This window comes from Metopolophium dirhodum, chromosome 7, assembly GCF_019925205.1.
Source record: "Metopolophium dirhodum isolate CAU chromosome 7, ASM1992520v1, whole genome shotgun sequence".
In the NCBI taxonomy this organism is placed as follows: Eukaryota; Metazoa; Arthropoda; class Insecta; order Hemiptera; family Aphididae; genus Metopolophium; species Metopolophium dirhodum.
The window spans coordinates 20,943,407-21,014,707 of record NC_083566.1 but is presented as its reverse complement, the minus strand read 5'-3'; the positions used below and the strand labels follow the sequence as shown (position 1 = coordinate 21,014,707).

Here is a 71,301-nt window from a genome sequence, read left to right as displayed (position 1 = left end):
CATTTTGTCAACATTTGTACTTTAAGTGCTTATAAAAAATTGTGTCCATGTATTTTTAATATTTTTCAACTGCTATTGTAACAATATATCAGAATAAGAAACTAAAGAAATTGAAAACTGAAAATGTCCATAAACAGCTAAAAATAAGTCAAAATATTTTTAAAATATTATGGTGTATAGAAAATGCTAAAATAAACATTCAGTCAAAATTGCATGTATCAACGGTCATTTGTTTAAGAGTTACACCAACAACCAAAATCAATTTTGTCAAAAACCAAACCTGTTTTTCCTTTGAATATTTTATAAATTTTTAACTTCAAAATAATTATTAAATTATAAATTTGATACATTTTGTCAACATTTGAACTTTAAATGCTTATAAAAAAAAATTGTGCCTATGTATTTTTAATATTTTTCGACTGCTATTAGAACAATATATCAGGAGCCTTATATTAAATTTTTACGCTTTTTTTACCCAACAAATAAAATTTTATTGATATTTATAGAAAAAAAAACTAAAAAAATTGAAAACTGTCAATGTCCGTAAACAGCTCAAAAAGAGTCAAATTATTTTCAACATTTTATCGTGTATAAAAAATGCTAATACAAACACAATATAATACAGTGAAATTTCCAAGTATCTACCGTCATACGTTTTTTAATTACAACAAAATAAGAAAATCGTTACACGAGAAATCGAGTGAATATCAAATGTAGTAAAAATATGAATTTCCAACGCTCATAAAAATTTAATTTGACTTTCTTGTAGATATTTTTTTTTTCTTGATAAAGGTAGACAAACTTATGGACAATCTTGTATTACATTATCAAATCTTAGATTTAAAAAGAAAATAATTTGCTAATTTTCGTAATTTTTCCGTATTTTGTCAAGATTTGAACTTTAAATGCTTATAAATAAAAACTGTGACCAAGGATTTTTAATTTTTTTCATCTGCCTTTGAAGCAATCACCTAGGAGCCTTCTATTAAATTTTCAAGCTTTTTCACCCAACAGATAAAATTTTATTGATATTTATAGAAAAAAAATGGAAACTGAAAATGTCCGTTGACAGCTCAAAATAAATAAATAAATATTTGGAAAATGTTATGGTGTATAGAAAATGCTAATATAAACATTCAGTCAAAATTTCATGTCTACGGTCATTTGTTTTAGAGTTGCTCCAAAAACCAAATTTTCAAACAGATTTAGCGTAAAAATTCCCGTTTTTCTTTAATTTTTCTTTTGTTTTTCACGTCGCTTTTGAAAACTACTGGGAAATGTTTACTTTTGACCCCCCAAAGTACCAACTAGATTAACTTTCCTATCAGAAAAGTTACTGTTGAAGAAAATCCAAGCACTTTTATTGTCCTAAAAGATGATGACCGACACAAAAAAAAATTTTAAAAAAAACACATCATTGTAAAATCAATAGATACATTCATCGCTTCGCTCAGAATCCAAAAAATGTCTACAAGAAAGTCAAATGTATACGCGTGACGTCGCATAGTGATTATTTACTATTGTTGGTTGCTTATATAAATTATACATTGCCCCTTAAAAAAATATGTGCAGTCTTATGATAAGACTCTTATCATTGATGCATTGAGCATACTTCTTATCACGGACTAAGATATCTTATATAATATAGTTCTTATTCCTTTTCCTTATACCATGCTCACAATTAATTATTAAACAGCAATTATATTCCAGCATTTCTATTTCCAATTCCACGCCTGGCTATTAGGGTATGAAATATTATTGTATGATTTATATTTTATAGTTTATATCCTAAAGGCACCTGGAAGTGTTGAAACAGGCCACAGACAACTAGACAAGTAGACAACAGCCTCACTTGACACTCTACACATTAGGTATTTTCTGTGCCTCACGTGACACTTCTTCACTCCCCAAGCTCAGTGTCAAGACTCGAAAATCCTGTGGTTTGATCTGAATACCTGGTGAATATTGAATAAGTCCTTGAGTAGTAATCACATCCTTTAACAGGTCTTGTTTTGATCCTCAAATGTTTGTGGGTTTATTCGGTGTTTTTTCAATGACAACCTAACAGCATTGAAAATAACAACAAGATCACCAAGATATCATGATGTTTTCGAGTAAAATACGTTTTTTTAAAATCGCCATCCAGCCGTCATTTGTGTTCAGAACGTACAAAAATGTGAAGGCAAAACCTAACAGACAGTTGCAGAACAACAATGTCAAAGGCAACCCTGGGGGCAATCGTATGTTGGCCATGGTCCTGGATGGAGAATCTCCAGACGCATCTGACGTGACATTTGAAGATCTCGAAGACGGCGATAATGATATGCTGGATTCGCATTTGTTATATGATCAGCATATGAAGTAAATTATATTTAGTTTGGTAATTTATGTCCTGGTCAATTAAAAATTCATACTTTTTTAGAATGATTTTTCATATTTCTTTGCTTGTAAGATCAAATTGAAACGAAAAACTCGCTATTGAGTAATGCGTTAGTCAACAAGCTACATTTTTTAAATCCCTTATGGTTTAATTAATTGTAAATAAAACTTAAGTCTATAAATATTGTAAATATAATTTATGTCTTATTTATAAACTGAATAATATCTTGTAACTTCAAACTTTATTAAATAATAAGTTACTTAACTCAGTTTATAAATTACTGTTGTGAAATAAATATAATTTTGTGGATAAGTAGAAAAAGATATATTTTTTAATGATTTTTTTTTAATTTTAGAGAAATTAAAAAACAAGAACAACTTAAATCATTTCAGAACATTAAACGAAAGTATTTCAAAAGTAATATTGTACAGCCTAATTTTTTAACATACTTTGAAAAACAACAAATTAAAAGTTTACATGATAAATCGCCTAAAGAATGGACTCCTCAAACATTATCAACATGCTTCCCAGCATCACCAGAAGTTATTGTTGTAAGTAATTTATAATATAATTTTTTTAAATATATTTTTATTAATGATTAGACAAACTGTATTTTAATTTTTAGAAAATATTGAAATCTAAATGGATATCGGATGAAGGTCAAAAAATATTAAGGCATGATAAATTGGTGCAGCAAAATTGGGAACGTTTTCGTAATGGACAGTTTAAAGATATTTTATCTGATGAACTAAAAAATCATTTAGGAAAATTTTCAGAACGACGACCTACGTTAATTACACCAAAGCGTAAGTAATTAAGTAAACAAAAAATCTTCACTACACCCCCATACACACATATTAATTTATATTTCGGTTTCAAATCTTATAAATTTTATTGAAAATGATTTATGACTAATGTTCCATATTAATAGCATTACCCTGAAACAATGCATTCTTGTTTCTATAGGAATTGTATTATTCAAAATGGCAAATATATTGGCTTAAAATAATAATTTTAGTTCATAATAAATAATAAATTATTGTTATTGTCTATTACGAGGCATAGAAGTGTAGTAGACTAATATGTCCTTTGACCACCTCCCAATAAAAGTATTATTAAAAATTTGCTATGTCGTACGTTTGTAAAACAAAGACAACAAATGCATGAGTAGCGTCCTCTTAAGGATAATATAGGCAATCAAACATCTTGCTATGGTCAACTTAATGAATTGGTGTAAGGCAATTTCATAAAGAATGATGTTTCCTATATTTTACTAAGACGTCAGTTTTTCAAATTGTATATACTCACAAAAAATATATTACCTAAATAAAATATTTGGTCAAAAGAGCTTATAGACATTAGTCAAAAATGTTAGTTACAGCTTACAGTTTTTGCCAAGAAAATAAATAGATATTTTTATCTACTTTCAGAAGATTAAATTTAGCTATATTTTACAATAGTGCATAAACTTATTTTACAGAAGCCGAAGCTCATATTCCTAAACTAGCTGCAGATTATTTAAAGCCCCAGGAATTTGGACAAATTATAACTAGTTACCTTGGTGAACTCACCAATCCAATTGATGAACCAATTCAAATCGAAACTAAAGATAAACCAAACATCGAGTTGATTTATGAAAATGACACAACAACTAAAAGCAGTAAGAGACATTTTACATTAGACGAATTCAAAAGTGATTCTCAAAAAGAATCTTTTTCATTGTATACTACACCACGGACTTTGCCAACCAATGATAAAAGTGTTGACGTAGAAAAAGTTACAGCTAGTTTACAAGAGAATACAAGCGTAATTTCACGCAAAGAAGTTTCTGCATTTATTGATACGATAAACGATTATCCACTTGCTATTCGAATACCTAAAAAAGTTTGGAAAGAAGGATATATGTATAGAGTCAATGATTGTTTTTATGATGATAATGGAGACTTTTTGTATAGAGTTCCAGGTTTAATTAATGATGAAAATAGACAACAAAAGCAATAATAATATTCAATTGATTTGATTTATTAATGTTATTAATATTGATATAAATATATATTTTATGCTACCTATTTGTGTATAATAAAAATATTGTTAATGTAATCTTACAAAATAAATACTATTATATTAATACCTTTTTTTTTTGTAGAACACCCTTAGTTTACTAAGATCCTTAAACAAATTTTATAAACTAAAAATAAAATTTATTAATTTATTAACACGTTAAGTCTCATTGTATAAGCTCTGCTCTACGCTAAAAAACCACTGAACAATGATGTATTATATGGAAATATTCAGAGTGAACTATACATCTGTGAACCCTATGACATGTTCATATAGTCCGCGGACTATGTCACAGTTAACAACTGAGATAGTCAATGTGATAATAATATTATAATAGTATATGTTAAATAAACGTAATAGTTTTACAGAATTGTAGATAAATGTGGTTGGTTATTTTAAAAGTACAATTAGTTTAATTATAATTAATAAAGTCAAATGAAACAGTATGGAAAAGGAAAAATGTAAAAGAAATTAAATAATAAATCAATGTTTTATATTTAAAAAGAAATAAATACAACACTGGGTATTTTTTATCTAATTAAATATAATTTCAATGTAAATTTGTCAAATATTTAAAATCAGATGAGATGCTTTTAAAAGTAGGCCCACAAATAATAAGTATTACAGATTTTAGGTAGTTTTGTACTACTACAAGTAAATAAGTAATTAAGTAATTAAGTAAAATAGTATATTTGGGTTTGAAATGATGGAGATGTTGATAAAACTTTCTATATAAGTAAATTAAAACAAATTATTTATTGTTATTAGATACATTTTTTTAAAAATAAATCACTATCAGTTTATCAAAACAACAATAGTATAATACATTTTACAATTATACTTTTTGTTAAAATACAGCTAATAATAAATAATGTTAATTTTACATGATTGATCCTTTATACCTTTACATAAAATAAATATCAAAATTAAAATACAAATTATTCAATAGCTATAATATTATAAACAACAATTTTTATTGATACTTTGTTATTTCACTAGTTAATGGTTATTAATGTTCTATCAACCAACAAATATATTTATATCACATTAATTAAATCTATATTAGTATTCTTATTATGGTGTATCGTAAAAATCAAAAATAATTTTACTGATTGTGATATGACAAAACTAAAATATTTCCTTATTTCACACATAATTATGTATTGAAAACTTAAAACGTATAATTTTTTATTTAATGATGTAAATATATAAGTATTTTTGTACAGAAATGTAATTTGATTACTCAAATAGCTAGACCAAAAACTGATACAATAACATACATAGTTTTGTTTTCCCATCTAACAGTACAACTACCATCTGTCAAGTTATCCCAATAACACGAACTTGCTGCATGAAAACCAGCACCGTTTTTTTGCATGATAGCACATGTAACTGCAAAAAAAAGAATGCATAATTAAATTTAATAATTATATTACAAACGTTATAAGTCAAATCAGGGCCAGCTTTAAGCACATGCAAGTGGGACGTACAGCAATTTTAAGTGAATAATTAGGAGTGTCATTTTGACCACAGATAAAGACATATTGTAATATTGTACCTGGTGGTGAAAAACCTTAAGCCGACTCTGAATCAAATAATTTAAAACAAACAATTACAATAGTTCTTCTTACCTATATATTTAAAAGGTTTTGCCAGCTTACAAAGTCTTGTTAGGCAGTTTTCAACTACAGAATCCGTCCATTTATTTACCATATTTTGTTGGTATAATTGACTGCCAATTGAATGTTCAATTGAGTCCTTCATAATATCACTCACTTCATCCACCACAAAAAGGGTCTAAAATAAAAATATTTATGAATACCTATACTACATTTGATTACTATAATACTATCATAGGCAGAATTTAGGAGTTACAATCATTTTAACAAACCATTTTTTTTTTTTACTATGTCTAATAAATTATTATCGATCATTTTAATTTAATTTCAGTAAAACATATTTTGTTACATTATGATTGATAATTATGTGCAACGCATTAATATATATTTATCATAAATTCGTTAATATATAAAACAATAATAATAATAATAATAATATAATACATGAACTTTTACCCCTTCGTTAACTTCAACCATCGTTTTGGATTTTATTTGAAATAAATTAATGTTTTTGTATGATATAATATAGGTAAATAGAAAAAATTAGATTTTGAACTTCTACTAGTAAAGTTGTCACGGCAACAATTATTTAGTAATATGTCGATAAAGTAAACTAATATTATAAATTATCACCACGGACCACGAATTAAGATATACAAATTACAGAATAGTCTTATCAATGTTTTTCTAAGTCCGCCCGTTTCTCGCCGATTAAAGATAATAGTTATACCAACATCTGGTTAGTGGTTACCACGGACTAAGCTGATATACGTAAAGGGATGGGGACAGTTGGGCCCCGTGATAAGAAATTATAATTTCTAAAATTATAATTAAAAGGTACCTAATATATATTATATATATAGCTATGCAACTTGTGTATAATATATATATAATATATATATTATAATACAATAAATAATACGAGGCGTAGATAAAGTTTAATATTTAGTGTGTAAAAAATCTTAAATTGATAAGCAACTATAAATATTTATTGATAGAGGCTTAATAAACGTTTTTATAAGACCCTATTTAAATCTTTGTCATTATAAGCGTATGTAGCATTTAATAAAAATTAAGTTTTCAATACCTACTTCTAATTTAAACTAAATTAAATGTTTATTCAACATCGAAAATTTTTCTAACTTTATGTTTAAACATAAACACTTTATCTAATTATATTAAATCTATTTTTTCGAACCTTTTAAATTCAACTCAATCTCAACATTTAAACAAGTTTTAACATTGAGAAATTAAGTGTTTAAGATGTTAGATTTCGGTACGGCTGTTTGTCCACCCACCTCACTCTTCAGCATCAATGTATCAGAAATTATTATTTATAATTAGGCCACGGATTTAAATATAAACTACATTTTCTGAATTTTCTATGACATTGCTTTCCAAGCAAAAAATTCGTTTCATATATTATCAACGAATTGAAAAATTAAATTAGAACATTTATATGGGTTGAAGTCAATTTTATAAAAACTTATTTAAAAAAAATTAAATACAATTAAATAAAGGTAATTTGTTTTACTTATATTTCTATTTTTTACGTACCCATTATGTTCGATACTATAACTATTCAGTTTTCAGCTATAGAAAACAACACTTAAAATATTAAATAGCATATGATTGACTGATTATGTGCTATAATGAAACTCAAAATATAACGAATACACTACCTATACACCTATCTAAATTCTATTTTATATTCGTTTAAATAGGACTTTTAATTTTTCTGGACATTTTATTAAGCTTTGTAATATAAGTGTTTTAAATCGTATTTTTCTTGTTTTTAATGCATTTAAATCCACGTCCTATTTATAACTTAACGTTAAATTGTATTTACAAATCGATTAGTGTACACAATAAAATGAATGATAATTATTCATATCAAATAATCCTAACAATTTAATGCAAGGATTCTCATAAATTGATCTTACAGCAGCCTTAAAACACCAAAAATACATTTACACAGACCACAAGAAAAAATAATTAAAAATATTACAAAAATAAAGATAGAAAATTAATACAGTCATCGATCCGCTCAGAATCTAAAATTATATACTTAGAGTTTTAGAAATCTAGTTGGTATTATGGTATTTGGCTTTATATGTTAACTCTAAAATCCAGTCATCACATTTTTATTTAATAATTCATAAAATACAATATACTCTTATAAAAAAATTCTTGTGCTTCTGATATCTATTCACCACCTTAATCAATAATTAAATTGATAAACTAAAATAATAATTTAAATAATACCTATATATATCATATTATTATAATTCAAATTCAAAATTATAAACTATTTTGGTTTTATTGTCATATCAAATTTCAATAAACAAATAAATTGTTCCTTAACACGGAACTCTTTGATATAAAAAGTTGCATTATATTATATCCGTGGATTCATCATATTGACGTACCTAGTATAATATCGATATCATTTATTTATTTATCTATGGCAAATCTCGAAGTCGTTGCAGAAGACACAGTCGATTAAAAATTCTAAAATTTCAATAAGCAAAGAAAATATGAGCAAAAAACTTACTGCGTTTCGTACAATTTTATTTTTCATAAATTACAATATTCTAAGTTCTGTAATCTGGAGCGTTTCTTCATGGGCGTCGCAGTTCACACACGTCACGGATTCCGCCGAAAGAGTCGATAATTAAAGTAAGTTTGTTTTTATATTCTTTTGGGGCTTAAATTTACTTTTAAGACTTAAAATAAATATTTAATGTCACGAAAAATGTGCTATCCAAGTGTTGTATGCGCATATTTTAGTTCCGAACCAGAAATGTATAAAATACGCGAGATATAAACGTCGTCGTCGTTTTTCCAGTCCCTGTTCGTAGAATAATTAAAATTAATAGGAGCTTACCTATATAAGGTACTTAATATAAATATGTTTTACTTTAATTTATAGAAATATATGTTATAGCTTATAACTGATAATAGTCATAAGATACAATTTTAATTAATAACTGGTAATTTTTTTTCCAAATACAACGTTATTATAAGTTATAGGTAACTATTAATTTAGTGTCACATACTTAACTTCTATTGTTCACCTAATATCTATATTCTATAATTCTATATCATAGGGATTAGGGACGTATAACCATTCTACACATAAAAGTAATATTCACGGAATGGTCAACTGCAGCCTATCCTGACCTATACTTATATAAATAGTGTAATACTACATACACGAATGTGTTACCTTTTATGTTCCTAAAAGTTCAACAGTTATGATTAAATTTATTTATTTTTTACATATAGGTAGGTTACATTACAAGACTCTAATTAAAATCACATTTATTTTTATTTTTTCGAACACAATGTTTCAAAAATTATTAATTAATATATAATTTATTGGTATAGTATTAAATAAATTAATGAAATAGAACAAACACACCTACTATAATTATTAGTAATAATAATATATCCATGGATAAATTATTAAAATACAAAACGAACAAACGAAAAACGATTCTGAGCAAAGACATCGTTAACTAATAAATAATATTGAGATTAAAGTAATTTATTTTACTATTAGGCATTAGTACCTACAATATAGTAGGTTAAAGTCATTGTTGCCCAAAAAATTACATTTGAAAGTGTCATCGTGTATATAAATTATAATAATATACTCTAAACGTTTCATAAATCCGCGAATACCTACTATTTTTAAATTACAACAAAATAACTAAAATCGTTATTCTTGGTTTTAATATGTAATTTCGTCCAAATTTTAACTTATAATATCTGTAAAAAGTAACTGTGTTTATAATAGATTCTTTGGTTACAATATGAACCAGGGGCGGACTGAGCCGGCGGGATACTGGGAACTTTCCCGGTGGGCCGCTACTCAAAAATGATTTGTTATTGCTATATATTTATAATTATTATTAATATAGAAGACCGGCATAAATCGGTAGAAAATCGGTATAAATATGAATTATAAATATTTTTTATTTTCATTCCATGACGCGTGTGTGAAAAATTGTTTATATTAAGTGTTTAAGATGTTAGATTTCGGTACGGCTGATTGTTCACCCCCCTCACTCTTCAGCATCAATGCATCAGAAATTATTATTTATAATTAGGCCGCGGATTTAAATATAAACTGCATTTTCTGAATTATCTATGACATTGCTTTCCAAGCAAAGAATTCGTTTCATATATTATCAACGAATTGAAAAATTAAATTAGAACATTTATATGGGTTGAAGTCAATTTTATAAAAACTTATTAAAAAAAAAATTGAATACAATTAAATAAAGGTAATTTTTTTTACTTATATTTCTATTTTTTACGTACCCATTATGTTCGATACTATAACTATTCAGTTTTCAGCTATAGAAAACAACACTTGCCAATATGGAATTACTGTCGAAGTTTTTTATTTTAAAATATTAAATAGCATCTGATTGACTGATGTGCTATAATGAAACTCTAAATATAACGAATACACTACCTATACACCTATCTAAATTCTATTTTATATTCGTTTAAATAGGACTTTTAATTTTTCTGGACATTTTATTAAGCTTTGTAATAGGTTGACAGCTATTATGTAGGTAGGTACAGTTTTGTATGTTAAATGTAACGTTCTTAATTCAAAAAGTAGCTAAATGAGTCAAATGACTTTGTCAAGGGGGTGGGGAGGAGGATATGGCTGATTTTTTAACATGCACCATTTCAAGTGTTCATAACCTCCTATGCTACTCTAAGGAAATATGATACAATTTTGTAAGAGAGGGGGCGAGGGGAGGGGGCGTTAAAATGTTTAAAAAAAACACGAATTTATTTAGTTATTTTGTTATTGAGGTAATACATATTAATTAATAGATATTTCTTAATTTTTTTTTTATTATTTTATTTGAAACATTATTTTTAAGTTTTGGGATCAATAAAACTATTTTTATTTAATTACTATTTTATATCAATTAGAATTTGTTAATAAACCAAGTAATAAATAAATGGTTACCAAGTAAAAAAACCGTTATCTATATAATTGTAAATTTGAATTCAATTTACCGCATAGAAACAAATAAATGGTTTTTTGAAGATAATGTAAAAATATCCATCATCCATCGGTTAGGACCATATATATATTATATTCTATGATTAGGACGGTTAGGTTATAATTATAAATAATCTATGGCAAATGACAATCGTCTGAGACGAACAGCAATTCCAATACGTACTCACATATTTCGTTCCATTCTGGTTATTAAGCTAGGTGCCTATTTTTATAAATGTCATTAATCTCAATACTTCCAGACTGAACTTTTGGAGATACACAGCGGAGATACACAGCTCTGACACTAGACAATATTATACACTCGAAGGGAACGCGTTTCGCCGGAAGAATAAATAATTACGTAAGTTTTGTCCTTCTACTCTGTTGACTTAATGTAAATATATATTGTCAGACAAACTTATATACTCGCTAGGAGCAGAGTAGTTTTTAAAATCCAGTTGTTATAGGTGTACAAAAATTAAGATATTATGAAAAATACCTTAAATTATAATACTTTGCCTACAACTGTTAATTTATTGTTATAGTAGAATAATTTTTAAAATTTGAAATCAATGATTAGGCAATGCTTTTATAAGTAGGAAGGTAGGTTTTTATACCTACCTAATAAAATAAGAAAATACATAATGATTAATGTTATTTAATATGATTTGTAAGTACATAGCAGATTATACCTACCACTTATGGTGACGATTATTTTTGTCTTATACTCCTTCGTAATTCCGTTCCGTCACGATAGTTTTAGTTTTCGTTAAATGTGAAACATGCATTTTCTACGCATACGGGATACGGGTACCATTAGGGTTTTAAGAGAACACCTCAAACGTATTTGATATTATGATATTATTTGTACCTAGGTTACGTTTCTGTTTTAGAATCGATCGATAGGGGTTACCTAGGTATATCACATTCTTGATTCTTTAATTTAAATTCTGGTAGTCGAGTATTGGACAAGTACCTACGTAACTTATAATTCGTATCGTAATTTAATTACTAAAGAAATATAATTAAATTTTTTTGGCATGCGACCAACAACTGGGGGCTTAAGTTTATTTTCATATTATTTTGGTGCTTACATTTACTTACTTTTTAGACTTGAATTAAATTTTTATTGTCACGGAAAATCTGTTAACTCAGTAACGTAGAAGCATATACGTTTACTACTACCTACCAAAGGCGCAATGTATAATAATAATAATAAATTATACGCCAGTCCGAACAATCCAAACGCTGTCTTACTCGTAGTCGAGTTCTAGTTGATAACTGACTTGTGAATAAATGTAATTTTGTTAGGTATAAAAATAAAACTAATAAATCCTTGAATACAACATTTAAAAATACAAACTGTGTAATAAAAATTAATATTAGGTATTTATTGGTAGGTTTATATATAATATCTGTAGACTGTAACGAATAGGTCATTAGAATATTGTTGAACATTTTAGTGCATAAGATGCGTGTTATTTCAGAAATGGTATTCGTCAGTGAAAATTTTCAAACTGGGAATAATATTATATCATAAGCAGATTGAAATGTGTGAACGTTTTAGTGCTTCGAAGACTAAGTTTCGTAGCAGATTTTGATTCCGTCACGGGGTATGTATTTTCTTATTTCTCAGTAAGTTTTTTTTTATTATTGTTAATTGATCAAAGGATGTATTGTCCGAAATTTTTCAATATTTGTATTGTAATTATACTGGTATAACACTATTCCGGCTATCAATAGAGTCGTGTTAAAAATTAGAAAATTGGCGAGGTATGTTATTTTTTTAAGTAATTCTTTCGAGTAGGGAATTCGCTCAATGATATTTAAATATTTTCACCGAGAATCAAGTACGATGACTTGTAGGTAACTAGAGACTGAGTGAATAGGAATTAGGAAGTGTGTGATATGGCGAAGATAAGGAAATGGGTCAACAGGATTTCAGAATGTTTGGTGTATGAAAGGGAAAGATGAAAAAGAAATGTAAGGTTAGGGTAGGTAAGTGGAGTGAGGGTAGCAGATATGAGAATAATAAGTTAGGTGTTAAGGTACAAAAGAGGATAGAATAAGAAATTAATTAATTAAGGGTGGTGTACATATTGTAGTGAAAACAAGAGAGAATAGGTTTAGGTGGTTCGGTCACTGTATGATAAGAGATAGTGAGAGTGGCTATAGAAGTTAATTTAGGGGGGAAATGAGGGGCGAGAAGACTGAAGAAGAGATGGATAGACAGAATACCGATCATATGGAGGAGTGGAATGAGAGTGGCTGAACCTGTATATAGCTGTGAGAGACGGGGGAAGAAAAAGTGTTAAGGTAGAATAGTTATGTTAACAATGCCGAATACGTAGGTAATACGTAACGTAATCAGTTGATAAATATTTTCTTTCATTGTTATGTTTACAATATCGAATACCTTGATGGTTAGTAGGAAAAGATCATCGCAAAGCTCACGACCAGTGATGGTAGTCGTCTATCATCACCATAGCTTCAACTAACCATAGGTTTATTTAACTAACCTTCTTATGACTCATTAGGACACTTTGAATAAAAAGATCCTGAGTTGCAGGTTGCCGAACTTAAGTGTTTGATTATCAAGTTGATCCTTTGATTGTTGACACCATGGATAGTCCACGCCTATGTTAAATACATTTCAGGCCGCGTTCCCGGAGGGGAAGGCAATTGAGGCTCCTTTATATTGATAGTCGATACTCGATATAGGTATACTTTATTTGGCCTCAATTGTTCCCCCCGAAGACCGCTGATAAGACCATTATGTCCTATCTATATCTTTATTATCTATGATGGAGCCATACCCAGCTCACTCGTGTAAACTTGTTGCTGGTTGGGATGTCAGCGCACTATTTGTTTTCCATCTTTGACCCACACGTAGCATACCAAATGTACGATTAAGAAAACACTAAAATGATTGTGCGTGGGTCAGAGAGAGAAATAAATGGTGCGCTAAAAATCTGACATCCTCTTCAGTGGCGTATTTAGGATTTTCTTGAGGGGGGGGATATAGAAATTAGAAACACATTTTCAAAGAAACCAGTCATGCAAGACTTTTTTTTTTTTTGCTAATCCCTAATTTTTAATCACTAATCAAGTATAGGTATTTTAAAAGACAATATTAATTAATGAATAGCATTTTAAGTTTAACATAATAATCTAATGAATAAAAAATATATTAATAGCTTAATATAGATTTATAATAATCAACACAATGAAATAAATTTATAAAATATTTAGCTAATTAATAATTTGTTCTGTAAAAATGTAAAATATCATATAATTATATTGATCATTGATATCTATTATCTACATAGGTATATATAACACATAGGCACATATAGCCATTTATTTGCAGTGATTTTACAAAACAAACTCCAGTCTTCTATTTTTCAGAAACAATTCATCAATGACTTCATCTGGTGTAATCTTTGTTTCTGTATGGCACGCTAATAGAGCCAATCCATTCAGTCTAGTCTATAATAACAATGAAATACACAATTTTATAAATACTTTCAATAATATATCATAATTTAAAATCTGCAAATTTACTTCATTCATACTATTCCTGAGATAAGTTTTAATTCTTTTTAAATTAGAGAATGATCGTTCAGGAGTTGTTGTTGACACTGGAAGCGTACAAAATATTTTTATCAACATGTAAATGTTGGGATAAAATTCTTTATCACAAATTTCTAATGCCTGTAATCCTGAACTAAGAATGATATTATCTGTAATTAGTTTTGTTTTCCACATATTGAATTCGGCTATGCTATTGAATTTATCTACAACGGGTGAATATATGTTCACAAGCTTATTAAATTGTTCTCGGTCATTTATCTCTAGTGGCAATGGCTGGGTTTTAAAAATGCAATCGAACCCTATAACAGTAAATATCAAATAATAAAATACTTTGGCAAATTAGTTATTTATATAGCTATTCAGTATTTGTACTTATATTATAATTTATAATAATATAATGCCAATAGAGATTTTTTTTTGAAAATATAATATAAAATATGTAATAACTAGTTTATACCTTCAAAAATACTTTTATGATTTATAAAACGCTCAGTAAGTTGTGATATAAAGTAATCAATATATGGTAAAAATACTGTTACACGATAGTATTGTTCGGTAGAATGATTTTGTAAATTTGGATTAGCTCTATGTGTTTGTTTAGAAGAAATTTTTTTCTCTAGCAATTCAATTCCAACATCATCTGCCATTTTCTGTAATATATTAATAAATATTTGGGGGTATATTTATGATGTAGGTACATTATAAATATTATTTTAAATATTAAACAGTATATTAAAGTAAAAGATTACTTTGACATTATTATAGATAATTTTGAATTCTATTTCATTATTTTCTCTGATACATTTTAAAGTAGCTATTATATTTTCTACTATGAGTATTGTCTTTTTCAAATCAATTTGAACTTTTTGCAATTGTTTACACTGCGGAAGTCCATAAGAAAATAATACCTAAAACAAAATTTAAAAATAACACAATATATGTACCTAAATGTATATAAAATAGATATTATCTGAACCTTTATAACATTCAAAGAAATCAAAAACTCTGAATCTTTTAACGCTTTCTGAAGCATTTCAGCATCTGTTGATTCTTTCCAATCAGATATAATGTCTAACGCATTGAGAACAAATGAAAATAGTTCAGAAAAATCATTTACAGAATCATAACGTTGAATCCAACGAGTAGCACAAAGCCGTTTGAGTTGTTTTACTTGGGGTGCATTATTTGAATTCTCAATGGTATTTAAAAGAACAGAATTTCTTTTAGGGGTATTGAAAAAATTATAAACTTTTTCGATCACCCCCAAACAATTTCTGATAGGTTTTATGCCACTAGCTGTTGAAACAGCTAAATTCAGCGAATGTGCTGCACAATGTACATATATAGCGTTGGGGTATTTAGATTTCACAAAAGTCTGTACTCCTTTAAATCGACCAGCCATATTACTGGCCCCATCATAGCCTTGGCCATATAAATAATTGCAATCAATTCCACATCTGTTTAAGCCTACCAACAAAAAAATGTAATTAAATAATATAAATAAATAAAGCGAATAAATAAATAAATCATAAATGTGTTATTTACAATTACCATTTAATATTGAGTTGGCCAAGTCATAACCAGTCAAGCTATCAATTTCAAAAAACTGTAAAAAGTTCTCATGCAACTTATTGTTTTCATCAATATATCAAACACATATACTGAGTTGCTCTTTAGTCGATATGTCGGTTGTTTCATCAGCCAGAACAGAGAAACATTTACATTTATTAATCACATTAACTAGTTTCCTTAGTAAAATTGTGTTACATGACTGAATTATTTCATTTTGTATAATTGGACTCGTATATTTATTACGTTTCCCTGAACCCTCAAGAACATTACGTAAAAATTCATCTCCTTTTGCTCTGTACTTGTGAATACCACGGAAATGGCCTTGCCTTGAATTATCTAAAAAATAAAAGTTAAAAGTTGCAAACAATAATAACATGTTTTTTACAATAATAATTGTAAATCCATAATTAGCATGACTGGAGCATTATTGTCCAATAGTTATATGACATTGATAATTCAGTTTAATTATACTAAAGTATTATTATTATTAAATGGTAAAAGTTAATACAATTTAGTTTCTATATTTATGCTTACCATCTACTAAGATATCACCAAAATCTCTATGTCCTCTCAAAGCCAACTCTTCTTTACCACATAGAATTATACACTAAATAATTGGTCTTATTTTCCTTCTATTTTCTTCAATTTGTACCATTCTAAACAAATTCACAGAATCAATGTACTTCAAAAATTTAAACTTTAAAGTAAGGGTTATCATATTATGCATTTAATATTATCTACCTATTATTGGCTATGCGTTCTATTATAGACAGTTCCTTTTTTTCTATTATTTTTAAAAAGTGTTCAGAGTCTAGAACAGACAATGTATGATATTTCAAACTTCCACGAGCCCGAAAAGTCTAAAAAAAAAATGTATTAAATATTTTAGCAAATGTCTCTGGAATAAATCATTTAAATTATCAAACCTCTTTTGCCTTCTTCCAGTTGCTGAAAGCAACAGTAACAAGGCTACCCAAAGGCTGGCTTCCAACACCACCATTTTTTGCAAACAATACACAGTATTTACAGAATGTCCCATTTTTGACATTTGAATACGCCAGCCAATTAAATTCTTTTAGCCATTTATGCTGAAATCTTAAGCCACGTTTTTCATTTTTTGCAAGCAATGGGAATTTATATTCAACATCTGGTACCCATAGATTAGTTAGCACCTTGAATAAATATCATTTTAAATAACAAACTAATTAGTTTTAATAAATATTATAAAATTAAATTTAAAATATAGACATTAAATAAAAATAAATATGCATAATTTAAAAAAAATACTAATTCAATAAGTATTAATGTGTTAAGAATTGAAATAATTTATCAACTAGTATGTAACTTACAAGCTTTTTATCAGCATCTGTTAAAGATAAACATTCTACAAAATAACCTATGTCATTAGCATTGCCGAGTGTTTGATTATTTTCACAAATAAAATCATCCTTTAATAAATAATTTAAACATATTATTATATTAATGCCACAACAATAACTAGAATATATTAAACAATTTTTAAGCCAAATTATTAAATTGTATTTGTTTCCATATGTCAAGTAAAACATGCTATTTGAAGCTAATAAATATATAATATAATGCCTAAATAATTTAAGAGATCTATTTAAGTGAGTTATACATTTATAAGCTGTGACCACTGATCATAAAAGCATATAAACCTATATAAGCATAACTAATTTAGTTTTTTTTTAAGAATAACAAAGTAAACAAATTTGAAATTTGAACAATTAACTTTTTATATATTCAATGAAATAATTAATTACTTGCTGTAATCGTGAATTCGATGCCTCACTAAAACTTTCCAAAGAATTTGTGGTACATGCAGACTTGTTTACTTATGTAATTTTTCTAACTGGTGAGTTCACCTAAATATCACAAAAACTTGAATTTACATTTCAAATTTCACAAAAATTAGCACTTACTTCAGACTCGTTATTTTCATTTTCTCTTCGAATTTTTTTATTGCTTGTGAAAAATGATAACAAGGTATTCTTTTTTGATGTCATTGAAAAAAGTAGGTAAATTATATTGAAAAATAAAATACAGTATATAAATAAAAGTAAATTTGATCATAAAATATCACTTTCAATCACGAATTAATATAATATTTCTTAAATAGTTGTTTTAATACTCAATTTATTATCATTTGAGCAATGAAGTATAAACAGAACACCGAATAGTATGCATAGATTAATGATTATCATAACCAATTACTGTGTAATAGAATATTGCCTACTAGGTATATTAGATCATATTATCAAAATATCGTACATTTGTTTATGATCTAATAATAGAATACATGACACTGTGGATACAAATCAGGGACAAACGTTATCATTTGTTCCACTGAGATAAGAGATTGTGTATAATTTTGCCTATATTCACTCCTCATTAATTATAATAATATCAGATTTCATACATCGTTAGTTGTGATTTGTGATTACTGATTACAGGTAATTACAGTTGCGGTTTGCATACTAGTAGGTATATTAATGTTTATGGGAACAGACTAAAAAAAAAAAAAAGGCCAAGGGGGGGATCTATCCCCCATATCAACCCCCCCCCCCGTAAATACGCCACTGATCCTCTTAAGTGTTATCAAGTTTAAGAAGCAGTTGATTGTTGACAATTTGACATTTAACATTAATTGTGGTAGGTATTATGATTGGACAAAAGTATTTAGCGGGGCTGTGAATTTAATGCAATGAAAAAGTGTTAAATATTTGCCTGCATGTATGCACTAAAAACAGGCAAATATATGCACTGAAATATTCAAAAATATTCAAAATAATAAAATATTCAAAAAAATACTGAATGAAAACGTTTTTATTAAAATTTTTTTAAATTAATAAATAATAATTCAAATTGGTTTACACAAAAAATTCTTTATTTACACACTTGGTAGGTAGGTATGTAGGTAGGTAACGGATGAACCGAAAATATAAAAACATTTTAAGAAAATAAGCATAAATACGAAGAAATCATGAAAACATGCAATTATATTAACTAACCAGAAAAAAACGCATATTGGTAACGGTGTTGTAATAATAGGGATCTCCCCAAAAAAATACGTACTAATAGTTCAAACAAATCATAAAAGCCAACTGTAATAAATATTAATTTATGAAAAAGTATATTAAAAAGCATTATTATTATAAATGAAACAAAACTATCAACTATGGACCGTGACATAATATAGGCATTTCTATATTTTTAGCTCCATAATTTCTGTTAAAATATTAGGAAAATGTATTAAGTACCGTAAAAGTGCTAAATTTGAGTTATTACTTAAAATATTATATTCATAACAAATTATAATAGAAGGTTAGGTACTGTTATTCCACATACTTATTATAGTTTAATTTAACTACAACATTCTAGTAGAGTCTGATAAAATTTGGTTTCACGACTTTGATCATACAAACTTTAAATACTAAACTATGGGTCTGAAATTTAGTTTATATAGATCTAAATAATCCAAAACATATATTGCTTCAAAATATAAAAATAAAGTGTCTTGTATTGTAGTAGGTAGGTAACTATCAAAAAAAAAAAATTAAAAAAATCATACTTGAAATCTATGTATAATATACGTATATTGTAATAAATGATCAAATGTTTACTATAGTACATTATAAAAAATTAACTTAAGTTCAATATAATACATTATAACAGGTGTTCAAATAAACATTTCATACCACAAATTTTGTTAATTCACACAGTCTCTCTTCAATTTTAAATTTTTCTTCAAATCATCTACAAAACATAATGTTTAGTAAATTGGAAGACTTGATTAAGTATTTAATCATTTATCTAAAAGAGATGTGCCGGGTCGCCACATTAGTATATCGAGGGGCCATGGTGCAAGTGTCGTCCATAAATATCATAACATATATTATATTAGAAATACAAACTTAATATTTCACTAACAGTAAATATTATAAAAAAATATTACGAAATGTACTCTACTCATATTATATTAAGATTGTATTAGTTACAAACTCTTGAATTAAGAGTTATGTTTGAAGATTTAATTAATTTCCTAAAAGGAAATGCCTCAAGATTGCCTCAGTAGGTTGAGGGACCGTTGTTAAAGTGCCGTCCACCAATAAAGTACCGGGAAAAAAAACGATTAATTCAAATATAGAAGGTACTTATATCATATACTTTTATCAAAGTATGATTGTGTTAGTCTCAGTCTTGTGTAGATGTTATTGTCGTATGTTTTCCCAATCTAATTATACAAAATACTGAAAATTAATGAAATCACAAATATTAGTAGGTACAATAGAGAGACTGTGCATTGATTTACAAATTTGTCTTAAATTTACTTTTTGCATAGAGAATATGAAGGTGGAGATTGTAATGAAAATTAAACGCAGGGTGTTTTTGGTTGAATTGTTGTTGCGTTTATTCTCAAAAACTTATTATTTTTCATACAGACACAATTTTAATAATTTGTTGTACAGTATTTCTTTTGAATTAATTAATTATACTCTTACGAGTGTACAGATAAAATAGTTTAATAAAAGATCACATAAAACATGGGGGGGGGGGGAAGGCGTGAACATAAAACTCACGGTTTTTGGTCGGGTGTTCATTATGACGGGATCAGTAGCACGGTAATATAATTATTACCGGCGTGAACAGCTGGGCGGCTTCAGCAGTGTGACTTGGCTCGGATGTCTGTATGCTGATAAAAAAAAAAAACGACAAACGGTGTTGGACCTTCTACAATCTGTTCGGTTGGTGGTCGTACGTTGGTCGGATGGAACTGGCCGACTCGGCTCGGACGGCGGCGCTCAGTAACGGTGGACGCGTAACGACAATATATACCTCGCGACTCACTGCGGCGGTGGTGGAGGGTATATGCCGGGACAAACTGTAGAACAGGGGTCACCAATTAATATTTTCCGCGGGCCACATTAAGAATTCGGAAAATTCTCGCGGGCCATAAAAATTCAAAGTTCATAATAATTATTATAATATGCCGGTTGGTCAAAAATACTTTATTTCTAAAAAAAAAATATGTACACTTATTAATTATTATGTAACTAAAACTAATGAAAATATAATTAAATTTAATAAATATATGAAACAATAATTATCAATTAATATTTTTAATGAGAAAAATGGCAGATCTTGCTTTCAACTAGCTGCTTTAAGTCGGGGTTATGGTTTGTGGTAGCTATCTTCATCATCATTTCAAGGTGTTCGTTGGTGAGTCGGGATCGGAATTTGTTTTTGATATAATTCATTTTTGAAAAAGCAGACTCACAGACGTATGTGGAGCCAAACATTGTACACATTTTCACTGTCAATATTTAGTGTAGAATGTCCGTTCGTGGCGGCATTAAAATACCGTCCGGCTCACTATTCGCTTTTTCTCAGCGGGGAGAATGATGATGATACGCTTTGCTTAGCTTTGAAGGAGCGGCTATGCCCCGTTAACTATACCAGGCTTTTGCCTCTACTAGTGGATGAAAGTGTTGATGAGGGTGGTTATTTAAAATTGTTGGCCTATGATAGGTTAGGTAACCCATGATAGTGGATAGGGTTTGCAATGATGATACGGCGGTCGGCGGCCTGTATTTATGTAGTACAATGCTTGCCGGTCCCGATTGGAACATCGTGTGACACTTCTCTGTGTTTTGTGATGCAGCTACAGGTTTGAAGTGTTCGATAGTATCCATCTTATAGTTTGAAATGCACTGATTATTAATATGTACTTTTTGTACTTGTAATTTGTTATTTTCATAAGGAAATCTCAGTTTTTCCCGCAGGCGGCGCGCGTTCGGATTACCGTGCGTCGGCCGGCGCTATCTGTAGTTACGGGCGGCCGCGGCGGTTGCGTTCCGTCGGGGAATCCGTGTTTCTAGGCGGCGGTCGATAGTGCACTGGTAATGATGAAAACTAGAGTGCGCCACTTATGAATTGGGCACTCATTACAAGATGGATAGAAATTCGTTGATCGCTTTTATGTGCTTCAAATTGTTTACACGAGTGAGCTGGGTATGGCTCCATCATAGATAATAAAGATATAACATAATAAATAGGACATAATAGTCTTATCAGCGGTCTGATCTTCGAGGGGAACAATTGAGGCCAAATCGAGTATCGACTATCAATATAAAGGCGCCTCAATTGCCTTCCCCTCCAAGAACGCTGCCTGAAATGTATTTAAAATAGGCGTGGTCTATCAATATCTTTATAATCTATGGGCTTCATCCATAGCATGGATTAAGATGTCAACAATCAAAGGATCAACTTGATAATCAAACACTTAAGTTCAGCAACCTGCAACTCAGGATCTTTTTATTCAAAGTGTCCTAATAAGTCATAAGAAGGTTAGTTAGGTAAACCTATGGTTAGTTGAAGCTATGGTGCGATGATAGACGACTACAATCACTGGTCGTGAGCTTTGCGATGATCTTTTCCTACTAACTATAATGGTATTCGATATTGTAAACATAACAATGAAAGAAAATATTTAAATATTATTAATTTCGTTATGTTAGGTTAGGTTAGGATAGGACAGTAAATTAGACGTTAACTAATTTTCATAGTTTTTAACACGGTCTTTAAGACTGTCAGCTAGAGTTGTACCAGTATAGTTATTAAAAACTTAAATACAGTCAACATTAAATAATGATTTTTTTAACACAACAAATTATAAAAGTATTTTAAAATATAACAAAATATAATTTTATTAGGATTTTATAAGGTTTTCAATACTTACTTTACCTATTGTAAATAGAAAATGTATAAAATCAATAGTTTTAATTTAATATATAGTTTTGTGTTTTAATATCCTACTGTCAAAGAATTCTCAGGGTTTTCTTTCCACATTTTTTTACATTGTACTAAATGTAATTTTTTTCCGCACATATTTACAAAGACTAAAACAGATATCTGACTATGTTTTTATTTGCATTTAGACTTTATAGTTTGTTATTTAATATTGATTGTAGACCCAGCCAAACACAATATTATTTTAAATTAAACATTATTTTATGTCCTTCATAAATTACAATCTAATAATAGAGTCCATGCAGGACCTTTTTCTCATTTAATTTTTTTGCATCCTTTATAAATTACATTCGTTTTTATACATTTTCTTATACATGTATTACGATGATACACCTCTGATCATAATAACTGTTCGTATTATTATAATGTAAACAATACCTAGTTTTTGGATTGTAGTTAATATGTATTGCAGTATTTAGCTTCCAGCGTATTCTTTTGTTAAGTGTTATTTCACACAGATTTCTCAAACAATTTTTTTTTCAATTCATTGAACTCTAGTAGAATTTTATCTATAAATATTTTTCAAGATTAACCGGCTATACCTGGGAGTACGCTGAGTACCCGTGTACTCCTAAAGCGTGTTCCTAAAGTTAAAGTTTTTCCACATTTTTATTTTTTGTTTTCTAAAATTCATTTGCCTCCGGTCGCCAACACCTCTATTCAATTTTTTTTTAGGATTTTCATTGTAGCCAATTTTTTTAAACATTTAAAATGTTTTTAAACATTTACTTAGTAATGTGTGTTTTTAAAGTAAATTTTTTTCCAATTTTTTTTTTGTTTTCTAAAATCTATTTGCCTGCGGGCGCCACACCTCCCTTCAAATTTTTTTTTATGATTTTAACTATCTAGCTAAATATTTTAAACATCGTCAATCTATTACCCTTTGAATAATTCTTTAATGAACTAAATATTTTGAATAGTTTTTTCTGTTTAAGTTTCGGGACATTTTAGTTTGAACTTCGTTATGTGTGTTTCTACTGTAAATTTTTTTCCAATTTTTTTTTTTGATTTCTAAAATCTATTTGCCTGCGGGCGCCCACACCTCCCTTCAATTTTTTTTTTTTAGTACTGTAACTCTAGTATGTATTTACTTGAAAATTGATATTTTGGTGCCCCACGAATAGTTCTTCTTTAATGAACTAAATATTTTGAATAGTTTTTTCTAAATTTTTTTCCAATTTTTTTTTTTTGTTTTCTAAAATCTATTTGCCTGCGGGCGCCAACAACTCCCTTCAATTTTTTTTTTATGATTTTCATTGTAGCCAAATTTTTTAAACATTTAAAATGTTTTTAAACATTTACTTAGTAATGTGTGTTTTTAAAGTAAATTTCTTTCCAATTTTTTTTTCGTTTTCTAAAATCTATTTGCCTGCAGGCACCACACCTCCCTTCAATTTTTTTTTATGATTTTAACTCTAGCCAAATTTTTTAAACATTGACAATCTAGAACCCTTTGAATAATTCTTTAATGAACTAAATATTTTGAATAGTTTTTTCTGTTTAAGTTTCGGGACATTTTAGTTTGAACTTCGTTATGTGTGTTTCTACTGTAAATTTTTTTCCAATTTTTTTTTTTGTTTTCTAAAATCTATTTGCCTGCGGGCGCCCACACCTCTCTTCAATTTTTTTTATTAGTACTGTAACTCTAGTTTGTATTGACTTGAAAATTGTTTAATGAACAAAATATTTTGAATAGTTTTTTCTAAATTTTTTTTCAAATTTTTTTTTTGATTTCTAAAATCTATTTGCCTGCGGGCGCCCACACCTCCCTTCAATTTTTTTTATCAGTACTGTAACTCTAGTTTGTATTGACTTGAAAATTGATAACTTTGTGCCCCACGAATAATCCTTCTTTAATGAACTAAATATTTTGAATAGTTTTTTCTAAATTTTTTTCCAATTTTTTTTTTTTGTTTTCTAAAATCTATTTGCCTGCGGGCGCCCACACCTCCCTTCAATTTTTTTTATTAGTACTGTAACTCTAGTTTGAAAATTGTTTAATGAACAAAATATTTTGAATAGTTTTTTCTAAATTTTTTTCCAAATTTTTTTTTTGTTTTTTAAAATCTATATGCCTGCAGGCGCCAACACCTCCCTTTAATTTATTTTTTATGATTTTAACTCTAGCCAAATTATTTAAACATTGACAATCTGGTACCCTTTGATTATTCTCTAATGAACTAAATATTTTAAATAGTTTTTTCTGTTTAAGTTTCGGGACATTTTAGTTTGAACTTCGTAATGTGTGTATCTACTGTAATTTTTTTTTTTTGATTTCTAAAATCTATTTGCCTGCGGGCGCCTACACCTCCCTACAATTTTTTTTTTTTAGTACTGTAACTCTAGTATGTATTTACTTGAAAATTGATAACTTGGTGCCCCACGAATAGTTCTTCTTTAATGAACTAAATATTTTGAATAGTTTTTTCTAAATTTTTTTCCAATTTTTTTTTTTGTTTTCTAAAATTTATTTGCCTGCGGGCGCCCACACCTCCCTTCAATTTTTTTTATTAGTACTGTAACTCTAGTTTGTATTTACTTGAAAATTGTTTAATGAACAAAATATTTTGAATAGTTTTTTCTAAATTTTTTTCCAAATTTTTTTTTTGTTTTTTAAAATCTATATGCCTGCAGGCGCCAACACCTCCCTTTAATTTATTTTTTATGATTTTAACTCTAGCCAAATTATTTAAACATTGACAATCTGGTACCCTTTGATTATTCTCTAATGAACTAAATATTTTAAATAGTTTTTTCTGTTTAAGTTTCGGGACATTTTAGTTTGAACTTTGTAATGTGTGTATCTACTGTAATTTTTTTTTTTTGATTTCTAAAATCTATTTGCCTGCGGGTTCCCACACCTCCCTTCAATTTTTTTTTTTGTTGTACTGTAACTCTTGTTTGTATTGACTTGAAAATTGAAAACTTTGTGCCCCACGAATAATCCTTCTTTAATGAACTAAATATTTTGAATAGTTTTTTCTAAATTTTTTTCCAATTTTTTTTTTTTGTTTTCTAAAATCTATTTGCCTGCGGGCGCCCACACCTCCCTTCAATTTTTTTTATTAGTACTGTAACTCTAGTTTGTATTTACTTGAAAATTGTTTAATGAACAAAATATTTTGAATAGTTTTTTCTAAATTTTTTTCCAAATTTTTTTTTTGTTTTTTAAAATCTATATGCCTGCAGGCGCCAACACCTCCCTTTAATTTATTTTTTATGATTTTAACTCTAGCCAAATTATTTAAACATTGACAATCTGGTACCCTTTGATTATTCTCTAATGAACTAAATATTTTAAATAGTTTTTTCTGTTTAAGTTTCGGGACATTTTAGTTTGAACTTCGTAATGTGTGTATCTACTGTAATTTTTTTTTTTTGATTTCTAAAATCTATTTGCCTGCGGGCGCCTACACCTCCCTACAATTTTTTTTTTTTAGTACTGTAACTCTAGTATGTATTTACTTGAAAATTGATAACTTGGTGCCCCACGAATAGTTCTTCTTTAATGAACTAAATATTTTGAATAGTTTTTTCTAAATTTTTTTCCAATTTTTTTTTTTGTTTTCTAAAATTTATTTGCCTGCGGGCGCCCACACCTCCCTTCAATTTTTTTTATTAGTACTGTAACTCTAGTTTGTATTTACTTGAAAATTGTTTAATGAACAAAATATTTTGAATAGTTTTTTCTAAATTTTTTTCCAAATTTTTTTTTTGTTTTTTAAAATCTATATGCCTGCAGGCGCCAACACCTCCCTTTAATTTATTTTTTATGATTTTAACTCTAGCCAAATTATTTAAACATTGACAATCTGGTACCCTTTGATTATTCTCTAATGAACTAAATATTTTAAATAGTTTTTTCTGTTTAAGTTTCGGGACATTTTAGTTTGAACTTCGTAATGTGTGTATCTACTGTAATTTTTTTTTTTGATTTCTAAAATCTATTTGCCTGCGGGTTCCCACACCTCCCTTCAATTTTTTTTTTTGTTGTACTGTAACTCTTGTTTGTATTGACTTGAAAATTGAAAACTTTGTGCCCCACGAATAATCCTTCTTTAATGAACTAAATATTTTGAATAGTTTTTTCTAAATTTTTTCCAATTTTTTTTTTTTGTTTTCTAAAATCTATTTGCCTGCGGGCGCCCACACCTCCCTTCAATTTTTTTTATTAGTACTGTAACTCTAGTTTGAAAATTGTTTAATGAACAAAATATTTTGAATAGTTTTTTCTAAATTTTTTTCCAAATTTTTTTTTTGTTTTTTAAAATCTATATGCCTGCAGGCGCCAACACCTCCCTTTAATTTATTTTTTATGATTTTAACTCTAGCCAAATTATTTAAACATTGACAATCTGGTACCCTTTGATTATTCTCTAATGAACTAAATATTTTAAATAGTTTTTTCTGTTTAAGTTTCGGGACATTTTAGTTTGAACTTCGTAATGTGTGTATCTACTGTAATTTTTTTTTTTTGATTTCTAAAATCTATTTGCCTGCGGGCGCCTACACCTCCCTACAATTTTTTTTTTTTAGTACTGTAACTCTAGTATGTATTTACTTGAAAATTGATAACTTGGTGCCCCACGAATAGTTCTTCTTTAATGAACTAAATATTTTGAATAGTTTTTTCTAAATTTTTTTCCAATTTTTTTTTTTGATTTCTAAAATCTATTTGCCTGCGGGCGCCTACACCTCCCTACAATTTTTTTTTTTTAGTACTGTAACTCTAGTATGTATTTACTTGAAAATTGATAACTTGGTGCCCCACGAATAGTTCTTCTTTAATGAACTAAATATTTTGAATAGTTTTTTCTAAATTTTTTTCCAATTTTTTTTTTTGTTTTCTAAAATTTATTTGCCTGCGGGCGCCCACACCTCCCTTCAATTTTTTTTATTAGTACTGTAACTCTAGTTTGTATTTACTTGAAAATTGTTTAATGAACAAAATATTTTGAATAGTTTTTTCTAAATTTTTTTCCAAATTTTTTTTTTGTTTTTTAAAATCTATATGCCTGCAGGCGCCAACACCTCCCTTTAATTTATTTTTTATGATTTTAACTCTAGCCAAATTATTTAAACATTGACAATCTGGTACCCTTTGATTATTCTCTAATGAACTAAATATTTTAAATAGTTTTTTCTGTTTAAGTTTCGGGACATTTTAGTTTGAACTTCGTAATGTGTGTATCTACTGTAATTTTTTTTTTTTGATTTCTAAAATCTATTTGCCTGCGGGTTCCCACACCTCCCTTCAATTTTTTTTTTTGTTGTACTGTAACTCTTGTTTGTATTGACTTGAAAATTGAAAACTTTGTGCCCCACGAATAATCCTTCTTTAATGAACTAAATATTTTGAATAGTTTTTTCTAAATTTTTTTCCAATTTTTTTTTTTTGTTTTCTAAAATCTATTTGCCTGCGGGCGCCCACACCTCCCTTCAATTTTTTTTATTAGTACTGTAACTCTAGTTTGTATTTACTTGAAAATTGTTTAATGAACAAAATATTTTGAATAGTTTTTTCTAAATTTTTTTCCAAATTTTTTTTTTGTTTTTTAAAATCTATATGCCTGCAGGCGCCAACACCTCCCTTTAATTTATTTTTTATGATTTTAACTCTAGCCAAATTATTTAAACATTGACAATCTGGTACCCTTTGATTATTCTCTAATGAACTAAATATTTTAAATAGTTTTTTCTGTTTAAGTTTCGGGACATTTTAGTTTGAACTTCGTAATGTGTGTATCTACTGTAATTTTTTTTTTTTGATTTCTAAAATCTATTTGCCTGCGGGCGCCTACACCTCCCTACAATTTTTTTTTTTTAGTACTGTAACTCTAGTATGTATTTACTTGAAAATTGATAACTTGGTGCCCCACGAATAGTTCTTCTTTAATGAACTAAATATTTTGAATAGTTTTTTCTAAATTTTTTTCCAATTTTTTTTTTTGTTTTCTAAAATTTATTTGCCTGCGGGCGCCCACACCTCCCTTCAATTTTTTTTATTAGTACTGTAACTCTAGTTTGTATTTACTTGAAAATTGTTTAATGAACAAAATATTTTGAATAGTTTTTTCTAAATTTTTTTCCAAATTTTTTTTTTGTTTTTTAAAATCTATATGCCTGCAGGCGCCAACACCTCCCTTTAATTTATTTTTTATGATTTTAACTCTAGCCAAATTATTTAAACATTGACAATCTGGTACCCTTTGATTATTCTCTAATGAACTAAATATTTTAAATAGTTTTTTCTGTTTAAGTTTCGGGACATTTTAGTTTGAACTTCGTAATGTGTGTATCTACTGTAATTTTTTTTTTTGATTTCTAAAATCTATTTGCCTGCGGGTTCCCACACCTCCCTTCAATTTTTTTTTTTGTTGTACTGTAACTCTTGTTTGTATTGACTTGAAAATTGAAAACTTTGTGCCCCACGAATAATCCTTCTTTAATGAACTAAATATTTTGAATAGTTTTTTCTAAATTTTTTCCAATTTTTTTTTTTTGTTTTCTAAAATCTATTTGCCTGCGGGCGCCCACACCTCCCTTCAATTTTTTTTATTAGTACTGTAACTCTAGTTTGAAAATTGTTTAATGAACAAAATATTTTGAATAGTTTTTTCTAAATTTTTTTCCAAATTTTTTTTTTGTTTTTTAAAATCTATATGCCTGCAGGCGCCAACACCTCCCTTTAATTTATTTTTTATGATTTTAACTCTAGCCAAATTATTTAAACATTGACAATCTGGTACCCTTTGATTATTCTCTAATGAACTAAATATTTTAAATAGTTTTTTCTGTTTAAGTTTCGGGACATTTTAGTTTGAACTTCGTAATGTGTGTATCTACTGTAATTTTTTTTTTTTGATTTCTAAAATCTATTTGACTGCGGGCGCCCACACCTCCCTTCAATTTTTTTTATTAGTACTGTAACTCTAGTTTGTATTGACTTGAAAATTGATAACTTTGTGCCCCACGAATAATCCTTCTTTAATGAACTAAATATTTTGAATAGTTTTTTCTAATTTTTTTTCCAATTTTTTTTTTTGTTTTCTAAAATCTATTTGCCTGCGGGCGCCCACACCTCCCTTCAATTTTTTTTATTAGTACTGTAACTCTAGTTTGTATTTACTTGAAAATTGTTTAATGAACAAAATATTTTGAATAGTTTTTTCTAAATTTTTTTCCAAATTTTTTTTTTGTTTTTTAAAATCTATATGCCTGCAGGCGCCAACACCTCCCTTTAATTTATTTTTTATGATTTTAACTCTAGCCAAATTATTTAAACATTGACAATCTGGTACCCTTTGATTATTCTCTAATGAACTAAATATTTTAAATAGTTTTTTCTGTTTAAGTTTCGGGACATTTTAGTTTGAACTTCGTAATGTGTGTATCTACTGTAATTTTTTTTTTTTGATTTCTAAAATCTATTTGCCTGCGGGTTCCCACACCTCCCTTCAATTTTTTTTTTTGTTGTACTGTAACTCTTGTTTGTATTGACTTGAAAATTGAAAACTTTGTGCCCCACGAATAATCCTTCTTTAATGAACTAAATATTTTGAATAGTTTTTTCTAAATTTTTTTCCAATTTTTTTTTTTTGTTTTCTAAAATCTATTTGCCTGCGGGCGCCCACACCTCCCTTCAATTTTTTTTATTAGTACTGTAACTCTAGTTTGTATTTACTTGAAAATTGTTTAATGAACAAAATATTTTGAATAGTTTTTTCTAAATTTTTTTCCAAATTTTTTTTTTGTTTTTTAAAATCTATATGCCTGCAGGCGCCAACACCTCCCTTTAATTTATTTTTTATGATTTTAACTCTAGCCAAATTATTTAAACATTGACAATCTGGTACCCTTTGATTATTCTCTAATGAACTAAATATTTTAAATAGTTTTTTCTGTTTAAGTTTCGGGACATTTTAGTTTGAACTTCGTAATGTGTGTATCTACTGTAATTTTTTTTTTTTGATTTCTAAAATCTATTTGCCTGCGGGTTCCCACACCTCCCTTCAATTTTTTTTTTTGTTGTACTGTAACTCTTGTTTGTATTGACTTGAAAATTGAAAACTTTGTGCCCCACGAATAATCCTTCTTTAATGAACTAAATATTTTGAATAGTTTTTTCTAAATTTTTTTCCAATTTTTTTTTTTTGTTTTCTAAAATCTATTTGCCTGCGGGCGCCCACACCTCCCTTCAATTTTTTTTATTAGTACTGTAACTCTAGTTTGTATTTACTTGAAAATTGTTTAATGAACAAAATATTTTGAATAGTTTTTTCTAAATTTTTTTCCAAATTTTTTTTTTTGTTTTTTAAAATCTATATGCCTGCAGGCGCCAACACCTCCCTTTAATTTATTTTTTATGATTTTAACTCTAGCCAAATTATTTAAACATTGACAATCTGGTACCCTTTGATTATTCACTAATGAACTAAATATTTTAAATAGTTTTTTCTGTTTAAGTTTCGGGACATTTTAGTTTGAACTTCGTAATGTGTGTATCTACTGTAATTTTTTTTTTTTGATTTCTAAAATCTATTTGCCTGCGGGCGCCCCCACCTCCCTTCAATTTTTTTTTTTGTAGTACTGTAACTCTTGTTTGTATTGACTTGAAAATTGAAAACTTTGTGCCCCACGAATAATCCTTCTTTAATGAACTAAATATTTTGAATAGTTTTTTCTAAATTTTTTTCCAATTTTTTTTTTTTTGTTTTCTAAAATCTATTTGCCTGCGGGCGCCCACACCTCCCTTCAATTTTTTTTATGAGTACTGTAACTCTTGTTTGTATTTACTTGAAAATTGTTTAATGAATAAAATATTTTGAATAGTTTTTTCTAAATTTTTTTCCAAATTTTTTTTTTGTTTTTTAAAATCTATATGCCTGCAGGCGCCAACACCTCCCTTTAATTTATTTTTTATGATTTTAACTCTAGCCAAATTATTTAAACATTGACAATCTGGTACCCTTTGATTATTCTCTAATGAACTAAATATTTTAAATAGTTTTTTCTGTTTAAGTTTCGGGACATTTTAGTTTGAACTTCGTAATGTGTGTATCTACTGTAATTTTTTTTTTTTGATTTCTAAAATCTATTTGCCTGCGGGCGCCCACACCTCCCTTCAATTTTTTTTATTAGTACTGTAACTCTAGTTTGTATTGACTTGAAAATTGAAAACTTTGTGCCCCACGAATAATCCTTCTTTAATGAACTAAATATTTTGAATAGTTTTTTCTAAATTTTTTTCCAATTTTTTTTTTTTTGTTTTCTAAAATCTATTTGCCTGCGGGCGCCCACACCTCCCTTCAATTTTTTTTATTAGTACTGTAACTCTAGTTTGTATTTACTTGAAAATTGTTTAATGAACAAAATATTTTGAATAGTTTTTTCTAAATTTTTTTCCAAATTTTTTTTTTGTTTTTTAAAATCTATATGCCTGCAGGCGCCAACACCTCCCTTTAATTTATTTTTTATGATTTTAACTCTAGCCAAATTATTTAAACATTGACAATCTGGTACCCTTTGATTATTCTCTAATGAACTAAATATTTTAAATAGTTTTTTCTGTTTAAGTTTCGGGACATTTTAGTTTGAACTTCGTAATGTGTGTATCTACTGTAATTTTTTTTTTTTGATTTCTAAAATCTATTTGCCTGCGGGCGCCCACACCTCCCTTCAATTTTTTTTATTAGTACTGTAACTCTAGTTTGTATTTACTTGAAAATTGTTTAATGAATAAAATATTTTGAATAGTTTTTTCTAAATTTTTTTCCAAATTTTTTTTTTTGTTTTTTAAAATCTATATGCCTGCAGGCGCCAACAACTCCCTTCAATTTTTTTTTATGATTTTCATTGTAGCCAAATTTTTTAAACATTTAAAATGTTTTTAAACATTTACTTAGTAATGTGTGTTTTTAAAGTAAATTTTTTTCCAATTTCTTTTTCGTTTTCTAAAATCTATTTGCCTGCGGGTGCCACACCTCCCTTCAATTTTTTTTTATGATTTTAACTCTAGCCAAATTTTTTAAACATTGACAATCTAGTACCCTTTGAATAATTCTTTAATGAACTAAATATTTTGAATAGTTTTTTCTGTTTAAGTTTCGCGACATTTTAGTTTGAACTTCGTTATGTGTGTGACGCGGTCCCGCGTAATAGCTGTTTGAATTCAATTAGCCTTTTACGCGGAAAGCCGCGCTACACTTCTCAAACAAACCGCCAATCGACGACGGACGACGCCGGCGTGCGACATCCGCGCTGTGAACCGTCGGCCGGCCGTTGGGTGAACCGGATTGTAATGTTACTAGTTTTTCGGCGACCGATACGAGAGGTTCAACCCGCGGCCCGTGATCGCTGCACCACCCATCACCGTTATTCTCTTTTTTTTTCTTCTTTACAGTTTTTGTGTAGAATTTTGTTCTCCGTTGTCTGTTGTTTTTTTTTTGTTCTCTCTCATAAATACGCTACAAAATAAACAACACTCGTCGTTTCGTTACTTATTTTTTTTGTTTTTTTTTGTTCACGTGGTCAAAAGACCCTGCACCACCTCATCCTCACGACTCCTCACCGGACCGCGACAACTGGCTCCCCGTACAGGAATCACCGGTAAGTGAAAACTTATTAACTTACCCCTTACTACCACCATCATATACCCTTCCCGTTGCGCGACTTGGAGAAAAGTCCCCGACGCGATCCGACAAAAACGTGGTTAGCTGGCGAAAACGGAAAAACCGGCGTTACGTAATATATTACATAAGGACGTAACGACCAGCCACGCTGCCCGATTTACGGACGCACCGACTACACCGCACGCGACGCTCCAAAGTCCACACACACACGACGTAGGTAGGTAGGAACGCAAGAGCGTGAGAGGGCCACACCACCCCCGCCCAGCACCACCACCGATAACGTCAACACGCGATTACCTGGGACAGACATACCACATAATCGGACTGCCGCCGCCGCCGCTCAAAGCGACAGCCGCCGTCTTCCTTAATCGCAGTAGTGGGCCGGATAACGCACACACGCGCATCCGTGACAACACTCTGCGAAAACCGGTTACTGTGATCGCCCGGCAAGCGCAATAACAAAACAATAACAACCCACTGACCTACATCCCGTACGCAAATAAACACCGATAAACGGTCAACACAGCTGATCGAAGGAACGCGACGACCGTTCCACCGACAACAGCCACATTTTATATTTTCCCGTAAACAACACCGGAAAAACAACCGGACGTCATGCCGGGAAAATATATTAATGAGTTGACCGCCGCGGAGTTGCGCTACGAATGCAGGCAGCGCGAGTTGTCGGATACGGGCGCGAAGGATGATCTCGAAATCCGGTTGATACAAGACTTCACGGACCTGAACCTACAGGCCAACGAAGTCCGGTTTCCGCCTATGGAACCCGCCGGACATACCGGAAACAACCTGCCAACAGGTCAGATGCTTGACGCCGGACAAAGGGAAAACCAACCGGTAGAATCATCACCCGCCTAGCCACCGAACATCACCACCAATAACCCACCCACACCCACACACCAACAGGCTATGGACATGATTCAAGCGAGTCGTTCCATAATTAAGGAGGTACGGCAAGCGGCGGAAAACTCGGCGCATGGGCACAGTCTGGAATCGCGACTGACCATGCTCGAGGACTGCATGGCCCGCTTTGGCGACGACCAACGTCGCATTGCAGAGACAATGCGACGCCTGGAAATGGGTATGGCACGCCAAGAACCGGAACACCAACCGGAAGGGACAGCACCGACCCGCCCCCACCACACAGTATCATCGGACCACACGGAATACGGTACGAGGTACTCCGCGGCGCGCGAACCGCCGTCCGCGGGTAACCAGCACGCCGACCGTTTGGTACGGTTCGATGACACGCCTAATTTATACCATGCCCCCTCCTCCACACACACCTATGCGTCACAACAATCGACGCTGATACCATACGACGACGTATGTGCAGCGAAACATTCGCTGCCGGAGTTCCTCGGAACAACGCCTGAGGACCCGGTACGATTCATACACAAGGCGGAATCGATATTGTACCAAACGCGTATAGATAGGTCGGCCTGGACTAATATTGTCACGCAGCAGCTGAAGGGTGCAGCCAGTACATGGTAGAACACCATCAGACTACTGGACCTCACCTGGGGGCTAAGCCCGAACATAGCACATAAATATGGCACACCCCCACACGGACAACCAACTCAGGTACGAATGGTGGACGGACATACCACAATGACAAGTGGTACCTCCACATTCGTAGCCAGAATCGGAGACCTTACGGTCACCTTCAACGCAGCCATTCTGGAAAATTTGTACTGCGACATGCTCCTAGGTCACGACTTTCTCGTACAAAACGAAGTCACCTGGGACTACACAACGAGCACTATCCATTTAGGTTCAGATAGGAGAACAACAGCGTGCTGGAAAGGGCGGACACCCACCCCAACCCCAGCACTAGATGTCGACAAATTAACAATAAACGGTGACCACCACACACGCGCGAAACTCGCCGAAGTAGTACGCAACTATCCGGACGTATTCAACGGTAGGGTAGGACGCACCAGGTTAATTGAACACGACATCCTCCTCAAAAACCAAACACCCATAGCACTCAAACCATATCCCTACCCACCGGTAAAACAGACCACAATCGACACCATGATACGGGACATGGAAGAGCAGGGACTGGTAGAACAGAGCACATCCCCGTGGGCCGCACCCATCGTTCTAGCAAAAAAGAAAGACGGCTCACCTCGACTATGCATTGATTATAGGCGGCTCAATGATATCACTGAGTCTGACGCTTACCCAATGCCCGACCTCAATACGCTGATACGTCAGATGAGAGGTGCAAAAGTATTCAGCGTCCTGGACCTTAAGTCGGGTTACTGGCAGGTCCCACTTAACCAAAACGCGCGAAAATACACGGCATTCCGGACGCGTCGGGGCCTATACCAATTCCGAGTCCTCCTCTTCGGCCTCAAAAACAGCCCCATGACCTTCGTGCGACTAATGGACGAAGTCCTGAGGGGGTACCTGGACGAGTTCATCCGCGTATATCTAGACGATATAGTGGTGTTTTTGAACACTGTGGACGAACACCAGTGCCACTTGGACAAAGTTCTAGAACGTCTACAGAGACACGGGCTCACATGCAACCCCGAAAAGTGCAAATTCGGAGCCACCGAAATTTCATTTCTCGGACACCTAGTCACCTCCGAAGGAATAGACAAACAACCGGAGAAACTAGAGGGCATCATAAACTACCCCCCACCAACCAAACTGAGGGACCTACGGAAGTTCCTGGGCGTTTGCAACTGGTACAGCCAGTTTGTCGACAACTACGCGGACACCATAGCACCCCTAACGAATAGACTTAAACAGGGGACCAAATGGTCGTGGACCGAAACCGAACAGGCCGCATTTACCAAAATAAAACGCGCCCTGTACGATTCGCCAAAACTGTCGACGCCAGATTACGGAAAACCGTTTTGCCTACAAACCGATGCTAGCGAAATAGGAGCAGGTGCCGTCCTTTTCCAACGGGGTGACAGCCCGGACGAAAGGCGGATAATCGCCTACGCAAACAAAAAGTTTAGTGATACGCAAACAAGGTACGCCACGGTAGAACGCGAGTGCCTCGCGATAATCTGGGCAACCGACAAGTTTAGACCATACCTAGAGGCCCGCCGCTTTGACCTATTCACCGACAACTCGGCACTCACATGGCTCCACCGAGCCAAAAACACAAATTCCAAGTTAACCAGGTGGGCACTACAGCTGGCTAACCTGGACTACAAAACCACACATGTGCCCGGCGTACAGAACGAGGCGCCGGACATGCTATCCCGCAACCCAACCACCGGGCCACCGGTAGACGAGGAACACCTCGAGGAACGACTAGTAGGAGTACCCACCTCACCACTCACCACTGCTACTAGCTCACCGGCCGACAATCTGTTCGCCACGACGGACCCGGCTAACACCACTAGTGGTCCCACAATCACACACGCTATGCTCGTGACATGGCAGGCCAATGACCCCAATACACGAGACACAGCGCGCAACATGACAACGGACGACCCAGCGCACAATACCGGAAGTACCACGGATAAAAAAAATAAATAAATTTTTACCGACGGTCTTCTGCGGATAAATTTGGGCGAACACACACCCGTAGTCATGCCAAAGGACAAGACGCAGAACGTGATCTGGACATACCACGATCACGTACTCGCAAACCACCCGGGCTGGTAAGAAACGTACAGAGCGGTAAAACAACGGTTTTTTTGGAAAGGACAAAAAAACGACATCCGACTGTACGTCAAGTCGTGTCACATATGCGCGTGTACCAAACCACTGAACACGCGCGCAGATGACCCCGCGACCACCAGAATACCCCGACACCCCTGGGAGGTGGTTAGCATAGACCTCATGGGCCCCTACCCGCGTACGAGTAGGGGAAAACAATACATACTGGTCGCCACGGATCTGTTTAGTAGATGGACCGAGGCATACCCCCTCGGAACAGCCACTACAAAAACAATAACCGAAACGCTTGAACGAGAATTCTTTTCACGTTTCGGATACCCCCGTGTGTGCTTAAGCGATAACGGCCCACAGTTCGTAGCAAACGATATGCGTAAAGCGATCGAACAGTGGGGGGCCGAGGGCTGGACAACTCCGGTATATCACCCGAGGGCCAACCCAGTCGAACGCCGTAACCAGGAATTAAAAAAAGGTCTACGCGCGCTACTCATCGACGGCAACCACAACACCTGGGACACCAAGCTAGCCCCCATTCTTTTTTCGATCAGGAACAGGCGTAACGACCGGACAGGATATCCACCATCGGTACTCGTCCTCGGGAGAGAGTGCAAAAGGCCGGGGGACTGGATACTGTCGCGGACAGCGGACAACCCGATCGAACAAATAAACATGGCTAGGGTGAGTCGCGAAAACAATGTACTGACCGCACCACCGATAACAGGTGGGCCGACGGACACAAAGTACAAAACAGGTGACACGGTGTACTACAAGGCACACCACCTGTCAAACGCGCACAAAAAATTTCACGCCGGCTTCGCACCGAAATGGTGGGGACCGGTAAAGCTACACAAACGCGTAGGCAAAGGTGTGTTCACCACAGACCAACAGCCAGCACGCAAAATTCACGCATTTTTTTTTTAAATTTCTAAATTTTCTTTTTTTTTCTTTTTTTGAGATTAGGAGTTTAGGTCACGGCACCATCTTCTCTTAAGCCGTCATTGGGGGTTCCCAGGTATTGTTTCTAAGTTTAGTGCTGAAATTAACGGGTTTGGGTGATTCTGTAGTCTTAGACGATAGCGTTTATGTATATCTGATGACATTTCTGATACAGTTTTAATGTGTAGGTCTGTGTGGAGTGTGTGGTTGGAAATGTAAAAGGGGGCCTTAGTTACCATGCGTAAGGTGATTGATTGGAATCTTTGTATTCTATTTAAATTTGGCAATATGGCCGCACCCCATAGCTTGATGCCATATGTAGTGATATGTCCATATAGGCATGAGGAGTTGCTTATAAATGAGTAGTTTGGTATTGAGGTTGAGTTTGGAGTGATTACCTATCAAATAGTGTAGTGATTTCCTCCTGAGGTTTAGAGTATTGCGTTTAATTTTTATATGTTCTGCCCAGCTGAGTCGCTTGTCTAGGGTTAGGCCTAGATAACGGATGTTAGAGACTGTTGGTATTGTTTGATTGTTTAGTTTAACAGGAGGTGTTTCACTCTGTCTTAAGGAAAAAGTAATGTGTGATGATTTTTCATTGTTAATTTTAACTTTCCATTTAGTATACCAGGAAGATAGGCTGTTTAGGTGGTTTTGTAAGTGTAATTTAGCGGTGTATGGATCATTTTGTGAAGTGTATATCATTTTGTCATCAGCGAATTCGGCTACTGAAGTATACGGGGTGGTTGGTTGATAGTTGTGTATAAGTTATATATTAAAGGAGATGAGACAGCACCTTGAGGAACACCGGCTAGGATAGTGGCAATTGATGATATCTCAGGGCCTACTTTTGTCACAAAGAACCAGTTGTTGAGGTATGATTTGAAAAACAGAAAATAAGGCGCGGGAAGAATTTTTTTTAATTTATAAAGAAGGCCCGGGTGCCAAACCCGATCAAATGCCTGGGCAACATCTAATGAAACAGCAGAGCAATATTTTTTCGTTTCCAATGAGTACGATATTGAATCAACTATTCGGTTGATTTGATGGATTGTTGAATAGACATTATTTTACATTACATCTACTCCTGAAAAAAAAAATTGTGAATTTGGAATGATTTGATTGATGTTTATTAGTCGAGATATACGCTTTAAGATTAATTTTTCAGAAAGTTTGGCAAATAAGGGGAGAAGACTTATTGGTTGGTACGAAGTTGGTATTTATTTATTTATTTATTTATTTATTTATTAGAATTAACGCCAGTCAGTTTTTACAAAATTTACATGGAGTGTACAAGATACAGATACAAGATATATAAACAATTTTTTTTTTTTACATATGAATAAGTTAAATAAAGGTCTGGAATAAGATAGATAACATAATGATAATAAGAAATAAATAACATGGTAATAGAAATAAGCTAACAAAAATGTGAGCCTCCGTACTATGGGTATTACGGTAAGTTCGCTAAACGCATTAGTCTTGGTAATGGGGCATTTCTCGCGAAGTTAGACTTATTGTTAGGGGGATAGAAAGAATACTGTAACCTAGTATTATTGGGTATTCGAAAATCAAGTTGTTCGAGAAGCCTAGGGGCATCGACCTACCCTCAATCAGACCTCGAATAAAGTTATTACCAAGGTTATCACGCCTAGTTGAGAGGTAGTTGAGCTTAAGAGCTTGTATAATAGGCCTGTAATCGTGTTTTGGGTGAGGGATATTGAGACAGAAGCCAACAAAGTTCATAAAGTAATTTTGCACCCGATCAATCCGTCGAATGTCAGCAGCGGTGTATGGTGATCAGACTACGCACCCATATTCGAGAACTGAACGAACCAACGAGTTGTAGAGAACCAGTAGGCACTTAGGGGAACTAAAATTAACAGTGTGTCTCTTAATAAAACCCAATACGCGAAAAGCTTTACTAGTCATGATATCGATGTGAGGACCAAAGTGGAGTGAAGGCACAAACAGTATGCCCAAATCCTCGACTTGGTTAACACGTTGAATAGATAGACCGCTTAGGTTGTAGTCAAAGGTAATGACTGACCTAGAACGATGAAAGGTCATTACTTTGCATTTGGCAATATTTAGCGACAAATTAAAAGAATTACACCAGGCAGCAAATTTATCAAGGGAGTTTTGGAGAGTGAGGTAGTCATTGTATGAGGATATCATTTGGAAAATCTTAGAATCATCGGCAAACAGAAGAAGGCGACAAGGAGAAACTGTTGAGCACACGGTGTTAATAAAAATATTAAATAAAAGAGGTCCTAGGTGGCTACCTTGTGGAACTCCGGATGACGCTCGAAAAAGATTGGATGACTTACCGAATAGACTTACAAATTGGTGCCGCTCGCTAAGATAGGAACTAACCCACGATAGGAATGGCTCACCAACGCCTAACCTGTCAAGAACATAAAGCAAGGCTCTATGATCTATAGAGTCGAACGCTTTGGAAAAATCGGTGTATATGACATCAACTTGATTACCTAGTTCAAATGCCTTATGTAAAAAGGAAACAAAATCAACATGGCTGGTAACAGTTGAGCGACCAGGAACGAACCCATGCTGGTCGATTGATATGATTGATGAAAATTTACGTTTAATTTGTTTAAGAACAATTGATTCGAATAACTTACCGAGGAAAGGTAAGCCGGAGATGGGTCTGTAGTTGGCAACATCGGTCGAAATACCAGACTTTAAGATGGGTGTTACACGACTAATTTTCCAGGCGTGAGGGAAGACACCTTCGGCAAGAGACTTGTTAAAAATTAAAGTTACAGGTAAACCGAGAGAGGCCCGACATCGGTACAGTAGAAGGGCAGAAATACCATCTGGCCCAGAACCACGAGTATTTGATAGGGAGTTTAGGGCTTCATTGTCCTCTTCAGTAGTAATCGATAAAATTTATGGGAGAAAAGAAAATTCTTGATTAGTACACCCCTCGGATAAAGGGTTTGCCGTAAAATGTGAGTCTTTATATACCGAGGAGAAGTGTGAGGCGAACAAAGCAGAAACATGTTCACCTGTGGCTTTAGTTTGGCCAAGATGAACCTCATCAGGTATCGGGTTGGCTCCACGTTTACTCCGAACGAATTCCCAGAATGATTTAGGATTAGTACAAAACCGCTCCTGTAAGCTATCCAAATAGTTTCGGTAAAGGCGCTTGGATTCATATTTACATCGTGCGCGTAGTCTGGAGAAGGTCATGTAACGATTGTAACCCCCTAGTAATTTGTATAATTTGTGAGATTCTTTTTTCATTGAATAAGATTAATTAGGCTGCCGGAGACCCATTTTGGGAAAGTAGAATTGCGAAAGCTACGTACTGGAACCCACTCCCGGATACAGTCTTGAAGAATTTTCTGTAGTAAATCTGCTGATTCATTAGTCGATTTAGAATTAACGGCAACGGACCAATCTATGTCTTCTAAGTAGTGAGATATCATCTCATAATTAGCAGCTTTAAAGTCGTAGTACATGTGCTGGGCGTCGAGCATAGGGAGATCAGATGGAGAGGGACAGGAGATAGTGAGGGCCGGGTGGTACAAGTCACATGGAACCAAGGGATCGGCAGCCTGAGAGACTTGGGTAGATGCGTTGTTGGTGAAGATTAAATCAAGAACGGAACCGGTGTTATTGTAAATTTGGTTCTTTTGAGTAAAGTGAAGCAAACTAAAATGATCCCCAACAATTCGAACCTTATCATTAATCCTACCAGTGTAGATAAAACCAGAATCCCCACTGGTCCAATATACGTTGGGCAAATTATAGTCACCACAAACCAGACCGAGATTAAAGGCATTAGTTCCCCAGGCCTGGTCAACAGACTCAAGGTGACCTTCGTAAACCGAGAGGTTTAACCCTGGAGGTAAGTAAACTCCAGCTAAAAATACGGAGAGACCACTAGGTAGAGTGAACCGAACAAAAACTTGTTCACATTTATCATAGAGAGAAGTAATTAAGACTGGTCTAAGCTTTTTGTTGACTGCAATCAATACTCCCCCACCCCGTCGACAATTACTTGTTAGAACATTCCTGTCACACCTAAAGATTAAATATTCATCGAATCCTAATTCGGCATTTGAAACGTCATTAGAGAGCCAGGTTTCTGTTAAAACGTATGCATCGTAGGAAGATAAAATAAAGTTAGTGTGGAGATTCAAAAGTTTAGTACGGAGGCCGCGAACATTTTGGTAATATATTTGAACATTATAGTGTGGACTGGGTAAAATATTAGAATTATTGGACATAGAAATTAACGGAGATACATTTTTAGCTATAATATTATTAAAATCGGAGAAGAAAGAGTTAAAGATGGACTTAGTATAACGACAAAAAGTACAATTAGAATTATTTAGACAAAATGCATGCAAACCAGAGTTCAGATCATGAACTAATGAATAGGCTGGGTGGTATTTGGACGATGGTTGCTTCCTCTGGGGTTCGTGTTTTTTGGAACAGCTTTAACTACAGTGGGAACTCCATTGACAAACGAGATTGTAAGATTGGTAGAGCCTGCGTACTTTTTCTGCTCCAGATCAATATGCGCTTGACGTAAAAGATCGCGTTCTAGTGTAGTCTTGTCACGTACTAAGCGAAAACCAGGTGTGGGTGATAATCCATTACGAATCTGGGAGTTAAACTTGTAGATGAGTTGTGATGCATCATTCTTGGACTGACAGATGATTTTGAGTGGTCTTGGTTTTTTCGCATTGCTATTCCCAAGGCGTATTAGCTTTGGTTCGGTGGGAACAGGAATAGAAATGCTATTAAGAAGATTGCTTAAGGTGTGTAAGTCCTCTTCGGATCTTAGTGCAGCGGTGTTGGCACTTGACTCAGGCACACCATAGGCGATTGAATTAAAACCAATTTTGGACCGTTCAGTGGACTCACGAAAGATCACTGACGATAAATCACTAGGATGGACCGGCCGTGATTCAAGAAGGTCAATTCTTGTTCGGAGATCTGAAATTTCGGCCCGAAAAGCAGCATTCTCGGTGGCAAGATCCGCCACTTTGGAGGTTAAACCGGAGATACTTGTACGGAGTTCTTGAAATTGTGACAATTGGGATGTAGAGAGTGAATTAATGAGGCTTATGGCTTTGAGGATGTCGTCATTGGTAGACATTTTCAAAGACTGTGACCGCGTATTAACATTTGTGTTAGGTGTTGTGGGCATAGTGACTTGGGTAAGTGTAATTAATAATTTGGTATCCAGCACAGCAAACCGAAAAGCGTTATTTTACGATTTCAAAGTTACGCCTTAAAAAGAGTGAGCGCAACCTAAAATACAGCAATGTAGTACGATGCAGCCGACCAAAGTTAGACAAAGGTAAATGTCATAGTAGGCAATGATGATGCCCAGCGTTTAAGTCACTGAAGAAAAACAGCTGACTGGTAATATTAAAGAGTGGTCTTGATGAGGCTTGATGATAGAAGTGATAAGACGTACCTGATGTCCACGAGTAACAGTTTGGTCAAAACAATATCAACAAATTAATGTAGTTTATCTGCTAACTTGAGGCTTGAAAACAGGTACAAGCAAAAATGTATTAAAGATGGAAACAACCACGTAAACAAAGAAGAAAGAGAAAGCCAGAAATAACCAAAACTTATAAGAGTGACACGATATCACTGTTATCAAAAAAAAAAAAAAATATGGTATGTCCGGGGGTTTATTTGGTTTAGGAATTAAGATAAAAACTGAAGTTTTCCACTGTACAGGAATGTACGAGAGCCTTAGTATGGAGTTTAGAATATGAGTGAGATGGATGAGGGTTTTTTTTCGATAACTGGCGAGCGACTTCAGCTATGATTAAATCTAATCCAAGGGCTTTTTTGAGGGGAAATAATTTAATGTAGTGGTGGACTTCGGCAGGAGAGAAGGGTTTAGGTGGTAGATAGAGTGGTAGTGGGATTTCTAATGATTTTGAGATATGTTCTGTAAATAATGTGGTCTTCGTTGCAGTGAGCGCAGCAAGCAGGGGATTCTTTGGATTTGGTACAAGTAGAAGATGGATGGTTTTTTCCGCAGAAGAAACATCTTGAGGAGTGTGCAGAGTATTTTTTTGAGTGGCCATAGTCTTGGCAGTTGTGGCATTGCATTATATCTTTACGTTTATGAGGTTCTTCCACTTTTATTTTGGTAAGCAGTAAGGACGTCAAATTAAATATCTCTTTGTTTATTGTAGCTGGTTCTAGGTCAACAAAAAACATTGGAAGCTTGTTTTTTGTGACCTTCTGGAGAACATTTGCTACTTGACGTACAGAAAAGCCTAAGTCTTCAATGGCTATGCCGACTTCAGTAGTTGGTGTTGATGGGTAGGTTTCTGATGACAATGCGAAAAGCTTTATCTTCTTGTGGTTGAATTGGGCTTTTTCATCATTTAAAAAGTGAATAAATTTCCTGTAGGATACTGAATTGATTGTTTAAATTTTTAGTGCATTTTTAGACTTTGTTAGCTTTAGAAAAAAATTGATCTCCTTAATCGGTTCAGAAAATTTTCTATTCAAGTCATCTAAAATTTTGGCTAGTTAAAATCATAAAAAAAAAATTGTAGGAAGTTGTTGGTACCCGCAGGCAAATAGATTTTAGAAAACAAAAAAAAAATTGGAAAAAAAATAAGAAAAAACTATTCAAAATATTTAGTTCATTAAAGAATGATTATTCATAGGGCACCACCAAGTTATAAATTTTAAAGTCAATACAAAATATTCGACTAGAGTTATAAACCTAAAAAAAAAATTGAAGGAAGCAATTGGAAACTGAAGGCAAATGCATTTTATAAAACCAAAAAAAAATTTAGAAAAAATTTAACTGTAAGAATACACATAACATAGTACAAACTAAAATGCCCAGAATCTTAAACAGCAAAAACTATTCAAAATATTTAGTTCATTAAAGAAGGATTATTCGTATGGCTCCAGGTTAGGCTAAATTTATATAAATTATATTGTGGGAACACACATTACAAATATCAATCTACAATCTCCAAATCTTAAACAGAAAAAATTATTCAAAATATTTAGTTCATTAAAGAATTATTCAAAGGGTACCAGATTGTCAATGTTTAAATAATTTGGCTAGAGTTAAAATCACAAAAAAAAATTAAAGAGAGGTGTTGGCGCCCGCAGGCAAAAAGATTTTAGAAATCAAAAAAAAAAAATTACAGTAGATACACACATTACGAAGTTCAAACAAAATGTCCCGAAAATTAAACAGAAAAAACTATTTAACATATTTAGTTCATTAGAGAATTATTCAAAGGGTACCAGATTGTCAATGTTTAAAAAATTTGGCTAGAGTTAAAATCACAAAAAAAAAAATTGAAGGGAGGTGTTGGTGCCCGCAAGCATATAGATTTGAAAAAAAAAAAAAAAAATTTGGAAAAAAATTTAGAAAAAGCTATTCAAAATATTTTGTTTATTAAAGAATGATTATTCATGGTGCACCACCACCAAGTTATCAATTTTAAAGTCAATACAAAAAATATTCAACTAGAGTTACATAAAACCGAACTTGACTAAAAAAAATTCTATTATAATTTTTGATGATGTAATATGTGGTCCACAATCTGTAATCAGAGAATACTTCAGCATTGGAAGACATTCAGGTGCTAGCTCTGTATTTTATTTAGCACAAACATATTCTAAAATATCAAAACAATTAGTAAGAGATAACTCAAACTTTTTAATGCTGCTGAAACAAGATGATACAAATTTACGACATATATTCAACGATCATACGTCAGCAGATATGGATTTCTCAAAATTTCGGGAAATTTCCCATTTATGTTGGAACCACAGTGATTACGGGTTTCTGGTTATCGATAAGACTCGAGAAATGAATGAAGGAAGATATAGATGTGGTTTTCATACGTTTATTAAAATAAGATAAATTAGTATTGTATTATGTTAACATACATATCATTAATTTTCTGATATTATAATTTACAAGCCATTTAATGATGAACTTTGTAAAAATTATTGTAAACCTTAATATTATTTTAATAAAATACTTTATAAATATATATATATACCATAGTACGCAGTTATTAACCACATAGTGATATCAGTAGTCATACGATACAGTTAAATTGTATTTATTATTTACAATGGATAAAGAAAAAGTTTTGCTGGAAAATTTAATAACATCAAAAAAAAATATTAAACGAAAAATAATGGAAATGAAACGGGGCGTTATAGATTCTGAAAACTATTTCCGTGAAGCATTTAAACCATTGAGTACAAGTATAGAAAAAAATAATCAATGCAACTCGCACCCAGCTGATCAAAAAAATACGGAAACCTCGCATATTAGTGACGAAGATGACGATGTATTAAATTCAACATTTTCAAATTTTTTTAATAATCGACAGACAATACAACGTTATGATAAATCCTATGGTATGTATTATGATAAAGCTAGTGATTCGTACAAAATAGGAGATCACACAATAACTTTTTGTCATGGTAACTTACAGTTGGTTAATAAATACTATAAATGGACTAAAGGGCTATTGGTCGTTATTATGCGAGAAGGAACCAAAAAATCACACTATAGAAGATATGGAATCTTATTATGATATTTTAAGAACAACACATGTTCATTTAAAACCCGATGGGAAACCCAAAACCTCAAGATACTTTAAATGGATTAATGTTGTAAAACCTCTGTACGAACGAATGAAAAATGAGGATCATCAGTTAAACAAAGAAATAACTAAAATTAATACCCCTAAAACTCCTCAAATTAACTTATTACCATTTAACGAACATATATCTAGGTTGAGCGCTAAACGTAGTAATATTCATAATAATACAACCATGGGAAATGCGCCGTTTGAATTTCAACCAACAGCTAACAGTTCTATGATTTCAGAACCTGTTGTTGAAAATATGTTTAGTTTTACTTCAACACCGCAGACTAATAATAAAGGTGCTGGTTTATATAAAGATGTAATACCTCAAACCCAGTTAGTTTATTATGACGACCCAAATGAGCTAGTGACTAGATTAAATCTTTTAGCATCATCACAAAGTGCGGGTAATACTGGTGTTAATAATGAAATTATATCTATTTTAGAAGAGCTACGTGAGAGAAATATTATAGTATAATGGTAACCTTAGATAGTATAGCTAATGAACTACATCGGCCAGCCAGAAAAATATTTCCTAGACGATGCGTAGTAACACGGTTTATTGATGACCTCTGGCAAGCTGATTTAATGGATATGCAATCTCATTCTAAAAAAAATCACGGCTTTAGATATATTTTAGTTGTTATAGACACGTATTCAAAATATATTTGGGTTGAGTCACTGAAAAATAAGTCCGGTGAAAATTGTACAAAAGCCATGTCTAATATATTGAAAAAAGCTAATCCAAAATTGTTACAGACAGATAATGGCACAGAATTTTATAATATTCAATTTCAAAATTTAATGAAAAAATATAAAATTAAACATTTTAGTTCATACAGTGTTATCAAGTGTTCAATTTGTGAACGTGTTATACAAACCCTTAAAAATAATATATATAGACATTTCACTGCAACAGGTACATGGAATTGGTATGATAAAATATCAAAAATTATACAAAACTATAATAATACAAAACATAGAACAATCAAATGTACACCCAATGATGCTCGGTTGGACGCAAACAAAATTAAATTTAATACCCATATAAATGATAAAACATTATATAAACCGAAATTTAAAGTTAATGATAAAGTAAGAATATCTAAGTATAAACATGCATTTAGTAAAGGATACACCCCAAATTGGACAACGGAAATATTTACAATTTCAAAAGTCTTACAGACAAACCCAGTAACTTATCGACTAAAAGATGGAACAGGCAATAAAATCTTAGGTGGTTTTTACGAACAGGAAATTAAGTTAACGGATTATCCAGACACTTTCCTCGTTGAACGTATCATAAAAAAAGTTGGGAATAAAATGTTTGTCAAATGGTTAGGCTTTGATTCGAGCCAAAATTCATGGATAACATCATCAGATATTTTAAAATAAAGATATTTTATATGTTATACTTTTTAGTTTTTATAATAAAAAATATAAAAGTTTTTTATCAAGGCAAATTAATTATTTACATAGGTTATCTCCTGAAATAAAAAAAGATTGATTATTGTATACAAAAAAGTTTTATTTATAAAAAAACAATAATTTATTATACTAATAGGTCTTGTAATATCATATCAGACATTGTGTTAAAATGAAATTGCAATATTTCATGTAAAAATGATGTGTCATCGTTTTGTAGATGCGAATAATAACTAAAGTCATAGTTTTGAATATATTGGTTTGTAAATTCATTCCTCTGGCAAGTGATGGGAAGACCGCGGACATCGTTTTTAATCAGTTCGTAAGCTGTGTCAAATGTAACCTGATAACTTGACAAACGTTTCTGTTTTTCTACAATATACAAATCGATCAAATTTTTTATTTGCTTGAGACGGGCGAAGTCAATGTTCGTCAAACTAATGTAATTGTCGTTTATATGCAAGGTAATTAAACTATGTTTAACATTGGTTGAATATGAAAAGTTATCTGTTATTTTTACACGTCTACATCTGATATGTAAATTATTCATAATTGAATTGTAATTAGATTCAGACATAAGTGTAAACCATTCTTCCAAACTTAATGTAATAATTTTCTTTGAAAGTTTACACTCCAATAGCAAAATAATAGAAATCTGATTATTAATTAATAACCCCACTGTAATATTTTTCTTGCTAAAAGCACGGATGTCAAAAGTAGACTTACAGACAATTATTGGTGAATCCATTGTTAAATAATTTTGTTAATTTTTTTATAAGTTAAAAATATTTTGACCACTATAAGCATAAATATAAAGTGAAATATAACTGCTAGAAGTCCTACGTTGAACTGTGAGTTTTTATCGTTTGTAAACATATTATATACTAAAATCATGGATAAAAAATACAAAAAATGTAAAAAAAATATATATTATAAGCAAAAACACATGATTTAACAAATGGTGTCGTCCGGATCGGTTTCACAATTACAAATAACATCGGTTTTACAATAATTACTTAAGACTTTTTGTATATACTGATTTCCCTTCATTAATAATAGAAATACACATTTTGGTGAATAACGAGTATGTTCTATAAAACAATCGTCAAAAATTTCAAAATTATGTAGAATTATCCCACACCAGTGACATTGAACTGCATCCCCGATGTTTAGATACTGGAAACCACACTGGGCCAATTTATATTTGTTCTGGCCCGTATTTGATGGGTATGTTTGAAATGATCTTAGCCTTGATGAAAATGCGGTGAATTCTGGATAAGCCGGTGTTGAATTGAATCGTATTTGACTAACCAATGACCGGATATCATTTGTACATTTTTGGAAATTCATTTTTTTTAAAAAAATTAAAGAAACGACGAGGAAATTAGAAACTACAAAACACAACTTGGTAAAACAGCTAATCGCAAGCAACTGAATATATTTAAAAATTATTAATAATTTGTTTACCAAATTTTGATAAAAAATACAGTGCAACCAACAAAAGTAAAATTTAAGTTTCTCCGGAAAAACAGTCTGTGAATGAACAAATACATCAATGAAAATTTAATTCACATGTTCTCCTGGTACACCATAGTCTGCTTTAAGCAAAAAGCGATATCTAGCAGTGATGAAAAAATTAAACAGTATAAACTGGGATAGAAAGCAGCCAAAAATCTGTTCATCCAAGGGGGAAAGTCGTGGATAACCGTTTTTAAATCACCCTGGAACAGTAAAAAACTGGGGTAGTAAGCACCCACAAATCTGATCGTTCAAGGGGGAAAGTCGTGGATAACCGTTTTTAAATCTCCCTGTAATTGTAAAAACTGGGATAGAACCTACATATACTACCTCCTGAAATCATAAAAATAAAATTAAAGGGAGGTGTTGGCGCCTGCAGGCATATAGATTTTGAAAAACAAAAAAAAAATTTGAAAAAAAATTTAGAAAAAACTATTCAAAATATTTTGTTCATTAAACAATTTTCAAGTCAATACAAACTAGAGTTACAGTACTGATAAAAAAAATTGAAGGGAGGTGTGGGCGCCCGCAGGCAAATAGATTTTAGAAATCAAAAAAAAAATTTGGAAAAAAATTTAGAAAAAACTATTCAAAATATTTTGTTCATTAAACAATTTTCAAGTCAATACAAACTAGAGTTACAGTACTAATAAAAAAAATTGAAGAGAGGTGTGGGCGCCCGCAGGCAAATAGATTTTAGAAAACAAAAAAAAAAATTGGAAAAAAAATTAGAAAAAACTATTCAAAATATTTAGTTCATTAAAGAAGGATTATTCGTGGGGCACAAAGTTATCAATTTTCAAGTCAATACAAACTAGAGTTACAGTACTAATAAAAAAAATTGAAGGGAGGTGTGGGCGCCCGCAGGCAAATAGATTTTAGAAATCAAAAAAAAAAAATTACAGTAGATACACACATTACGAAGTTCAAACTAAAATGTCCCGAAACTTAAACAGAAAAAACTATTTAAAATATTTAGTTCATTAGAGAATAATCAAAGGGTACCAGATTGTCAATGTTTAAATAATTTGGCTAGAGTTAAAATCATAAAAAATAAATTAAAGGGAGGTGTTGGCGCCTGCAGGCATATAGATTTTATAAACAAAAAAAAAATTTGGAAAAAAATTTAGAAAAAACTATTCAAAATATTTTATTCATTAAACAATTTTCAAGTAAATACAAACAAGAGTTACAGTACTCATAAAAAAAATTGAAGGGAGGTGTGGGCGCCCGCAGGCAAATAGATTTTAGAAAACAAAAAAAAAAAATTGGAAAAAAATTTAGAAAAAACTATTCAAAATATTTAGTTCATTAAAGAAGGATTATTCGTGGGGCACAAAGTTTTCAATTTTCAAGTCAATACAAACAAGAGTTACAGTACTAAAAAAAAAAAAATTGAAGGGAGGTGGGGGCGCCCGCAGGCAAATAGATTTTAGAAATCAAAAAAAAAAAATTACAGTAGATACACACATTACGAAGTTCAAACTAAAATGTCCCGAAACTTAAACAGAAAAAACTATTTAAAATATTTAGTTCATTAGTGAATAATCAAAGGGTACCAGATTGTCAATGTTTAAATAATTTGGCTAGAGTTAAAATCATAAAAAATAAATTAAAGGGAGGTGTTGGCGCCTGCAGGCATATAGATTTTAAAAAACAAAAAAAAAATTTGGAAAAAAATTTAGAAAAAACTATTCAAAATATTTTGTTCATTAAACAATTTTCAAGTAAATACAAACAAGAGTTACAGTACTCATAAAAAAAATTGAAGGGAGGTGTGGGCGCCCGCAGGCAAATAGATTTTAGAAAACAAAAAAAAAAAATTGGAAAAAAATTTAGAAAAAACTATTCAAAATATTTAGTTCATTAAAGAAGGATTATTCGTGGGGCACAAAGTTTTCAATTTTCAAGTCAATACAAACAAGAGTTACAGTACTACAAAAAAAAAAATTGAAGGGAGGTGGGGGCGCCCGCAGGCAAATAGATTTTAGAAATCAAAAAAAAAAAATTACAGTAGATACACACATTACGAAGTTCAAACTAAAATGTCCCGAAACTTAAACAGAAAAAACTATTTAAAATATTTAGTTCATTAGTGAATAATCAAAGGGTACCAGATTGTCAATGTTTAAATAATTTGGCTAGAGTTAAAATCATAAAAAATAAATTAAAGGGAGGTGTTGGCGCCTGCAGGCATATAGATTTTAAAAAACAAAAAAAAAAATTTGGAAAAAAATTTAGAAAAAACTATTCAAAATATTTTGTTCATTAAACAATTTTCAAGTAAATACAAACTAGAGTTACAGTACTAATAAAAAAAATTGAAGGGAGGTGTGGGCGCCCGCAGGCAAATAGATTTTAGAAAACAAAAAAAAAAAATTGGAAAAAAATTTAGAAAAAACTATTCAAAATATTTAGTTCATTAAAGAAGGATTATTCGTGGGGCACAAAGTTTTCAATTTTCAAGTCAATACAAACAAGAGTTACAGTACTACAAAAAAAAAAATTGAAGGGAGGTGGGGGCGCCCGCAGGCAAATAGATTTTAGAAATCAAAAAAAAAAAATTACAGTAGATACACACATTACGAAGTTCAAACTAAAATGTCCCGAAACTTAAACAGAAAAAACTATTTAAAATATTTAGTTCATTAGTGAATAATCAAAGGGTACCAGATTGTCAATGTTTAAATAATTTGGCTAGAGTTAAAATCATAAAAAATAAATTAAAGGGAGGTGTTGGCGCCTGCAGGCATATAGATTTTAAAAAACAAAAAAAAAATTTGGAAAAAAATTTAGAAAAAACTATTCAAAATATTTTGTTCATTAAACAATTTTCAAGTAAATAAAAACTAGAGTTACAGTACTAATAAAAAAAATTGAAGGGAGGTGTGGGCGCCCGCAGGCAAATAGATTTTAGAAAACAAAAAAAAAAAATTGGAAAAAAATTTAGAAAAAACTATTCAAAATATTTAGTTCATTAAAGAAGGATTATTCGTGGGGCACAAAGTTTTCAATTTTCAAGTCAATACAAACAAGAGTTACAGTACAACAAAAAAAAAAATTGAAGGGAGGTGTGGGAACCCGCAGGCAAATAGATTTTAGAAATCAAAAAAAAAAAATTACAGTAGATACACACATTACGAAGTTCAAACTAAAATGTCCCGAAACTTAAACAGAAAAAACTATTTAAAATATTTAGTTCATTAGAGAATAATCAAAGGGTACCAGATTGTCAATGTTTAAATAATTTGGCTAGAGTTAAAATCATAAAAAATAAATTAAAGGGAGGTGTTGGCGCCTGCAGGCATATAGATTTTAAAAAACAAAAAAAAAATTTGGAAAAAAATTTAGAAAAAACTATTCAAAATATTTTGTTCATTAAACAATTTTCAAGTAAATACAAACTAGAGTTACAGTACTAATAAAAAAAATTGAAGGGAGGTGTGGGCGCCCGCAGGCAAATAGATTTTAGAAATCAAAAAAAAAAAAATTACAGTAGATACACACATTACGAAGTTCAAACTAAAATGTCCCGAAACTTAAACAGAAAAAACTATTTAAAATATTTAGTTCATTAGAGAATAATCAAAGGGTACCAGATTGTCAATGTTTAAATAATTTGGCTAGAGTTAAAATCATAAAAAATAAATTAAAGGGAGGTGTTGGCGCCTGCAGGCATATAGATTTTAAAAAACAAAAAAAAAATTTGGAAAAAAATTTAGAAAAAACTATTCAAAATATTTTATTCATTAAACAATTTTCAAGTAAATACAAACAAGAGTTACAGTACTCATAAAAAAAATTGAAGGGAGGTGTGGGCGCCCGCAGGCAAATAGATTTTAGAAAACAAAAAAAAAAAATTGGAAAAAAATTTAGAAAAAACTATTCAAAATATTTAGTTCATTAAAGAAGGATTATTCGTGGGGCACAAAGTTTTCAATTTTCAAGTCAATACAAACAAGAGTTACAGTACTACAAAAAAAAAAATTGAAGGGAGGTGGGGGCGCCCGCAGGCAAATAGATTTTAGAAATCAAAAAAAAAAAATTACAGTAGATACACACATTACGAAGTTCAAACTAAAATGTCCCGAAACTTAAACAGAAAAAACTATTTAAAATATTTAGTTCATTAGTGAATAATCAAAGGGTACCAGATTGTCAATGTTTAAATAATTTGGCTAGAGTTAAAATCATAAAAAATAAATTAAAGGGAGGTGTTGGCGCCTGCAGGCATATAGATTTTAAAAAACAAAAAAAAAATTTGGAAAAAAATTTAGAAAAAACTATTCAAAATATTTTGTTCATTAAACAATTTTCAAGTAAATACAAACTAGAGTTACAGTACTAATAAAAAAAATTGAAGGGAGGTGTGGGCGCCCGCAGGCAAATAGATTTTAGAAAACAAAAAAAAAAAATTGGAAAAAAATTTAGAAAAAACTATTCAAAATATTTAGTTCATTAAAGAAGGATTATTCGTGGGGCACAAAGTTTTCAATTTTCAAGTCAATACAAACAAGAGTTACAGTACAACAAAAAAAAAAATTGAAGGGAGGTGTGGGAACCCGCAGGCAAATAGATTTTAGAAATCAAAAAAAAAAAATTACAGTAGATACACACATTACGAAGTTCAAACTAAAATGTCCCGAAACTTAAACAGAAAAAACTATTTAAAATATTTAGTTCATTAGAGAATAATCAAAGGGTACCAGATTGTCAATGTTTAAATAATTTGGCTAGAGTTAAAATCATAAAAAATAAATTAAAGGGAGGTGTTGGCGCCTGCAGGCATATAGATTTTAAAAAACAAAAAAAAAATTTGGAAAAAAATTTAGAAAAAACTATTCAAAATATTTTATTCATTAAACAATTTTCAAGTAAATACAAACAAGAGTTACAGTACTCATAAAAAAAATTGAAAGGAGGTGTGGGCGCCCGCAGGCAAATAGATTTTAGAAAACAAAAAAAAAAAATTGGAAAAAAATTTAGAAAAAACTATTCAAAATATTTAGTTCATTAAAGAAGGATTATTCGTGGGGCACAAAGTTTTCAATTTTCAAGTCAATACAAACAAGAGTTACAGTACTACAAAAAAAAAAATTGAAGGGAGGTGGGGGCGCCCGCAGGCAAATAGATTTTAGAAATCAAAAAAAAAAAATTACAGTAGATACACACATTACGAAGTTCAAACTAAAATGTCCCGAAACTTAAACAGAAAAAACTATTTAAAATATTTAGTTCATTAGAGAATAATCAAAGGGTACCAGATTGTCAATGTTTAAATAATTTGGCTAGAGTTAAAATCATAAAAAATAAATTAAAGGGAGGTGTTGGCGCGTGCAGGCATATAGATTTTAAAAAACAAAAAAAAAATTTGGAAAAAAATTTAGAAAAAACTATTCAAAATATTTTATTCATTAAACAATTTTCAAGTAAATACAAACAAGAGTTACAGTACTCATAAAAAAAATTGAAGGGAGGTGTGGGCGCCCGCAGGCAAATAGATTTTAGAAAACAAAAAAAAAAAATTGGAAAAAATTTAGAAAAAACTATTCAAAATATTTAGTTCATTAAAGAAGGATTATTCGTGGGGCACAAAGTTTTCAATTTTCAAGTCAATACAAACAAGAGTTACAGTACAACAAAAAAAAAAATTGAAGGGAGGTGTGGGAACCCGCAGGCAAATAGATTTTAGAAATCAAAAAAAAAAATTACAGTAGATACACACATTACGAAGTTCAAACTAAAATGTCCCGAAACTTAAACAGAAAAAACTATTTAAAATATTTAGTTCATTAGAGAATAATCAAAGGGTACCAGATTGTCAATGTTTAAATAATTTGGCTAGAGTTAAAATCATAAAAAATAAATTAAAGGGAGGTGTTGGCGCCTGCAGGCATATAGATTTTAAAAAACAAAAAAAAAATTTGGAAAAAAATTTAGAAAAAACTATTCAAAATATTTTGTTCATTAAACAATTTTCAAGTAAATACAAACTAGAGTTACAGTACTAATAAAAAAAATTGAAGGGAGGTGTGGGCGCCCGCAGGCAAATAGATTTTAGAAAACAAAAAAAAAAAATTGGAAAAAAATTTAGAAAAAACTATTCAAAATATTTAGTTCATTAAAGAAGGATTATTCGTGGGGCACAAAGTTTTCAATTTTCAAGTCAATACAAACAAGAGTTACAGTACAACAAAAAAAAAAATTGAAGGGAGGTGTGGGAACCCGCAGGCAAATAGATTTTAGAAATCAAAAAAAAAAAATTACAGTAGATACACACATTACGAAGTTCAAACTAAAATGTCCCGAAACTTAAACAGAAAAAACTATTTAAAATATTTAGTTCATTAGAGAATAATCAAAGGGTACCAGATTGTCAATGTTTAAATAATTTGGCTAGAGTTAAAATCATAAAAAATAAATTAAAGGGAGGTGTTGGCGCCTGCAGGCATATAGATTTTAAAAAACAAAAAAAAAATTTGGAAAAAAATTTAGAAAAAACTATTCAAAATATTTTATTCATTAAACAATTTTCAAGTAAATACAAACAAGAGTTACAGTACTCATAAAAAAAATTGAAAGGAGGTGTGGGCGCCCGCAGGCAAATAGATTTTAGAAAACAAAAAAAAAAAATTGGAAAAAAATTTAGAAAAAACTATTCAAAATATTTAGTTCATTAAAGAAGGATTATTCGTGGGGCACAAAGTTTTCAATTTTCAAGTCAATACAAACAAGAGTTACAGTACTACAAAAAAAAAAATTGAAGGGAGGTGGGGGCGCCCGCAGGCAAATAGATTTTAGAAATCAAAAAAAAAAAATTACAGTAGATACACACATTACGAAGTTCAAACTAAAATGTCCCGAAACTTAAACAGAAAAAACTATTTAAAATATTTAGTTCATTAGAGAATAATCAAAGGGTACCAGATTGTCAATGTTTAAATAATTTGGCTAGAGTTAAAATCATAAAAAATAAATTAAAGGGAGGTGTTGGCGCCTGCAGGCATATAGATTTTAAAAAACAAAAAAAAAATTTGGAAAAAAATTTAGAAAAAACTATTCAAAATATTTTGTTCATTAAACAATTTTCAAGTAAATACAAACTAGAGTTACAGTACTAATAAAAAAAATTGAAGGGAGGTGTGGGCGCCCGCAGGCAAATAGATTTTAGAAAACAAAAAAAAAAAATTGGAAAAAAATTTAGAAAAAACTATTCAAAATATTTAGTTCATTAAAGAAGGATTATTCGTGGGGCACAAAGTTTTCAATTTTCAAGTCAATACAAACAAGAGTTACAGTACAACAAAAAAAAAAATTGAAGGGAGGTGTGGGAACCCGCAGGCAAATAGATTTTAGAAATCAAAAAAAAAAAATTACAGTAGATACACACATTACGAAGTTCAAACTAAAATGTCCCGAAACTTAAACAGAAAAAACTATTTAAAATATTTAGTTCATTAGAGAATAATCAAAGGGTACCAGATTGTCAATGTTTAAATAATTTGGCTAGAGTTAAAATCATAAAAAATAAATTAAAGGGAGGTGTTGGCGCCTGCAGGCATATAGATTTTAAAAAACAAAAAAAAAATTTGGAAAAAAATTTAGAAAAAACTATTCAAAATATTTTATTCATTAAACAATTTTCAAGTAAATACAAACAAGAGTTACAGTACTCATAAAAAAAATTGAAAGGAGGTGTGGGCGCCCGCAGGCAAATAGATTTTAGAAAACAAAAAAAAAAAATTGGAAAAAAATTTAGAAAAAACTATTCAAAATATTTAGTTCATTAAAGAAGGATTATTCGTGGGGCACAAAGTTTTCAATTTTCAAGTCAATACAAACAAGAGTTACAGTACTACAAAAAAAAAAATTGAAGGGAGGTGGGGGCGCCCGCAGGCAAATAGATTTTAGAAATCAAAAAAAAAAAATTACAGTAGATACACACATTACGAAGTTCAAACTAAAATGTCCCGAAACTTAAACAGAAAAAACTATTTAAAATATTTAGTTCATTAGAGAATAATCAAAGGGTACCAGATTGTCAATGTTTAAATAATTTGGCTAGAGTTAAAATCATAAAAAATAAATTAAAGGGAGGTGTTGGCGCCTGCAGGCATATAGATTTTAAAAAACAAAAAAAAAATTTGGAAAAAAATTTAGAAAAAACTATTCAAAATATTTTGTTCATTAAACAATTTTCAAGTAAATACAAACTAGAGTTACAGTACTAATAAAAAAAATTGAAGGGAGGTGTGGGCGCCCGCAGGCAAATAGATTTTAGAAAACAAAAAAAAAAAATTGGAAAAAAATTTAGAAAAAACTATTCAAAATATTTAGTTCATTAAAGAAGGATTATTCGTGGGGCACAAAGTTTTCAATTTTCAAGTCAATACAAACAAGAGTTACAGTACAACAAAAAAAAAAATTGAAGGGAGGTGTGGGAACCCGCAGGCAAATAGATTTTAGAAATCAAAAAAAAAAAATTACAGTAGATACACACATTACGAAGTTCAAACTAAAATGTCCCGAAACTTAAACAGAAAAAACTATTTAAAATATTTAGTTCATTAGAGAATAATCAAAGGGTACCAGATTGTCAATGTTTAAATAATTTGGCTAGAGTTAAAATCATAAAAAATAAATTAAAGGGAGGTGTTGGCGCCTGCAGGCATATAGATTTTAAAAAACAAAAAAAAAATTTGGAAAAAAATTTAGAAAAAACTATTCAAAATATTTTGTTCATTAAACAATTTTCAAGTAAATACAAACTAGAGTTACAGTACTAATAAAAAAAATTGAAGGGAGGTGTGGGCGCCCGCAGGCAAATAGATTTTAGAAAACAAAAAAAAAAATTGGAAAAAAAATTAGAAAAAACTATTCAAAATATTTAGTTCATTAAAGAAGGATTATTCGTGGGGCACAAAGTTATCAATTTTCAAGTCAATACAAACTAGAGTTACAGTACTAATAAAAAAAATTGAAGGGAGGTGTGGGCGCCCGCAGGCAAATAGATTTTAGAAATCAAAAAAAAAAAATTACAGTAGATACACACATTACGAAGTTCAAACTAAAATGTCCCGAAACTTAAACAGAAAAAACTATTTAAAATATTTAGTTCATTAGAGAATAATCAAAGGGTACCAGATTGTCAATGTTTAAATAATTTGGCTAGAGTTAAAATCATAAAAAATAAATTAAAGGGAGGTGTTGGCGCGTGCAGGCATATAGATTTTAAAAAACAAAAAAAAAATTTGGAAAAAAATTTAGAAAAAACTATTCAAAATATTTTATTCATTAAACAATTTTCAAGTAAATACAAACAAGAGTTACAGTACTCATAAAAAAAATTGAAGGGAGGTGTGGGCGCCCGCAGGCAAATAGATTTTAGAAAACAAAAAAAAAAAATTGGAAAAAATTTAGAAAAAACTATTCAAAATATTTAGTTCATTAAAGAAGGATTATTCGTGGGGCACAAAGTTTTCAATTTTCAAGTCAATACAAACAAGAGTTACAGTACAACAAAAAAAAAAATTGAAGGGAGGTGTGGGAACCCGCAGGCAAATAGATTTTAGAAATCAAAAAAAAAAATTACAGTAGATACACACATTACGAAGTTCAAACTAAAATGTCCCGAAACTTAAACAGAAAAAACTATTTAAAATATTTAGTTCATTAGAGAATAATCAAAGGGTACCAGATTGTCAATGTTTAAATAATTTGGCTAGAGTTAAAATCATAAAAAATAAATTAAAGGGAGGTGTTGGCGCCTGCAGGCATATAGATTTTAAAAAACAAAAAAAAAATTTGGAAAAAAATTTAGAAAAAACTATTCAAAATATTTTGTTCATTAAACAATTTTCAAGTAAATACAAGCTAGAGTTACAGTACTAATAAAAAAAATTGAAGGGAGGTGTGGGCGCCCGCAGGCAAATAGATTTTAGAAAACAAAAAAAAAAAATTGGAAAAAAATTTAGAAAAAACTATTCAAAATATTTAGTTCATTAAAGAAGGATTATTCGTGGGGCACAAAGTTTTCAATTTTCAAGTCAATACAAACAAGAGTTACAGTACAACAAAAAAAAAAATTGAAGGGAGGTGTGGGAACCCGCAGGCAAATAGATTTTAGAAATCAAAAAAAAAAAATTACAGTAGATACACACATTACGAAGTTCAAACTAAAATGTCCCGAAACTTAAACAGAAAAAACTATTTAAAATATTTAGTTCATTAGAGAATAATCAAAGGGTACCAGATTGTCAATGTTTAAATAATTTGGCTAGAGTTAAAATCATAAAAAATAAATTAAAGGGAGGTGTTGGCGCCTGCAGGCATATAGATTTTAAAAAACAAAAAAAAAATTTGGAAAAAAATTTAGAAAAAACTATTCAAAATATTTAATTCATTAAACAATTTTCAAGTAAATACAAACAAGAGTTACAGTACTCATAAAAAAAATTGAAAGGAGGTGTGGGCGCCCGCAGGCAAATAGATTTTAGAAAACAAAAAAAAAAAATTGGAAAAAAATTTAGAATAAACTATTCAAAATATTTAGTTCATTAAAGAAGGATTATTCGTGGGGCACAAAGTTTTCAATTTTCAAGTCAATACAAACAAGAGTTACAGTACAACAAAAAAAAAAATTGAAGGGAGGTGTGGGAACCCGCAGGCAAATAGATTTTAGAAATCAAAAAAAAAAAATTACAGTAGATACACACATTACGAAGTTCAAACTAAAATGTCCCGAAACTTAAACAGAAAAAACTATTTAAAATATTTAGTTCATTAGAGAATAATCAAAGGGTACCAGATTGTCAATGTTTAAATAATTTGGCTAGAGTTAAAATCATAAAAAATAAATTAAAGGGAGGTGTTGGCGCCTGCAGGCATATAGATTTTAAAAAACAAAAAAAAAATTTGGAAAAAAATTTAGAAAAAACTATTCAAAATATTTAATTCATTAAACAATTTTCAAGTAAATACAAACAAGAGTTACAGTACTCATAAAAAAAATTGAAAGGAGGTGTGGGCGCCCGCAGGCAAATAGATTTTAGAAAACAAAAAAAAAAAATTGGAAAAAAATTTAGAATAAACTATTCAAAATATTTAGTTCATTAAAGAAGGATTATTCGTGGGGCACAAAGTTTTCAATTTTCAAGTCAATACAAACAAGAGTTACAGTACTACAAAAAAAAAAATTGAAGGGAGGTGGGGGCGCCCGCAGGCAAATAGATTTTAGAAATCAAAAAAAAAAAATTACAGTAGATACACACATTACGAAGTTCAAACTAAAATGTCCCGAAACTTAAACAGAAAAAACTATTTAAAATATTTAGTTCATTAGAGAATAATCAAAGGGTACCAGATTGTCAATGTTTAAATAATTTGGCTAGAGTTAAAATCATAAAAAATAAATTAAAGGGAGGTGTTGGCGCCTGCAGGCATATAGATTTTAAAAAACAAAAAAAAAATTTGGAAAAAAATTTAGAAAAAACTATTCAAAATATTTTATTCATTAAACAATTTTCAAGTAAATACAAACAAGAGTTACAGTACTCATAAAAAAAATTGAAAGGAGGTGTGGGCGCCCGCAGGCAAATAGATTTTAGAAAACAAAAAAAAAAAATTGGAAAAAAATTTAGAAAAAACTATTCAAAATATTTAGTTCATTAAAGAAGGATTATTCGTGGGGCACAAAGTTTTCAATTTTCAAGTCAATACAAACAAGAGTTACAGTACTACAAAAAAAAAAATTGAAGGGAGGTGGGGGCGCCCGCAGGCAAATAGATTTTAGAAATCAAAAAAAAAAAATTACAGTAGATACACACATTACGAAGTTCAAACTAAAATGTCCCGAAACTTAAACAGAAAAAACTATTTAAAATATTTAGTTCATTAGAGAATAATCAAAGGGTACCAGATTGTCAATGTTTAAATAATTTGGCTAGAGTTAAAATCATAAAAAATAAATTAAAGGGAGGTGTTGGCGCCTGCAGGCATATAGATTTTAAAAAACAAAAAAAAAATTTGGAAAAAAATTTAGAAAAAACTATTCAAAATATTTTGTTCATTAAACAATTTTCAAGTAAATACAAACTAGAGTTACAGTACTAATAAAAAAAATTGAAGGGAGGTGTGGGCGCCCGCAGGCAAATAGATTTTAGAAAACAAAAAAAAAAAATTGGAAAAAAATTTAGAAAAAACTATTCAAAATATTTAGTTCATTAAAGAAGGATTATTCGTGGGGCACAAAGTTTTCAATTTTCAAGTCAATACAAACAAGAGTTACAGTACAACAAAAAAAAAAATTGAAGGGAGGTGTGGGAACCCGCAGGCAAATAGATTTTAGAAATCAAAAAAAAAAAATTACAGTAGATACACACATTACGAAGTTCAAACTAAAATGTCCCGAAACTTAAACAGAAAAAACTATTTAAAATATTTAGTTCATTAGAGAATAATCAAAGGGTACCAGATTGTCAATGTTTAAATAATTTGGCTAGAGTTAAAATCATAAAAAATAAATTAAAGGGAGGTGTTGGCGCCTGCAGGCATATAGATTTTAAAAAACAAAAAAAAAATTTGGAAAAAAATTTAGAAAAAACTATTCAAAATATTTTGTTCATTAAACAATTTTCAAGTAAATACAAACTAGAGTTACAGTACTAATAAAAAAAATTGAAGGGAGGTGTGGGCGCCCGCAGGCAAATAGATTTTAGAAAACAAAAAAAAAAAATTGGAAAAAATTTAGAAAAAACTATTCAAAATATTTAGTTCATTAAAGAAGGATTATTCGTGGGGCACAAAGTTTTCAATTTTCAAGTCAATACAAACAAGAGTCACAGTACAACAAAAAAAAAAAATTGAAGGGAGGTGTGGGAACCCGCAGGCAAATAGATTTTAGAAATCAAAAAAAAAAAATTACAGTAGATACACACATTACGAAGTTCAAACTAAAATGTCCCGAAACTTAAACAGAAAAAACTATTTAAAATATTTAGTTCATTAGAGAATAATCAAAGGGTACCAGATTGTCAATGTTTAAATAATTTGGCTAGAGTTAAAATCATAAAAAATAAATTAAAGGGAGGTGTTGGCGCCTGCAGGCATATAGATTTTAAAAAACAAAAAAAAAATTTGGAAAAAAATTTAGAAAAAACTATTCAAAATATTTTGTTCATTAAACAATTTTCAAGTAAATACAAACTAGAGTTACAGTACTAATAAAAAAAATTGAAGGGAGGTGTGGGCGCCCGCAGATGGGCGCCCGCAGGCAAATAGATTTTAGAAAACAAAAAAAAAAAATTGGATAAAAAATTTAGAAAAAACTATTCAAAATATTTAGTTCATTAAAGAAGGATTATTCGTGGGGCACAAAGTTTTCAATTTTCAAGTCAATACAAACAAGAGTTACAGTACAACAAAAAAAAAAAATTGAAGGGAGGTGTGGGAACCCGCAGGCAAATAGATTTTAGAAATCAAAAAAAAAAAATTACAGTAGATACACACATTACGAGAGTTCAAACTAAAATGTCCCGAAACTTAAACAGAAAAAACTATTTAAAATATTTAGTTCATTAGAGAATAATCAAAGGGTACCAGATTGTCAATGTTTAAATAATTTGGCTAGAGTTAAAATCATAAAAAATAAATTAAAGGGAGGTGTTGGCGCCTGCAGGCATATAGATTTTAAAAAACAAAAAAAAAATTTGGAAAAAAATTTAGAAAAAAACTATTCAAAATATTTTGTTCATTAAACAATTTTCAAGTAAATACAAACTAGAGTTACAGTACTAATAAAAAAAATTGAAGGGAGGTGTGGGCGCCCGCAGGCAAATAAATTTTAGAAAACAAAAAAAAAAATTGGAAAAAAATTTAGAAAAAACTATTCAAAATATTTAGTTCATTAAAGAAGAACTATTCGTGGGGCACCAAGTTATCAATTTTCAAGTAAATACATACTAGAGTTACAGTACTAAAAAAAAAAAATTGTAGGGAGGTGTAGGCGCCCGCAGGCAAATAGATTTTAGAAATCAAAAAAAAAAAATTACAGTAGATACACACATTACGAAGTTCAAACTAAAATGTCCCGAAACTTAACAGAAAAAACTATTTAAAATATTTAGTTCATTAGAGAATAATCAAAGGGTACCAGATTGTCAATGTTTAAATAATTTGGCTAGAGTTAAAATCATAAAAAATAAATTAAAGGGAGGTGTTGGCGCCTGCAGGCATATAGATTTTAAAAAACAAAAAAAAAAATTTGGAAAAAAATTTAGAAAAAACTATTCAAAATATTTTGTTCATTAAACAATTTTCAAACTAGAGTTACAGTACTAATAAAAAGAAATTGAAGGGAGGTGTGGGCGCCCGCAGGCAAATAGATTTTAGAAAACAAAAAAAAAAAATTGGAAAAAAATTAGAAAAAACTATTCAAATATTTAGTTCATTAAAGAAGGATTATTCGTGGGGCACAAAGTTATCAATTTTCAAGTCAATACAAACTAGAGTTACAGTACTGATAAAAAAAATTGAAGGGAGGTGTGGGCGCCCGCAGGCAAATAGATTTTAAGAAATCAAAAAAAAAATTTGAAAAAAAAATTAGAAAAAAACTATTCAAAATATTTTTGTTCATTAAACAATTTTCAAGTCAATACAAACTAGAGTTACAGTACTAATAAAAAAAATTGAAGAGAGGTGTGGGCGCCCGCAGGCAAATAGATTTTAGAAAACAAAAAAAAAAAATTGGAAAAAAATTTACAGTAGAAACACACATAACGAAGTTCAAACTAAAATGTCCCGAAACTTAAACAGAAAAAACTATTCAAAATATTTTAGTTCATTAAAGAATTATTCAAAGGGTTCTAGATTGTCAATGTTTAAAAAATTTGGCTAGAGTTAAAATCATAAAAAAAAATTGAAGGGAGGTGTGGTGCCTGCAGGCAAATAGATTTTAGAAAACGAAAAAAAATTGGAAAGAAATTTACTTTAAAAACACACATTACTAAGTAAATGTTTAAAAACATTTTAAATGTTTAAAAAAATTTGGCTACAATGAAAATCATAAAAAAAAAATTGAAGGGGAGTTGTTGGCGCCCGCAGGCAAATAGATTTTAGAAAACAAAAAAAAAAATTGGAAAAAAATTTAGAAAAAACTATTCAAAATATTTAGTTCATTAAAGAAGAACTATTCGTGGGGCACCAAAATATCAATTTTTCAAGTAATACATACTAGAGTTACAGTACTAAAAAAAAAAAATTGAAGGGAGGTGTGGGCGCCCGCAGGCAAATAGATTTTAGAAATCAAAAAAAAAAATTGGAAAAAAATTTACAGTAGAAACACACATAACGAAGTTCAAACTAAAATGTCCCGAAACTTAAACAGAAAAAACTATTCAAAATATTTAGTTCATTAAAGAATTATTCAAAGGGTAATAGATTGACGATGTTTAAAATATTTAGCTAGATAGTTAAAATCATAAAAAAAATTTGAAGGGAGGTGTGGCGCCCGCAGGCAAATAGATTTTAGAAAACAAAAAAAAATTGGAAAAAAATTTACTTTAAAAACACACATTACTAAGTAAATGTGTTAAAAACATTTTAAATGTTTAAAAAAATTGGCTACAATGAAAATCATAAAAAAAAAAATTGAAGGGAGTTGTCGGCGCCCGCAGACAAATAGATTTTAGAAAACAAAAAAAAAAAATTGGAAAAAAATTTAGAAAAAACTATTCAAAATATTTAGTTCATTAAAGAAGGATTATTCGTGGGGCACAAAGTTATCAATTTTCAAGTCAATACAAACTAGAGTTACAGTACTGATAAAAAAAATTGAAGGGAGGTGTGGGCGCCCGCAGGCAAATAGATTTTAGAAATCAAAAAAAAAATTTGAAAAAAAATTTAGAAAAAACTATTCAAAATATTTTGTTCATTAAACAATTTTCAAGTCAATACAAACTAGAGTTACAGTACTAATAAAAAAAATTGAAGAGAGGTGTGGGCGCCCGCAGGCAAATAGATTTTAGAAAACAAAAAAAAAAATTGGAAAAAAATTTACAGTAGAAACACACATAACGAAGTTCAAACTAAAATGTCCCGAAACTTAAACAGAAAAAACTATTCAAAATATTTAGTTCATTAAAGAATTATTCAAAGGGTTCTAGATTGTCAATGTTTAAAAAATTTGGCTAGAGTTAAAATCATAAAAAAAAATTGAAGGGAGGTGTGGTGCCTGCAGGCAAATAGATTTTAGAAAACGAAAAAAAAATTGGAAAGAAATTTACTTTAAAAACACACATTACTAAGTAAATGTTTAAAAACATTTTAAATGTTTAAAAAATTTGGCTACAATGAAAATCATAAAAAAAAAATTGAAGGGAGTTGTTGGCGCCCGCAGGCAAATAGATTTTAGAAAACAAAAAAAAAAAATTGGAAAAAAATTTAGAAAAAACTATTCAAAATATTTAGTTCATTAAAGAAGAACTATTCGTGGGGCACCAAAATATCAATTTTCAAGTAAATACATACTAGAGTTACAGTACTAAAAAAAAAAAATTGAAGGGAGGTGTGGGCGCCCGCAGGCAAATAGATTTTAGAAATCAAAAAAAAAAATTGGAAAAAAATTTACAGTAGAAACACACATAACGAAGTTCAAACTAAAATGTCCCGAAACTTAAACAGAAAAAACTATTCAAAATATTTAGTTCATTAAAGAATTATTCAAAGGGTAATAGATTGACGATGTTTAAAATATTTAGCTAGATAGTTAAAATCATAAAAAAAAATTTGAAGGGAGGTGTGGCGCCCGCAGGCAAATAGATTTTAGAAAACAAAAAAAAAATTGGAAAAAAATTTACTTTAAAAACACACATTACTAAGTAAATGTTTAAAAACATTTTAAATGTTTAAAAAAATTGGCTACAATGAAAATCATAAAAAAAAAATTGAAGGGAGTTGTCGGCGCCCGCAGACAAATAGATTTTAGAAAACAAAAAAAATTGGAAAAAAATTTAGAAAAAACTATTCAAAGGTTTTTTAAACATTTAAAATGTTTTTAAACATTTTAAATGTTTTAAAAAATTGGCTACAATGAAAATCCTAAAAAAAAATTGAATAGAGGTGTTGGCGACCGGAGGCAAATGAATTTTAGAAAACAAAAAATAAAAATGTGGAAAAACTTTAACTTTAGGAACACGCTTTAGGAGTACACGGGTACTCAGCGTACTCCCAGGTATAGCCGGTTAATCTTGAAAAATATTTATAGATAAAATTCTACTAGAGTTCAATGAATTGAAAAAAAAATTGTTTGAGAAATCTGTGTGAAATAACACTTAACAAAAGAATACGCTGGAAGCTAAATACTGCAATACATATTAACTACAATCCAAAAACTAGGTATTGTTTACATTATAATAATACGAACAGTTATTATGATCAGAGGTGTATCATCGTAATACATGTATAAGAAAATGTATAAAAACGAATGTAATTTATAAAGGATGCAAAAAAATTAAATGAGAAAAAGGTCCTGCATGGACTCTATTATTAGATTGTAATTTATGAAGGACATAAAATAATGTTTAATTTAAAATAATATTGTGTTTGGCTGGGTCTACAATCAATATTAAATAACAAACTATAAAGTCTAAATGCAAATAAAAACATAGTCAGATATCTGTTTTAGTCTTTGTAAATATGTGCGGAAAAAAATTACATTTAGTACAATGTAAAAAAATGTGGAAAGAAAACCCTGAGAATTCTTTGACAGTAGGATATTAAAACACAAAACTATATATTAAATTAAAACTATTGATTTTATACATTTTCTATTTACAATAGGTAAAGTAAGTATTGAAAACCTTATAAAATCCTAATAAAATTATATTTTGTTATATTTTAAAATACTTTTATAATTTGTTGTGTTAAAAAAATCATTATTTAATGTTGACTGTATTTAAGTTTTTAATAACTATACTGGTACAACTCTAGCTGACAGTCTTAAAGACCGTGTTAAAAACTATGAAAATTAGTTAACGTCTAATTTACTGTCCTATCCTAACCTAACCTAACATAACGAAATTAATAATATTTAAATATTTTCTTTCATTGTTATGTTTACAATATCGAATACCATTATAGTTAGTAGGAAAAGATCATCGCAAAGCTCACGACCAGTGATTGTAGTCGTCTATCATCGCACCATAGCTTCAACTAACCATAGGTTTACCTAACTAACCTTCTTATGACTTATTAGGACACTTTGAATAAAAAGATCCTGAGTTGCAGGTTGCTGAACTTAAGTGTTTGATTATCAAGTTGATCCTTTGATTGTTGACATCTTAATCCATGCTATGGATGAAGCCCATAGATTATAAAGATATTGATAGACCACGCCTATTTTAAATACATTTCAGGCAGCGTTCTTGGAGGGGAAGGCAATTGAGGCGCCTTTATATTGATAGTCGATACTCGATTTGGCCTCAATTGTTCCCCTCGAAGATCAGACCGCTGATAAGACTATTATGTCCTATTTATTATGTTATATCTTTATTATCTATGATGGAGCCATACCCAGCTCACTCGTGTAAACAATTTGAAGCACATAAAAGCGATCAACGAATTTCTATCCATCTTGTAATGAGTGCCCAATTCATAAGTGGCGCACTCTAGTTTTCATCATTACCAGTGCACTATCGACCGCCGCCTAGAAACACGGATTCCCCGACGGAACGCAACCGCCGCGGCCGCCCGTAACTACAGATAGCGCCGGCCGACGCACGGTAATCCGAACGCGCGCCGCCTGCGGGAAAAACTGAGATTTCCTTATGAAAATAACAAATTACAAGTACAAAAAGTACATATTAATAATCAGTGCATTTCAAACTATAAGATGGATACTATCGAACACTTCAAACCTGTAGCTGCATCACAAAACACAGAGAAGTGTCACACGATGTTCCAATCGGGACCGGCAAGCATTGTACTACATAAATACAGGCCGCCGACCGCCGTATCATCATTGCAAACCCTATCCACTATCATGGGTTACCTAACCTATCATAGGCCAACAATTTTAAATAACCACCCTCATCAACACTTTCATCCACTAGTAGAGGCAAAAGCCTGGTATAGTTAACGGGGCATAGCCGCTCCTTCAAAGCTAAGCAAAGCGTATCATCATCATTCTCCCCGCTGAGAAAAAGCGAATAGTGAGCCGGACGGTATTTTAATGCCGCCACGAACGGACATTCTACACTAAATATTGACAGTGAAAATGTGTACAATGTTTGGCTCCACATACGTCTGTGAGTCTGCTTTTTCAAAAATGAATTATATCAAAAACAAATTCCGATCCCGACTCACCAACGAACACCTTGAAATGATGATGAAGATAGCTACCACAAACCATAACCCCGACTTAAAGCAGCTAGTTGAAAGCAAGATCTGCCATTTTTCTCATTAAAAATATTAATTGATAATTATTGTTTCATATATTTATTAAATTTAATTATATTTTCATTAGTTTTAGTTACATAATAATTAATAAGTGTACATATTTTTTTTTTAGAAATAAAGTATTTTTGACCAACCGGCATATTATAATAATTATTATGAACTTTGAATTTTTATGGCCCGCGAGAATTTTCCGAATTCTTAATGTGGCCCGCGGAAAATATTAATTGGTGACCCCTGTTCTACAGTTTGTCCCGGCATATACCCTCCACCACCGCCGCAGTGAGTCGCGAGGTATATATTGTCGTTACGCGTCCACCGTTACTGAGCGCCGCCGTCCGAGCCGAGTCGGCCAGTTCCATCCGACCAACGTACGACCACCAACCGAACAGATTGTAGAAGGTCCAACACCGTTTGTCGTTTTTTTTTTTATCAGCATACAGACATCCGAGCCAAGTCACACTGCTGAAGCCGCCCAGCTGTTCACGCCGGTAATAATTATATTACCGTGCTACTGATCCCGTCATAATGAACACCCGACCAAAAACCGTGAGTTTTATGTTCACGCCTTCCCCCCCCCCCCCATGTTTTATGTGATCTTTTATTAAACTATTTTATCTGTACACTCGTAAGAGTATAATTAATTAATTCAAAAGAAATACTGTACAACAAATTATTAAAATTGTGTCTGTATGAAAAATAATAAGTTTTTGAGAATAAACGCAACAACAATTCAACCAAAAACACCCTGCGTTTAATTTTCATTACAATCTCCACCTTCATATTCTCTATGCAAAAAGTAAATTTAAGACAAATTTGTAAATCAATGCACAGTCTCTCTATTGTACCTACTAATATTTGTGATTTCATTAATTTTCAGTATTTTGTATAATTAGATTGGGAAAACATACGACAATAACATCTACACAAGACTGAGACTAACACAATCATACTTTGATAAAAGTATATGATATAAGTACCTTCTATATTTGAATTAATCGTTTTTTTTCCCGGTACTTTATTGGTGGACGGCACTTTAACAACGGTCCCTCAACCTACTGAGGCAATCTTGAGGCATTTCCTTTTAGGAAATTAATTAAATCTTCAAACATAACTCTTAATTCAAGAGTTTGTAACTAATACAATCTTAATATAATATGAGTAGAGTACATTTCGTAATATTTTTTTATAATATTTACTGTTAGTGAAATATTAAGTTTGTATTTCTAATATAATATATGTTATGATATTTATGGACGACACTTGCACCATGGCCCCTCGATATACTAATGTGGCGACCCGGCACATCTCTTTTAGATAAATGATTAAATACTTAATCAAGTCTTCCAATTTACTAAACATTATGTTTTGTAGATGATTTGAAGAAAAATTTAAAATTGAAGAGAGACTGTGTGAATTAACAAAATTTGTGGTATGAAATGTTTATTTGAACACCTGTTATAATGTATTATATTGAACTTAAGTTAATTTTTTATAATGTACTATAGTAAACATTTGATCATTTATTACAATATACGTATATTATACATAGATTTCAAGTATGATTTTTTTAATTTTTTTTTTTTGATAGTTACCTACCTACTACAATACAAGACACTTTATTTTTATATTTTGAAGCAATATATGTTTTGGATTATTTAGATCTATATAAACTAAATTTCAGACCCATAGTTTAGTATTTAAAGTTTGTATGATCAAAGTCGTGAAACCAAATTTTATCAGACTCTACTAGAATGTTGTAGTTAAATTAAACTATAATAAGTATGTGGAATAACAGTACCTAACCTTCTATTATAATTTGTTATGAATATAATATTTTAAGTAATAACTCAAATTTAGCACTTTTACGGTACTTAATACATTTTCCTAATATTTTAACAGAAATTATGGAGCTAAAAATATAGAAATGCCTATATTA

General features: G+C 30.8%; 4 protein-coding genes across 6 annotated transcripts; 2 read left to right on the top strand and 2 right to left on the bottom strand.

Moving 5' to 3' along the window:
* Positions 1-1,639: 1,639 nt before the first annotated feature.
* Positions 1,640-4,508, top strand: LOC132949095 (uncharacterized). Of its 2 annotated transcripts, XM_061019877.1 has the most exons (5): positions 1,640-1,940; positions 2,005-2,361; positions 2,736-2,931; positions 3,006-3,186; positions 3,861-4,508. In XM_061019877.1, exons 2-5 carry the CDS (start codon positions 2,102-2,104, stop codon positions 4,379-4,381), a joined length of 1,158 nt encoding a protein of 385 aa, XP_060875860.1. In that variant the 5' UTR covers positions 1,640-1,940; positions 2,005-2,101; the 3' UTR covers positions 4,382-4,508. The 2 variants fall into 2 exon arrangements, with proteins under 2 accessions (XP_060875860.1, XP_060875859.1); XM_061019876.1 differs by having other exon boundaries at positions 1,640-2,361.
* Positions 4,509-5,261: 753 nt separating this feature from the next.
* Positions 5,262-6,716, bottom strand: LOC132949096 (dynein light chain Tctex-type 1-like). Of its 2 annotated transcripts, none has more exons than XM_061019878.1 (3): positions 6,505-6,716; positions 6,073-6,238; positions 5,262-5,833 (listed from the first exon to the last, which is right to left on the bottom strand). In XM_061019878.1, exons 1-3 carry the CDS (start codon positions 6,535-6,537, stop codon positions 5,685-5,687), a joined length of 348 nt encoding a protein of 115 aa, XP_060875861.1. In that variant the 5' UTR covers positions 6,538-6,716; the 3' UTR covers positions 5,262-5,684. The 2 variants fall into 2 exon arrangements, with proteins under 2 accessions (XP_060875861.1, XP_060875862.1); XM_061019879.1 differs by having other exon boundaries at positions 6,517-6,716.
* A 7,503-nt stretch (positions 6,717-14,219) lies between these two features.
* LOC132949418 (52 kDa repressor of the inhibitor of the protein kinase-like) lies at positions 14,220-18,405 on the bottom strand. Its single transcript, XM_061020297.1, has 12 exons — positions 18,205-18,405; positions 18,046-18,147; positions 17,188-17,433; positions 17,003-17,121; positions 16,796-16,917; positions 16,457-16,597; positions 16,241-16,360; positions 15,666-16,156; positions 15,439-15,597; positions 15,147-15,339; positions 14,660-14,988; positions 14,220-14,584 (listed from the first exon to the last, which is right to left on the bottom strand). The coding sequence occupies exons 8-12, from the start codon at positions 16,089-16,091 to the stop codon at positions 14,471-14,473; spliced, it is 1,221 nt and encodes a 406-aa protein (XP_060876280.1). The 5' UTR covers positions 16,092-16,156; positions 16,241-16,360; positions 16,457-16,597; positions 16,796-16,917; positions 17,003-17,121; positions 17,188-17,433; positions 18,046-18,147; positions 18,205-18,405; the 3' UTR covers positions 14,220-14,470.
* A 19,149-nt stretch (positions 18,406-37,554) lies between these two features.
* Positions 37,555-38,310, top strand: LOC132949115 (uncharacterized protein K02A2.6-like). The gene has a single exon (XM_061019897.1). It carries the CDS (start codon positions 37,555-37,557, stop codon positions 38,308-38,310), a length of 756 nt encoding a protein of 251 aa, XP_060875880.1.
* Positions 38,311-71,301: the final 32,991 nt, after the last annotated feature.

What these genes read in the sequence shown, in the direction of transcription:
- LOC132949095 (XM_061019877.1), top strand. Translation starts at nt 2,102, where the DNA reads ATGATGTTTTCGAGTAAAATACGTTTTTTTAAAATCGCCATCCAGCCG. An exon ending in TTATATGATCAGCATATGAA is followed by an intron (nt 2,362 to 2,735) that starts GTAAATTATATT and finishes TTTTAATTTTAG; the next exon opens with AGAAATTAAAAAACAAGAAC. An exon ending in TACGTTAATTACACCAAAGC is followed by an intron (nt 3,187 to 3,860) that starts GTAAGTAATTAA and finishes CTTATTTTACAG; the next exon opens with AAGCCGAAGCTCATATTCCT.
- LOC132949096 (XM_061019878.1), bottom strand. Translation starts at nt 6,537, where the DNA reads ATGGTTGAAGTTAACGAAGGGGTAAAAGTTCAT. An exon ending in ACGAAGGGGTAAAAGTTCAT is followed by an intron (nt 6,239 to 6,504) that starts GTATTATATTAT and finishes TTTTTATTTTAG; the next exon opens with ACCCTTTTTGTGGTGGATGA. An exon ending in AAAACCTTTTAAATATATAG is followed by an intron (nt 5,834 to 6,072) that starts GTAAGAAGAACT and finishes TTTTTTTTGCAG; the next exon opens with TTACATGTGCTATCATGCAA.
- LOC132949418 (XM_061020297.1), bottom strand. Translation starts at nt 16,091, where the DNA reads ATGGCTGGTCGATTTAAAGGAGTACAGACTTTTGTGAAATCTAAATAC. An exon ending in TTATCTATAATAATGTCAAA is followed by an intron (nt 15,340 to 15,438) that starts GTAATCTTTTAC and finishes AATATATTACAG; the next exon opens with AAAATGGCAGATGATGTTGG. An exon ending in TCATAAAAGTATTTTTGAAG is followed by an intron (nt 14,989 to 15,146) that starts GTATAAACTAGT and finishes TTACTGTTATAG; the next exon opens with GGTTCGATTGCATTTTTAAA.
- LOC132949115 (XM_061019897.1), top strand. Translation starts at nt 37,555, where the DNA reads ATGGGCCCCTACCCGCGTACGAGTAGGGGAAAACAATACATACTGGTC.